The following is a 60,948-nucleotide window of genomic DNA, read 5'->3' as shown; positions in this document are numbered from 1 at the left end:
TCGTAATTGCTGGATCAGTTAAAGGCATTAATTGAAGATTTATTTTCGGATTGTAAAAAGTACTACTTTCTTTAGTAAATAAGTATGAGCTGAGAATAATTTTTGTACGTTATTTAATATATATTTTTGCATAGAGGGGAAGGGTCGCCATAAAGGGAAGGCGGTTGCGCGGCTGGCCAGTCTACTCTTGGTGCCGATACTTTGAAAAGTGATTATTTGTGTTTAACATTTCTTTTCAGCATCGAAAGGCTATGTGAGACAGAGCCTTGTGCTTAAAGCATATGAAACAGTACTTAAGAATTACCCATGAGACGAGATTAGACAATTTCTGTGACAAGAGAAAGTCTTCTGATAGGAACATACAGTCTCATGACACATTTTCTAAATGAAATAGCCTGAACATTTGTTCCGTAGGCAAGCTTATTTAGAAACTTTATTCGAGACTTTATGCTCCATTTGAAATCAAACACGTTACACATGATGCGCGTGTTTTTATTATTACTATTATCGATTATGACAAATTCTTGCACTTTGGATGTACGGATTCATAATGAGTCCACTGGATCTAACTGTCCTATGGTTTTAACGGGTCGAAAGGTCCTGAGCTCACACGCGATCGGGTAAAACTGAAAGCATCGAGTAACAAGTGAACAGGTATCCGTTTACTCGAAAATTGCGAGCACTAATTGAAACATCTATAGGTGAGATGTCTTTGGATAAGGCACGAAGAAAACGGGAGCAGGGCTAATATGAAAGTAGATGAGAGATAGGTAATAATAACCTAAATTACATTGGTTTGGCACAGAGAGAAAATTGTTTCTACAACGATAAATATTCCGGAAACCTAAGCATTTCATTTCTTTTTGTTTACTGTAGAGAAAATTTTGATGGAAAGATTTGAAAACACATTTTCACATAATGAAACAATTTATTACATAAAAAATTATCACAAAATTCCCCCTCCATATTCTCCAAGATAGACAACAAAGACACGTTAAAAGAAATATACAACTTGGATGTTTACAATTTAGAAAATGTAGGTGGTGGTTCCTTCATAGCTTGTGTCATTGCTGCATTGATGAAGTCTTCACTTTGAAGCATTGACATGTTCCATGTAGCCTAAAAAATGAATAAACAAATGAGAACTGGCAAAAAGATTTGTACCATTAACTAATTCAAAAACCAGAGGAAAATTCTACAATGCTACTAGCTTTCAATGGAAAAAATGTCCAGAGTTGACATATACCAAACGACAGATCTTATTCAGCTAAACATAATGATATGCGTAAGTGTAAAAGCTCAGGCGTAGTTTTCAAGAAAATCCAATTAACTGATGCTGTACAAGAACCATGTCATATATTGAAGTGCTAATGAAATATTCAATCATTATACTCAGTGTTCAAAGTGAAAAAAAAGCAGAGACGGTATGTTTTATTATGATTTTGACTCGACATACCCGCTACCTAAATGTTGAAATACAGTGAGGGTATGTTGTCTAAAAGATTGCATTTCTATTTACATAATGACTGAAAACCATAGGAGAGCTTCTCTGTAGTTCCGGGGTGGGGAAACATGGAAATACTTTGATACACCACCGACGACTTTCTGAAACAAAAATTTTTAAAAATGTCCACTTATGATGCATTATAGAAAATTATACACAAAAATGGTCAAAACCAGTGTTTTATATTAATTTCTTGTGGGAAAACTTCCGAAAACCTTATTCGACTGAGGGGTAATCCAAACCCCGGAAATCCGATCACCCCACAGCAGACAACCCCAAAATCCGCCCATGCTCAACACAAGACATTTATATGCATCAAGACAAGATGATACACATATATAAGAAAGAAAATTAATGATACATCAAAATATAAACTAGATGAATTTCTTTGAAGAAACCTCATTTTAAAAACAAAAGGTAGAAAAATGATAACAAAAATTTCTGGGTTATCAGCTTAGAAATTATTTCTATATAAAGAATAAAATATTTTTACGTGCAAAGCTATTCGTCAATTACTGTGCATAAAAATGGATTTATTAAAGGTATTTAGCGTCTACCTCCAGTGACGGTATGTCTTGATCACTAAAAAAACAGAGGTGGTATGCCTTCAGCACTGAAAAACCAGAGGCGGTATGAAATTATCACTGAAAAACCAGAGGTGGTATGGCGTACCACCGCCTACCGTCTTACTTCGACCGCTGATTATATCATACTACTAGCAAGACTAATAAATGGTACGAATAATGACATATAGGTTACAATTGTTTTTAACTCACTCTTCACGCAATTTAATTTCCGTTTAAAATATTATCCAAACATGTATCAGTCGATAGATTACATCGAGCTGAACAACAATAAATGATTCAAGCTAAATTCTCATGTGCAGTTTTCGAGAAAATCGTAAGAAAAAATCGTAATATTTGTAATCTATAATAATTGAGTTTTTATTTTGGTGGAAGAAGTTGTCACTTATGTACTGTACACCCTCCATTCCAAAAGAAACCGAACTTTTGAAAACAAATAGTACCACTAGTGCCATCTGTTGTAATATTTTACCGGTAGATGGCGTAGTCCCTCATTGACAACTGGTATAAATGTCATGACATTTAGATGCACGGCAACAAAGTTATTGCGTTTCAACTGTCAGTGTGTTGTGTACATCGGTCGGAAAATGAGTTTCAAACAACGAGCTGCAATTGAGTTTTGTGTTAAACTGAGTAAAACTTCTAGTGAAACGCACCAAATGCTACGAAATGCATATGGTGATGAGTGTCTATCCCGTACGCAAGTTTACGAGTGGTTCAGGCGATTCAAATCGGGTAGAGAGACGCTGGATGATGACGAAAGATCGGGCCATCTCAGAACCGGATTATCGGAAGAAAACATCGAAAAAGTGCGTGAATTCATCAAACATAACAAAAAATCGTCGGTGAAAGTTATTGAAATGGAATTAGGCATTCCTCAAACAACCGCATACCGCATTTTGACCGAAGTTTTGGGCCTTAAGAAGGTTAATTCGCGGTTTGTACCACACAAACTCAGCGAAGACCAAAAAGTTGATCGAACTGCGCATTGCAAAGACATCGTTGAAAGTGCTCGGCAGGATCGAAACTTCTTGAAATCGATTGTAACTGGTGACGAGACGTGGTGTTTTGAATATGAGCCCGAAACAAAGCGGCAAAGTGCTGAATGGAGAGCGCCGGATGAAGGAACACCCAAAAAAAGTCGTTTGGTGAAGTCAAAAGTTAAGGTGATGCTGATTTGTTTTTACGATTCAAAAGGAATTATCCACAAAGAATTTGTTCAGCCCGGCCAGACAGTCACTGGAGAGTTTTACTTAGGCGTCATGAAGCGTTTGCTGGCAAGAATTCGTCGTATTCGACCCGAATATCGCGAAATCGGCAGTTGGACTCTTTTGGACGATAATGCACCATCACATCGTTCGCGACTTTTAACTGAATTTTTGGTCAAAAATCACAATATTCGGTTGCATCATCCGCCCTATTCACCAGATCTCGCTCCGTGTGATTTCTATCTGTTCCCGAAACTGCATTTGGCGATGAAAGGAAAGTGGCACGCATCGATTGATGCCATTGAGAAGGCGACGACCGCCGTCCTAAAGACCATTCCAATAAAGGACATGGAGAAGTCGTTTGACAACTTGTTGGAGCGTGCAAATATGTGTATCGATGCAGAAGGGGAATACATTGATTAATAAAAATGATTTGTTCCAAAATGTACATTGCTTTTTTTTTTTTTTTTTTTTTTAACGTTCGGTTTCTTTTAGAATGGAGGGTGTATATGTATCAAAATACAAGTAGTCAACAGAGTGTAGTTAGTCTTTTCCTAACAGTAACACACACACTACTTGTAATACAACTATTAAGGAAAGATAATGTCAATTTCGTAAATCTATAAATTACTGACTAAACATTAGTGAAGCAAAAACTATTACTACTACTCATCATCAACAACAATCACTGATATTGTTACAAATACTCAAATTCCCCACGTACTGTCAAAGAGCAATAATCATACATTCAAACACACGTTCCGTGTTAAGTATCATGAAATTTTTTCTCCAAACATTTCTATGTTCCTCAGAAAGGGAGTACGAAAACACGTATTACCACTCTCTGCACGATTCCCACTCCCGAATTTGATAATTTATAATACTATTCTTACTACATTCAGCCCAAAATTTTTACCTTTGCTATTATTATTTAAATTTAGTTTTTACAATTATTTTTCGTAAATACTTTCGCTGTCTATTGTTAATTTACTAAATAGATTTTAACTTCTTTATCAATTTCATATTCCTCAGTATTTTTTATTGTTTTTTCTTTTTACATAATTTTGTAATTTATATACTTTTTCTCTCTATGCTACTTTCACCAACCAATCACTTACTGTATTAGTTCTCATTTCCTCCATTAAGTTCTCTCTGTTTTCAACGAGGCATCAATTACCACATAACTGCATTCCATATGGTGACCACCTGGACGTTTCATACGGATTTACGTTTCTGTTCTTGCTTTCATCTTCTTCCCATCCCTATCTGATGAAGCATTTAGCGAGAGGGCTCACAGCCTTTTTATTTAGTATTGTGTAATTCTTTCATTATATCCTGGTAAATGATACCTTTTAAATATATAGCGGATGCGTAATCTCTATATATTACATAAGAATTCCTGAGTGAATAAGTGATCAATTGGTCAATGCCTAGACCAAACCGCTGCAGCTAGAAACTTAAAAATTTGAAAATGCGTAAGATTTGTGACGCAAAGTACTTTTTTTTTTTTTTAAATTGACGAGGAAGGGGTGGCAATTACTATTAGCAACATGTCCACATCGCCAAATCACTGAAGGGTAGAGAAATGAAATTTGGTATTTAGACTTTTCATTTAAAATAATTAAAGACGTGGTTCAGCAATTTTTAATATTTCCCCTATAAGAGGAGGAAAAAGAGTGGAAATTGCAATTCTCAAAATAAGATGGCAATATTTTGAAATTTTTAATGTTAGAAACATGAAATTTGGTATTTGGAAATAAAGACGTGTTTGGGCGTTTTATATTTTCCCTAGAAGCGACAGTAGGAAGGAAAAAGATGGCCTTATCTCAAAATCCTTTTAGGTTAGAAACAATAGAATTGGTATTTAAGCTTTTAATTTAAAATAATTTGAGAGATGTTCCAGCGGATTGTTTTTCTTTTTTTTTTTTTTCCTCGGAAGGAAAATGAAAAGACAGTGGGGTTCCAATTATTATAATAAGATGGTCATGTTTCGAAATCCCTTAAGATTAGATGCATGTCAGGGATATGACAGTTGGCATATGAATTCTTATTCAAAACAAATGGGCATTTGCCACAACGTTTCCGGAAATTCCACTTTAAAGAAAGGAGGCACTTTTTTTTCTTTCTTTTTCTCAATACACAAAAATCACTTCAAGATTATCAATCTCATCATCACAAGAAAATGTGAACTATTTGAGATGAATGTTTCAACACACCGTCCAACATGGGATGTTCTCATTTTACTTTGAAATGCGTACTTTAAGATTTGGGGGGGGGGGGTCAATTTTTTGCAAAGAATAATGCCATAAACGTATTCTTGCCATGCGAAGAACTTAGGCTAAAACATGAAGTGTAGGCCAAGCAATTGCAGGTCGGGTGCAAATTCACGACTAGCCGAAGGCTAGTCTAAAATAAACAATTTAACACATATTTCAGAGTTTTTAGATAACTGACCTTATGAGAGTAGTGGCTCAAGTCCCTGTGAAGGAACAGCCATTTTATGAGTGTCTTGGGTTCGTGTCCTGCAGTTTCCTATGAGGGCTTAGCCATTCATGATAGTCCGGGATTCGATCCTCTATGTTTAGGACGTACCCCTTAGACTTTAATAGCAGTTCGGACTTTCTACCAAAGCCGACCATATAACCACTGAACAACACGGTTCAGAGTTCGGTCAGAACATTTTGGGAAACTGACATAAATGCTGATTCTAATTGTATTTTCAATGCCGATACAATTTAAATAATGCGAAAATTATTATGTTACATAGGCATTAGTTATTTATGCTGGAAAGAAAAGTAAATTAGGTTATGTCTTAAACTAGGAAATATACATTTACACCATGATAATTATTTTGATAAAGGATATGCGAAATTTCACTTTTCACTTTAGCAAACAACACTGAAACTGCACAAACACATATTACATTACATTTTGGCACTTTCTTTTAACTAATTGAATATGATAATACAATTTAACACTTGGCCCAATTATTCTTATTACAATTGCGGAAGACGCGGGTTACCGGTTGAACGTCACTACATCGTTAGTTTCTACAATTCCGCACTGTCACTTTTCACTCACTTTGATGCTGAAGAGTTATAATCTTTGGCGGTTCCAGGGGGATGTCCTTAAGGTTGGGGGGATGAATTCTCACTTTCCATTTTATCTTCTTTTGGGTGGTCTTTTAATGCGCTAAACACTATAATTAACTACATAACGAATGTACTATAGTACGCGCAGTGTTGTTCATCTGCTCATCTGGAGCTGAATCCTTGCTTACATGCTGTTACACCAGAAACAATCGTCAGACTAACTTGGCTTTTCTCCCCGCTTCTTCGCGTTTCTACTCAACAGAGAGGCTAGCAATGCAAACTGTTGATGTCAGAGCTAAAAATAACTATGACAACCTATAGGCAGGAATTTTTGGAGACGAAGTTTGCTCCTTGTGTTGAATTTCATCACCTTATTTGGAGAGACGAGAGGGTTTACCAAGACTTCCGTCGCAGACGCAAAGCACACACATTTATAAATATTCGTTTGTTTGCTGAGAGAAAAATCCTTAAGAATGCTTTTATACGAGGTTCACTTAAAAAGTGAAAAGTTTCTTCATTAATATTCGATGAGCTGAACCATATGGTTACATAGGCGCTCGACAAGACAAACAGAACCCTGCAACACTGATCACTCCACTGTCACCAAATTTCTTCCACTGGTCTTCAAAGTGTTAACATCGATTAAATCTTCTTGTGATGATATGCCGAAAAATTTTTCAAGTCCATTTGGGGAGTACAGTAACGAACACGTGGGCCATACAAGACGTATTTCGGGTTAAGATTGGGCCATAATTTTAATAAAGTTTATTAATGTTTTTATTACATTAATATTTGTTGTATTAGAATACTTAAGTGCCACATTTTAAACACATCAATATATAAACAAAGTTATTTTTTTTTTTCAAAATAGTATATTTGAGGTTTTGAGTAACTAATTACTGGCATTCTTTACCATTAAACACAAAAATATTATACTTATAAATATACTGAATAGTTATTGTAACATTTACTAATGTAGTGCCTTGTACTCTCAAGTTTTACATAAATTAATTTTATTACTATTATAAAAAAAGCATTCATATTCAATATTTACTTTCATTAAAAACAACTTAGAACACATTGAAAAAGCAACACAATAAATATATGTCTATTTTCATTCAGTTTTTATAACTAGTAGTATTAGTTTAATTATTATTACTACTATGAAACTATGATATCACATACAAATTAAATTCGCGTAAGAATACACGTAAATACTTTTAAAATATTAGTTACAATATCAAAAGTTTTACGTAAATCTACAATAACATTAATTAGTCATGATACTCTACATTTATTACATTCCAGTTAGAAATTGACCAGAAATGGACCGAGCAGTGGATGGTTTGTCAGAGCATTACACTTTTTGAAGTGTCTGCCCTCCGAAATTTAGAAGACACCACCCACATTAAAATTATAATTATCTGTTTCCCAACCCCGAGATAAGGGTTAAAGATAGAATAAAAAGGTTAAAATTTAAAAGAATAAAGAAGGGAATATTGCCTACGAAGGCTTTATATATATATATATATAATGTTACCCAAAAGTGGGAGGGAACCTCATCTCATGCCTTGGTAAGCCACTTGGCATATGTTTTCTTCGATAAAAAGGCTTCGGCCGTCCGGAGGTCACATAGTGGGTTACGGACGCCTACTAACGCCGATACGTACTATGCAAGTACTGCAAATGTAACAGAGTAATTATATTGTTACACTTTTTTTTTTATTACCAAAATCATTGCAAGTGTCAATTTCATAAAATACAAGCAGTCCGGCTCAACGAGGTTTTTGTTTACCCTACACCTACTCGAGGCTTTTTCAACACAAAAACAATTTCGAAAGGTTTCATTTGCCAACAAACAACTAGTGTGAATGTATAAACTACTATGTGGTTTTCAGCAGTTCTCATTGCTTTAGGAAGCAGTAGCTTAGAACACAAAATTGGTGTCTCAACATTTATGATAACGGCATTACACAAAGAATTGACTAACTTTTTACAGCTTAACTTGCAATTTCTTTTCTTTCGCGATATTTTTCTATGCACACCAATTTCATTGTATTCAGATTGAACACTAGATTGCCTTTTTCGTTTCAGTAGGTTTTTCCGTTTACCTGTGTGCTTGATCTTTGCTATGGCGTCACACTCAGCTGATGGCACATCACTGATAGTAATTGGTGATTGACATTTAATTTTGTTACATTTGTCTTCAAGACGCTTATACGTAAGGGGTTTGTTCACCCAATTACCACATTGTTCCTGAAAAGGTTTGTAATTTTTATTAACTGCAGGTGATACGTGGTCAGCACCTGACCCCTTTACTAAATCGTTAACTGCTAAGTTGCTACTATGATTCGATTTGAAATTTTGATCACCCCTTTCAAAACACATGCAGAATATTGGTTATCGTGGTGCAATAAAACAACTTTACGTTTACGACTACTTGTTAGTGCATTGCATTCACTATGAGTTTTATTTTTCAAAGAAAATTTGCAAACAAACTTTGAAAATTTACGAAAACAACACAACATACGTTTGACTCTACTTTCTTTTTATGTTGGCGGTGCTTTTTGCTATAACGAACTTGCAAATTGTATTTCCTTACAATGTGACGAACAACATTTCGTAACCTACTAAAACTTTCTTGACAGGTTTTTAATTTCTTTTCCCACGTTATTGAGTTATTGTTACTATCATAAGGCCTACAAGACATAATGCCATTTTTACTATCTTCTAAATTGATAATTTGAGTGCAAATGACTACGCAGAAAATCTATCTCATTTGTTTTATCTGTATTTTTTTTACTTTCAACTCACAGCTTAAAAGACTACTCTGCCCATGACATACCTCAACAACCGTAACAGACAGAAAAAAATTTCTAATTTAACCACATTCTAATTTACTGGTTAGCAAGGTGCCGTGGAAGCAGTTTTGCTTTACCAAACATAATACACTACAAGGATGCGTGAGTGGCTTACTCTTGCCTTCATTTTCAACGCAATTTATTACTACTTTCGTAAACCTTTTTGTAGTGAGGCACATGTTGCACCCAAGAATATTTTCTGTTCCTTTACAAAACAAACAATCAGCTGGCCGCTGACTCACATGTGTAGCCCTATCTGCGGTAGGCGTGGCCAACTTGATGGTTGAGGGTAGCGGTCGAGAAACATTTTTTTCAACAGCTGGGGTGCGTTCGTTACTTTTTCTTTTTTTGCTTTGCTTCTAAGTCAACAGTACTATTTAAAGAAGACAACAAATTCCTTGGCTTTGTCTAACTCAACTTTAATGACTAACAACAGGAATTATTTCTTTTTCTACATTTAATTTACAGTTGGATATTTCTTCAACCTGTTCAAATTTAGTCAAGAAATTCAATTCTAGCCTGGCTTAAAACAACAGCTGATGGTTGAGAACTAACACACGGTAAAATAATACAACTCTCAACACATTCATTTTTCACTGTTTGCGCGAGTACTTTTTGGGCTACGGGGGCAATGTCCTGCAAAATACCTGCAAACTCAGGTCTACCCCATCCTAAGTTATTTTTAGCAAATTTTATTTCTAATGGTACTGCCTTGCTTTTACAACTCTCGTAATTTTGAATACTTTCTAAATTACTAACTTTTACAGAAGTGTGCGCAAATGTTATAACCTCAGAAGAATCTGCAAATCTAACCCGTTTTGGTAGAACGATTTTACAATTTGCCTTCCGGTCATCACTGGAATCCTTATTACCACTAACATTGTGATACTTTAAATGCTTTTTATATATTCTTTCAGCTAACCTTTCTTTCGCAATGCGTACAATGTCTGAATTTTCATAATGAACTTTCAACTTACATTCAATGTCTGACAAAGAAACAAATTCGGTTTGAAAAACATACTCATTTTTTATTTTCTGATAAAGATTAGATTTACGTAATTGACGCATTTTTGCAACAATTTTATCTTCAATTTCAGCCCTGTATTCTATGTTCCTTTCTAAAATATATTTTGCAATTTCTTGCTTAGCTCTTTTTCGAGTTTTACATACTTCCTGATCTATTTTTAAAGCATTCTGGATTTCAGACAACATAAATAGTTCTTTTCGATAACTGAATTGACTTTCTACTATTAAACATTCTGTTTCTTTCCAATTTTTCGCATTGCATCCAAAACAGGTATTTACGGACATTGCATCCAAAACATTATTTCTCTATTTACGGACATGATGATTAATTTGTTAATGCCAAAACAACAAAATTAAATAACACTAGAAAGGCACTACAATTTATCTTAACACTTTCAGCCCCATGTGTATCTTTTTGATACACAGTGAGGGTTTACTGATGGACCACGTGTATCAAATAGATACACATTGGCTGACAATGTTCATAGCAAACTGTAGTCTGGTCCGGGGTGAAATTTACTCAAACAGGGTTGGGGCTGAAAGTGTTAATAAAAGATACAATTAGCGTCGCCCTTACGCAATTCTATCAAATGTTCCTGTTCCCGCGGAAGCCATTTTATGAGAGTAGTGCCTCAAGTCCCTGTGAAGGAACAGCCATTTTATGAGTGTCTTGGTTCATGCCCTGCAGTTCCCTATGAGGGCTTAGGCATTCATGATAGTCCGGGATTCGATCCTCTATGTTTAGGACGTCTCCTTTAGACTTCAATACCAGTTCGGACTTTCTACCAAAGCCGACCATATAACCACTGGACAACACGATTCAGAGTTCGGTCAGAACATTTTGGGAAACTGACATAAAAGCTGATTCTAATTGTATTTTCAATGCCGATACAATTTAATAATGCGAAAATTATTATGTTGCATAGGCATTAGTTATTTATGCTGGAAAGAAAAGTAAATTTGGTTATCTCTTAAACTAGGAAATATAAATTTATACCACGATAATTATTTTGATAAAGGATATGCGAAATTTCACTTTTCACTTTAGCAAACAACACTGAAACTGCACAAACACATATTCCATTACATTTTGGCACTTTCTTTTAACTAATTGAATATGATAATAAAATTTAACACTTGGCCCAATTATTCTTATTACAATCGCGGAAGATGCGGTAGTCGCGGGTTACCGGTTGAACGTCACTACATCGTTAGTTTCCGCAATTCCGTACTGTCACTTTTCACTCACTTTGATGCTGAAGAGTTATAATCTTTGGCGGTTCTAGGGGGATGTCCTTAAGGTTGGGGGGATGAATTCTCACTTTCCATTTTATCTTCTTTTGGGTGGTCTTGAAGTTTTTTATTATTTTTATTATTATTATTGTGCAGCTAGCTCCTTACCATCAAGACGATTTTAAAAGTAACAATTACGAACAAATGTTTTAAACTTGGGTTTTGTTTTCTCGGCAACATTTAACGTCATAATCAATAGACCATATATTTAATGTAAGTTCATCAGTGGACCATACAACTTTTAATGCGCTAAACACTATAATTAACTACATAACAAATGTACTATAGTACGCGCAGTGTTGTTCATCTGCTCATCCGGAGCTGAATCCTTGGTTACATGCTGTTACACCAGAAACAATCGTCAGACTAACTTGGCTTTTCTCCCCGCTTCTTCGCGTTTCTACTCAACAGAGAGGTTAGCGATGCAAACTGTTGATGTCAGAGCTAAAAATAACTATGACAACCTATAGGCAGGAATTTTTGGAGACGAAGTTTGCTCCTTGTGTTGAATTTTATCACCTTATTTGGAGAGACGAGAGGGTTCACCAAGACTTCCGTCGCAGACGCGAGGCACATACACATATAAATATTCGTTTGTTTGCTGAGAGAAAAATTCTTAAGAGTGCCTTAATACGAGGTTCACTTAAAAAGTTAATTTTTTTTCATTAATATTCGATGAGCTGAACCATATGATTACAATCTACAATGGAAGAAAAAGGGGTGGGAATGTTTTCTCTAAGATGAATTCTATGTGAAATATACAGAAGGAAGAACGCAAAACTGCTCTCAGTAACACATGAAGGCCTTTGCTAGTATTGATATAGACAAAGAATGCATATCGCGATTTCGTCAAAAATGCAACACACCTGAAGCAGTTTTGAATATATTTTAGAAATTTTCCTCAATTCGAAAAAAAGTTGATTTTTTTTTTTTTTTTTTTTCGAAAAAAAGATTACTAATATTATCAATCTACTTCCAGTCTATTAATACAATACACTTAGTATCTGCGAGCCGCACACCAAAAATACGTGCCATTTTTTTCTAAAGTCCGTTGGAGACCTCCAACCTTTGTCTCTAGGCATAAGGTTTTGTTTGCTAGGTGCCAGCAGTCGAGTCACAGTGCCTGAACGAGTCTAAGACGCGTTTCTGATACTGCCCGGGACATGGAATTTTCAGTTGAAGAGCAACGGGTAATTGTGAAATTTCTCAGAGTTGGACATTGTGCAGTTGATATTCATCGGCAAATGAGTGTGTGTGTGTGTGATGGTAGTGCTCTTGCAGAAAACACTATTAGGAAGCGGGTGTGTGAGTTCAAAGCAGAACAAACGAGTGTGGAAGATGAACAGAGGTCGGGACGTCCAAAAAAAGAATTAACTGACGCTAACATTGCCAGTGTTGAAAACATTATCATGGAAGATAGGCGTGTCACTATGCAGAAGATTTGTGATACATAGGGGCTAACAGTGGGAACAGTAGAATGAATTGGTCCTAAGTTTCTTCTCGCTAGGTTCCATAAATGCTTAATGACGATCAAAAAGAGGCAAGGATTCGAACAAGTATTGTAAATTTCATACGCTTCAGAAGAGAGAGAGACGCAATTTCTTGAAAAGTGTTGTGAAAATGGATGAATCAGATTCCATTATTCAATCCAGAAACAAAAAGGCAATGCAAAGGAAACACACAGACTTACCATCTCCCAGAAAATTTCGTCAGGTGGCATCCAATGATAAGGTGCTGTACGCTCTTCTGAGATTCCCAGGAAGTGATATTGTCCCACCCTGTTCCGAAAGGTCATACAACTATGGGCAAATATTTTGATAGAATTTTGGATACATCATTTTTGCCAAAATTGATTGAGAAATGATCGCAAACGGCAATTTCATCCTCCACATGGATAATGCACCGCCACACTGTGCCAATGTTATGACCGTTCTTGGCTGACCATGGTATTGAACTTGTGCCACACCCACTTTACTCACCATATTTAGCCCCGAATGACTTCTGGTTGTTCCAAAACCATGGTGATTCTCTTCGCGGACGTCATTTTGCCTGTTGCCTGTATATCATCCCTGGGGAGTGCTATTTTCCAATATCTGAAACATATTCCCAAAGATGATTATGCCACATGCTACACACAATGGACGCAGCAATGGCAACTGCGTATCAATAAGGAGGGAGAGTTTGTTTAGAAACAGACAGATTAGTTCCCTGTATTTTCTTGTTCTTGAAAATTAGAACGAAACAGCACGTACTTTTGGTGTGCGCCTCGTATTACCATGGTAATAGGAAGATAATACGTAAAGGCCTATTACAAAGTTTTATAATTCATACTCACTATGTCATTTAAACCTTCTTCTACTGTATGATCTCTTGAGTAAATTACGCTTCTTTTTGATACTTGTACGGCTACAGGACTCTTTGTAGCTATTTGTGACGCCAATTCAATTGCTGCACCTAACATTCTGTACAATGAAAGAAGGAAAGCAATATTATTTTTGCATTTATCTATTGACAACTGTTGCTAGCGAAAAAAAAAAAAAAAACGCACGGAAATTACTAGCAAGTAAATGTATAACCCTGGACCAAAGGTGAGCGCTCTACCACTGAACCACCGTGTCCCCACATTTGCATTTATATATTTTCAAAAGTAAACAAGGACTTGTATAGTTAAATTAAACTGAAGAAACATATTATATATATTTGGTTACGCATATCACATATTTGTATCTACAATGTGGGAGTCATGATATCGTCAAACTGTGCGTGATTTATTTTTAATTTGTCATTCATGTTGGAGACTGTCAAACCGCTCTTATGGTGCGAAATTGATCATAAGTTGTACTTATAAAGGTAACCAAGAAAGTTCGGTCGCTTTTTGTGGAAGTCTGTGTTCCATTGGCCCTTAGACCGAGAGTTGAATGCGAGTGGAGATAAGGCGAAGGTCAGTTGTTGTTGTGGGTATATTCAACATACTACCTAGTTGTGGCAGTTCAGTTATACCGTGAACTTGCATAAGGACAGAGTGAACATGGGACCTCCACGGAGCGTCGTAAGGGCGTGTATGCTGTATGAGTTCAAACTGGGGTCAAATGCTGCTGCAGCGAGGCGCAAGATATGCCAAGCCTTTGGTGACGATGTGACTATGCGGACACTGCAGCGGAGGTTTAGAAAGTTTAAGGACGGTGACAAGATATTCGAAGACGCAGCAGTGCCGGAAGACCAACACATGTACAAAATATAGATCATCAGGCAGCAATTGAGGCGAACAGTGGCCAGACAGGCGAGGAACTGGAGTACAATTCAGTGTGAGTGGATAAATCATTCGACAGCACCTCCATTAACTTGGGAAGCACTACAAGTTAGGTCGATGGGTTCCATATGATTTGAATACGGGCTAGAAGGCAACGTGAGCAGACATCTGTTTTTCTTTGCTGTCTCGTCTCACAAAGGAGGCATTTCTGGACATGGTGTCGCTTCGTGATGAGAAGTGGGTCCTGTACGAAGCTCCACGGCGCCGTCATCATTGGTTAGCATCCCATGAACCGGTTCCAAAACAGCCGAAACTTGCACTGCACCAGGAGAAGGTTCTCCTGTGTGTTTGGTGTTCTGCTCGCGGCATAGTGCAACGAGAACTGCTATCAGCTGGTCAGAGCATCAATGCAACTGTGTACTGTCAGCAGTTGAGCCATATTCAAGAACTCAAAACTCTGGAGCCAGCACTTCTGAATCGCAAAGGGGTCCTCCTGTTACTGGACAACGCTAAGCCCTATGTGGCTAGGATGACCCGGGACACAATTCTACGCCTTGGATGAGAAAAACTATTGCATTCGCCATACTCCCCGCACATTGTATCGTCCAATTATCACCTGTTCCATTCATTGGACAATCACCTTAGAGGACGCCAGTTCAAATTCCTAGTAGAGGTGCGAAATACACTTCATATCTTCTTCGCTTCACGGCCCAACTAGTTCTATCGTGATGAAATCCATAGCCTTCCAGAACGTTGGTAGGAGGTCGTCGATACTGATGTGGGCTATTTTTTGATCTTCCAGGTACGTCTTAGGTGACATATCGATGTTCGAACGTGGTGGGTGAAAAAGCGAAAGAACTTTCTTGGTTACCTTTATAATTACAGAAATCGAAAACTTTCATAGAAAAATTGTTTCCTTTTCCCATAATCTTTTCGATGATGTGTAGTATGCAATACATTACTATTTACAATTTCCGGATTTACTCCTCCCCGTGGTCCTATAATAGGGAGCCTTGTGGGTCACACAGAGCGCTCTATTCGATCCGGCTTTTTGACATATTCTTCACTTTTTCTCTCATCCTTTATCTCTAGCCATTAGTATTTATAAGCATTGGACGTTTTATCTTCATGCGCAAGAACTCACAACTATATGGAGGTCTCTTGTAAACAGTACTATATATACCTAGGTATACACCCTCCATTCCAAAAGAAACCGAACTTTTGAAAACAAATAGTACCACTAGTGCCAACTGTTGTAATATTTTACCGGTAGATGGCGTAGTCCCTCATTGACAACTGGTATAAATGTCATGACATTTGGATGCACGGCAACAAAGTTATTGCGTTTCAACTGTCAGTGTGTTGTGTACATCGGTCGGAAAATGAGTTTCAAACAACGAGCTGCAATTGAGTTTTGTGTTAAACTGGGTAAAACTTTTAGTGAAACGCACCAAATGCTACAAAATGCATATGGTGATGAGTGTCTATCCCGTACGCAAGTTTACGAGTGGTTCAGGCGATTCAAATCGGGTAGAGAGACGCTGGATGATGACGAAAGATCAGGCCGTCCCAGAATCGGATTATCGGAAGAAAACATCGAAAAAGTGCGTGAATTCATCAAACATAACAAAAAATCGTCGGTGAAAGTTATTGAAATGGAATTAGGCATTCCTCAAACAACCGCATACCGCATTTTGACCGAAGTTTTGGGCCTTAAGAAGGTTAATTCGCGGTTTGTACCACACAAACTCACCGAAGACCAAAAAGTTGATCGAATTGCGCATTGCAAAGACATCGTTAAAAGTGCTCGGTAGGATCGAAACTTCTTGAAATCGATTGTAACTGGTGACGAGACGTGGTGTTTTGAATATGAGCCCGAAACAAAGCGGCAAAGAGCTGAATGGAGAGCGCCGGATGAAGGAACACCCAAAAAAAGTCGCTTGGTGAAGTCAAAAGTTAAGGTGATGCTGATTTGTTTTTACGATTCAAAAGGAATTATCCACAAAGAATTTGTTCAGCCCGGCCAGACAGTCACTGGAGAGTTTTACTTGGGCGTCATGAAGCGTTTGCTGGCAAGAATTTGTCGTATTCGACCCGAATATCGCGAAATCGGCAGTTGGACTCTTTTGGACGATAATGCACCATCACATCGTTCGCGACTTTTAACTGAATTTTTGGTCAAAAATCACATTATTCAGTTGCATCATCCGCCCTATTCACCAGATCTCGCTCCGTGCGATTTCTATCTGTTCCCGAAACTGCACTTGGCGATGAAAGGAAAGTGGCACGCATCGATTGATGCCATTGAGAAGGCGACGACCGCCGTACTAAAGACCATTCCAATAAAGGACATGGAGAAGTCGTTTGACAACTTGTTAGAGCGTGCAAATATGTGTATCGATGCAGAAGGGGAATACATTGATTAATAAAAATGATTTGTTCCAAAATGTACATTGCTTTTTTGTTTTTTTAAAACGTTCGGTTTCTTTTGGAATGGAGGGTGTATATATACGAAAAATGTTATATGACGCATCGAGTGGAATGATCTGTTTCTTTCACAAGACCTCAAGGATCACTAAAATTGTTAAAAGCAAGTTATGTAATTTTTACATCATCGAATAAAAACATGAAAATACAATCAACTTCTGTAGAAAAGTTTTTTGTATATATATAACATACATTTTTCTATCTCACTATTTAATTTTTTATATATATATATATACAGATGGTGATCAGAAAAATGGAAACACCTGAACGAAATTGCAACTTACCAGATTAATATGGTGTCGGGCCACCTTTCGCCTTCAGAACAGGGTTGATGTGACGTGGGATGGAGGCACAGAGGTCGTGAATGGTAGCAAGTTGAATTTTACACCATTCCTCGTGCAGGGCATCGGCCAGTTCTGTGAGAGAGGATGGAGGTGGAAATCGTCGCCGGAGTCGTGTTTCCAAGACGGACCACAGATGTTCAATTATGTTGAGATCTGGGGATTGGGCGGGCCAGGGGAGGTGTTGAACTTCATCTCGATGTTCCTCAAACCACGCTGCAACAACGCCAGTTGTGTGAATGGGTGCATTATCATCCTGGAAGATGGCGTCATTGTCCGGGAACAACATCCGGACCATAGGATGCAAGTGGTCTCCTAAAATTGCGACATAATCGTTGGCAGTGATTCGTCCGATAAGTGTGACCAATGAAAACCATATTATGGCGGCCCACAGCATCACCGAGCCGCCACCATGTTTCACAGTTGGGCGGAGACACTGCAGATCATAAGCTTCTTTGGGCGTTTTCCACACATAAACACTGCCCGTGGTTGGGAATAGGGTGAAGGATGACTCATCCGACCATATCACACATTTCCAGTCCTCAACGGTCCAAGTTGCATGGTCGCGGCACCATTTGCGGCGTGCGAAAGCTTTATGGTCCTTGATGAGCGGTTTGGCCCGTGCAACACGACCCCGTAAGTTCATGTCATGTAAATCGCGGCGGACTGTGATTGTCGAAACAGGTTGGGGGAGGTACTGATTGAGTTCCTCCGTCACTTGCTCCGCAGTGGCACTACGGTTGTGCGTGGCAATGCGCTTTAATACCCGGCGTGACCTGTCACTCATGATTTTCTTCCGCCCACTGTTCCGCTTCCCCGATGTGGTTTTCCCGTGTGTTGTGTAGGCCGTCATCACCTTCGACACTGTCCGACGCGACACACCTAACACAGTAGCCACTGCCGTCACACTGACTCCACATAACCGCGCACCAACAATTTGCCCTCTTTGAAAATCTGAGAGGTCTCCCATTTTACACTATCTCCGTCTGCTGCAGCCACTGGACACTGCTGTTCCACTGCGCCTGACGTAGTATGAAGACCGACCTAACACACCACCACCAGCGGTCCGGCGCTGCGGGCGCCACGACACCACTGCCAACCCATACATCTTACGTGTTGCCAACTACAGGTGTTTCCATTTTTCTGATCACCATTTGTATATATATATATATATATATATATATATAAATCTTCAACCGTTCCTACTTTATAAGTACTGAAAATTTATGTGAATCACTCTGTGTATATATCTTCAACTTACTGCTTCAGACAACTGGGTTTCATGGTAGATAAACATCTTGTGCATGAGTTTTCTCGGGATTCTCCCGTTTCCTCCAACTTCTGTCATTCTACCAGTACATCTTCCTTACCCTCTGTACATAATATTGGGACGTTAAGCTAAAAAAAAAAAAAAAAAAAAAAAAAAAAAACTTACTGTTCTTTATCATCAAATACTCTGCTAATAAATCCGCATTCTTTGGCTTCTCCAGAATACATTTTTCTAGCTGAATAGATAAGTTCTCTTGCTAAGCTTGAACTGCCAATTACTTTTGGTAATCTTTGGAGGGATCCAACATCCGCTGCCATGCCTGGAAATTTAAAGGCAAGAGATTTCAGTTTTCTTCCCCAGATTTGCAATAAACGCACAACATTCTGAAATATGTAGCTAAGGTGAGTTTTAAGGAGCTCTAATAATTAAAATAGTTGGCAGAACGTGTCCTACTTTTCCAATGTATTTTGTAAGGAGCGACAATATTCAAAATAACTCAGTGGAATTCAAGAGACTAACACCGAAATTTTGGTCAACGACAAGTTGAATAAATAATTAAGAGGATAATCCGTGCAGTTTTTTTTATAGTTTTATATTTCTTTGAAATGGTTTCATTATTGGGAGCATATTTTTAAAGAGTAAAGTTGAATGCTCTCAACAATGAAAGATATAAACTTGCTTTTGGACAAAGTTTGAATATTCATATCTTGGGTTTGAATATTGTTGTTCTTTACGAAATACATTGGGAACACAGAAGGCACATGCTGCCATCTATTGGTGCTAGCCAAGCCATCTTTATACTTACCTTAAAATTAAAGCAATGACAAATACTGTTATCATCCATTAAATAAAGAGTATTAAACGTAGAAAAGTATGAAATACTTTCATAAATATAATTATGCATTATTTTAATATCACATTTCCTAAAACACAATATAGAACTTCAAATACATGGATTAATTGAAGGGTTCACTGGGGGGAAGGAATATAAAAAAAATGAACTGAGGCATTTGCACCTAAAGAAAATAAAATTAACTTTCTAATTTCATTATCCACAATTATGTTTTAGGTTGAGACGGATGATTAATAAAAGTGAATTATTACAAAATAACTGATAGAATGAAAATGTGTAGGAAATGGACGAACTCCGACAAAACCCACGAACACTACACTGTCCAGCACATACACACATGGCCAGAGGACCCTCGCACCAAAGGTGAGCGCTCTACCACTGAGCCACCGTGTCCCGGCAAATGCACTGAATGTGTTTATATATTTCCGAAAGAAAACAGGAATTTGTATAGATAAATAAAACTGAAGAAACATATTATAAACTTTGTTTTGGTTTCGCATTATAACACCACCTTCATCACACAAAGAAGACGCTATAATACCAACAATATAATCTAATTTATAATAGATCTGATTAAGAACCCACATAAAGCTCTTTTTCCATATAACGATTTTGTTGGTCATTTCAACATGTGTTTTAGGTAGAACTTTGTATTAGACACAAATAAAAAATTGTGCAATATTTATTAACTGCTGAACGAATTACTACGTATTTACCGCAAGTATATATATATATCCAGTATATGAATCATTCATTTCGTTCAGAAACGATCGAAATGCAATACATACCTCAATTTCAATACATCACGAAAATATTGTGCCTATTTCAAAAGTTAACCCTTATAGGATTTATGGTAACTTTAGATACCATGGCGTAGTATCGTCTTTGACTGCTTATTTAGGTTCTATATCAGGCATTTAAGCCGGCCTTTTTTTATTGGTCAAGTCAAGGATGGACCAAAGAACACCAGATGCGGTTTGGAAGCGGATGGTTAACTTGGCGGCGCCAAGGGGGGCGGAGGGGAGACTTTTTTCTTATGGCAAATTTTTTTAAAAAAAATTCACGCCTTTAGTTTTCAAAATATCAGATTGAAGCTTTGCATACGGATTGTGTGCACTTTTGGATATTTCTCATTTTTTTTTTGAGACCACTACGTGATCTCGGGGCCGGGCCCGAAGAGCGCAAGTGTTCCGAGAAGGTGATTTTTTCAGAAACATCTCCGGGTTTTCCCGATTTTTCCGGTTTAGGTGTACGATACAGACATGAGAGTGGTATCGTTAGAAAGGGCTCGCTATACTTAAAAAAAAAAAAAAAAAAGCATGTGAATCATGACTAACTACTAACTAACTCTATGGCCTATGGAACCCGGAGATTCAATGCCGCGTTCACAAAAGCTATCCACTGACTTCTATACTTAGGCCAATTGGATCCAGTTTCTACTTTGTATTCCTATCTCTGCGAGATCCATCTTAATACTGTCCTCCCATCTGCGCTTAGGTCTTCCTAATGATCGTTTTCCAGTTGGTTTTCCAGTTAAGGTTTTGAAAGTGTTCCTAGGGGGTTCCTACTTTCTTCCATCCTGGCTACATGACCTGCGCCTCCTAGACTTGATGATCCTAACAATGTTGGGTAAACCGTATAAATTATGTAGTTCCTCGTTATGAAGTTTCCGCCATTCCCCATTCCCGTTCCTCTTGGGTCCGAATATTCGTCTCAGGATCTTGTTCTCAAATACTTTCAGTCTATGTTCTTCCCTCAGAGTAAGCGACCATGTTTTGCAACCATACAGAACAACAGGCATGATTATCGTTTTGTATATTTTAAGTTTCAAATTTCTCGACAAAATTCGCGACGACAAGAGATTTTGAACCGAATATTAACACGAATTCCCTGATTTTAATCGACATTTAATTTCTTCGTGAATATGATTTTCGTCAGTTAATTTTTGATCCCAGATATTTGAAAGTGTCCACTTTATCAAAAGTATTATTTAATGTTTTAACCCATCCACAATTTGCCGTATTACGGTCCCGACGCACTTCCATGTATTTAGTTTTCTCTGCATTTACTTCTAAACCCATGTCCCTGGAAGCGTTTAATAAGACCTCTGCATTTCTTTCTATTGTTCTCCTATCATCCCCTATTAAATTTCTATCATCAGCATATGCCATAACCTGGTGAATACCGTTCAACTCTAGGCCCTGGTTGCTATCTTTGATTTTCCTTATAGCGTATTCCAGAACAAAGTTAAATAATAATGGCGACAACGCATCTCCTTGTTTCAGGCCATTTTCGACGTGAAAGTTCGTGGACAAAAATTTTCCTACCCGGCATTTACTTTGGGATTCATTTAAACATATCTTAATTAATCTAATTAGCTTTCTAGGTATTCCAAGTTCTGTAAGAACAATGTATAATGTTTCTCTCCTAACCGAGTCGTACGCCTTTCTAAAATCAATAAATAGTTGATGTACCTGGGTATTGTATTCAAACTTTTTTTCGAGTATTTGGTAAATATTTGGTCGATAATTGATCGATTTCGTCTAAATCCGCACTGATAATCTCCAATAATTTCATCTGCGTAGGGGGTCAATCTTGCTAACAGATTATTTGAAAGGATTTTATAGGATGTTGACAAAAGAGAAATGCCTCGATAATTATTACAGTCACATTTATCGCCTTTCTTATGAATTGGAACAATGATTGATTCTTTCCACTCTTGTGGGAATTCTTTCTTGTTCCAGATAAGGAGAATGAGTTTGTGTATCTTGTTCCACAATTTTTCGCCACCAGCTAAAATTAACTCAGCCGGAATTTCATCTACACCCGGAGATATGTGTTTCTTTAATTTCTTTATAGCGGTTTCTACTTCTATTCGGTTGGGTTCTGGAATATACGGTTCTGCGGTGTGTATCTCTTTTTCTCCACGCACATTAGTTTTTGGTTGCATGTTCAGCAAATCGTCAAAGAAATCTTTCCATCTATTTAAGATGCTATCCGTATCAGTGAGAACTGTACCGTCAACTTTCTTTAATATATAAGCACGAGGTTAATAGCCTTTCTTAAATTCGCAGATCCCCTTATACATGTCCCGAATGTTTTTACTATTATCCTCAAGTTCCGTAATTTTAGCTTTTAAAAAATCGCGTTTCTTTGTTCTAAAAGTTTTGGAAGTTTCCCGCCTGATATTTGCGAAATTTTGTGTAGTTATTTCATTCGGATTTTGTAGCCAGCGTAATTTTGCCTGTTTTCTCTTCTCTGCTAGTTTAATGCAATCCTGGTCGAACCATAGTTTATTCCTACGTATTTCCACGTGTCCCAATTTTTCTTTTGCTGAAATTTTAATGCTATCTCTAATTTCAATCCAAGTATCCTGAACACTAGTACACTCCGAATCTTCTAAAACCGAGAATCTATTCGAAACTTCAATCTGGTATTCCTCTCTTACCTGGCTCTCTTCTAATTTCTTTAAATTAAATCTCTCCGTTTTCGGACATAGAATATTACCTTTATTCAACGATAATCTCTCTCGTATTATCGCTACTACCAAGTAGTGATCAGTGTCACAATCAGCCCCTCTAAACGACCGGACGTCAATTATGCTAGATTGCCTTCTTGTATCTACTAAAACGAGATCAATTTGATTATGTTTTTCCGTCTGGTGATGTCCAAGTGTATTTATGAACGTCGCGATGTGGGAATTTTGTACTCTTCACGATTAGGTTTTTGGATGTTGCAAAGTTCACGAGTCTAACACCGTTGTCATTACTTTCCTTATGCAAACTTTCGTTCCCTATAATCGGTTTGAAAATATCCTCTCGTCCTACCTTCGCATTGAAATACCCTAATAGAATTTCCATATTGTATCGCGGGAGTTGGTCAAATATCCGTTCCACTTCTTCGTAAAAACTATCTTTTATATCGTCACCCTTATCTTCAGTTGGAGCATGCACATTTAAAACAATAATATCACACCACCGTCCCTTGAGAGTAATAAAAGAAAGTCTGTCAGTGACAAATTCAACCCGTTTAATTGCTGGTAATATTCGTTTGTGAACGAAAAATCCTGTTCCTGACTGGTGATTTTTATTTCCTTCCCCGTAAAAGAACGTAAAATTTCCGGAATTCACAGATCCATTTCCTTCACATCTAACTTCCTGAACTCCTACTAGGTCCATCCTGTATTTCTCTAACTCACTCGTTACGGATTTTAACGCGCCTGCCCTATAAAGACTTCTAATATTCCATGTTCCAAATCTTATGTCCATTTTCTTTTGCTGATGTCGTGCCAAGTTATCAGTCCTTGTCCGAGGCTTTTGTGAATATTTCTGAACAAGTGTCTTTTTTTTTTTACAGGATGAGGTTGTTAGCCTTACCCAAACCCCCAAGCTGGAGGACCACTCCTAGTCGTCTGTCCGCGACTGCTTATTCAGTATATTCGCAGCTAACCTCTATATCTAGAGGCCTTCTCCTCGATCCGCAACCTGAGGACGCGCCATGCCGTGGTGACAGGAACCCATTTGAATCATGACTCTAAGACAAATAGTAATTGGTTGAGTTGGGTTGATTTTAGTTTAGCGTCCCGTTCAGCAGCGAGGCTATATGAGACGTGGACCAACTGATTAACGTGGAATCCGAACCACATGAGCTCCCGCCGGGAATCGAACCCGGGTCTCCCACGCCAACGGCGCGTACGCTAACCGCTTAGCCACAGAGGAGCTCACAAATAGTAATGACGCAGTAAATTTTTCAAGTGTATATATATATAATGGGTCACCTTCAGACTTTTCCAAAATTTCTCCCGACCTTAGTTTTCAAGATACAAGATTGAAATTTTGCACATGTATTATGTACATAACAACGTATATTTTTAAAATTCAGATCCCTACGTCAACCCAGGAACCGGGCCAATGGGGCGCAAAAATTTCGAATTTTTTTTTTCTAAAAATCTCCCTGTTTTTTCTATTTCTGGTGTATAATACGGACAAGCGAGTGTTACCGTTGGAAAGTATGCTCTATCCTAAAAAAAACGAGGTATGAAGCATGTATGATCCTACGATAAATAGTAAGGAAGCAGGAACTGTTTGAGTGAAAGTCTAAAATTTAACTCAGAAAGTGGAAATCCTAAAAGGTTAAGCAACGTTAATTATTCTCCACTAAATCTGCCAATTTTACTTTGAAAGGGCTTGAACTTTTTGTCCGAAATAAACATTTATTATTAACTTCAATAATTTTGTATATACGGTATGTATGTATTGGATTTGTGATTTGCAATAGCAAATATTTTTTTTTTTTTTTTTTTTTTTTTTTGATTCAGAGAAAAATAAGGGTGACAAGTAATGGACTATATGAAATAAAACGGAAATTAGTAACACTATGTAGTACACAAGCTGTACTGCACATGTAAACGGCACTATAGACATTCGGATTTAGGTTATGACATGTTCGATATGTCTGCCATCTTTGGCGATGATGTGGCGTAGACGAACAGCAAAATTCTGCATGACTCGCTGAAGTGTCGGAACATCGATGCTGCCAATGACCTTCTGATGGCAGTTTTCAGCTCGGCAATGGTTTTTAGTTATTGCTGTACACCTTGTCCTTAACATAGCCCCACAAAAATGAGTCACATGGGTTCAGATCCGGGGAATATGGCGGCCAAGCGAGACCTCTTCCAGTGGCCTCTGGGTAGCCCAGAACCAGAATGCAGTCCCCAAAATACTCCTCCAGGACGTCAAACACTCTCATGGTCCGATGGGGTCGAGCTCCGTCTTGCATGAACCACATCTTGTCGAAATCAGGGTCACTTTAGATAATGATTATGAAATCCTTTTCCAAAACCGTCATGTATCGTGCAGTAATAATCGTGCCCTCAAGAAATATCGCACCGATTATTCCATGGCTGGGCATTGCACACCACACCGTCACCCGTTCAGGGTGGAGACTTCTCCATTGCGAAATCCGAATTCTCAGTCCCCCAAATGCGCCAATTTTGCTTATAAATCTACGTTTTCACTTGCAAAGGGCCGACATTAACACGTTGTGTGCGCATGTGCATACAAATTACCATATGCCCTGTGCTCAGACACGCAGTTTGGACATCATCACGCGAACCGTTTAGAAATTATAACGGTTTTATTTCATATAGTTCATTAATTGTCACCCTGTATATTTTGACAATACAGAACTAAAATACCTTAAATATATCATGAGTTAATGCATTTGTTTTGTAGAGTTCTTGTTGTGTGGTCTTGGACGAAGGATTGGTAAGTGGTTTTCCCCATTTCTTTATAGGGTTACCAAGAAGTAAGACGAGTAAAGCCAGTAGATACAGTTCATTTCTCGTTTTGCTTATTACGATTGTTGAAGTAGTGATTATGATTTGAAGAGGAAACGGAAATGTCAGAAAAACTATGGCTTAAAAAGTAATTCGGTCTGATACTGAAAGATCTATATCTAAATTACCTCAATTCTGTACAGAAGAAAAAAAACCCTACAATGTAGACGTATTAGTAATGTTGCTGCTTAAAAAAAAAATGCATTTTTTTTTTATCATATAGGATAATTTACGTTAGCAGCTATATGAAAGGTTTAATGTTTGATCCCATGTTAACAGTTTCATACACTCATCGCAAAAACGACTTAAAACACATACACAACTGCCCTCACACACATTTGATTAGCTTGAACTTAACCTCTCTGTTATCTTGAGAAACTTATGCACATGCAAGAAATTTCACGTAAAAGTAGTACATATGATAACAATGCCATAGTCTGACATCACTTGTAAGCAATGAAATGAGTTTAAAGTCCTGCTGTCTGTGTAAAGGTATCAGACGCGTAGTGCTGCAAAAAAAAGTTAATATATAAGGGAAGCTTTTCCCATTAGTATGAAGCGATAAAGTTTGGTTTGTACTGATGTAGTTTCCATTTGTGGCATTCAGGATCCACGAACACACATGGCCAGACAGCCATCACACCAAAGGTGAGCGCTCTCCCACTGAACTACCGTGTCCCCACATTTGCATTTATATATTTTCAAAAGTAAACAAGGACTTGTATAGTTAAATTAAACTGAAGAAACATATTATACATATTTGGTTTCGCATATCACACAAAGAAAACTATATAATACCAACATTATAACCTAATTTATAATTCATCTGTTTAAGGAACTACATACACTCTTTTTCCATATAACGATTTTGTTGGTCGTTTCAATATGTATTTTACGTAAATGCATGAAACACAAAGAAAATTATATTTGTATCTACAATGTGGGAGTCATGATACTGTTAAACTGTGCGTGATTTATTTTTAATTTGAATTGATGTAGTACTTAGGATCATAATGTTTCTGGTCTGATATAATAATAAAATATCCCTGCTGGTGTACAATATATCTAAAATACCGGTAATTATACAACATTACAAATTACTTTTACCATACTTTAAACTAGAATGATAAGGACCTCATCCTGTAAAGCTTTGCCAATTTGCGGATCGCAACGCTACGCAAATAATGCAACAAGTAAATTATAACTAATCCCCACAATCGCAAACTACAATGCCAATTTTGCATCCCGTTGGCGCAAACCAGCACGGCATAAGGCCGTATACCTTAATAACACCTTATTTTTACATACAATATGACTATCCGACTGAAGTTTTTATATATGACTTTAGAGAGGGGATTTGAATTCGAGAGGGGAAGTCACTTCAAAACAGCTCGTTTCTCTTTCCGTGATGTAAGCAGCGAATTTTTGCAACGTTTGACGCTTTGTCGTATCTCCACAACTAAGAAATATTTGTCTGAGATTTAAGATATGCAATATACTGAATACTAATTCTAAGAGATGAAATTTTTAAATTCAAACTTTTGCTCAGAAAAGAAATGTCCATTAGATGAACTGATTTCTCATACTTTTAAACAATGCACCTACGACGTACTATTCAGAAAGAAAATGACCATGTGGTTTTATCTCCTATTTAATTCATATAATTAATATATCTATCTATCTATCTAATATAATATATAATTCTATTACAATTCATATAATTCTAGAATTGATTAGGAATAAGAAATCCAACTTACCTAAATAGAATGAACATTAAACAGTATTTTCCTTGTCATAAATACAGTGTCAGGACAAGACCTTTCCCCTAGGTTAGTGTATATTTGTCATTCTATCAAATATGCAAAGTCCAGAACTGAAGCGCACCTTGTATACTCAACAACGAACTACATAACATACCTATATCTACTTCCTTCACTTGGAACCATGCATCTTTAGTGCAATATCTGATGTCCACTGCCGTTATCAAATCTACTCCTCCCCCTATACAGGCATTGTGAATGGCGGCAATCACTGGCTTTGGACACTTAAAATACAAAATATCATTTATTAGCTTGCAAGCACATGGTGAGTAAAAATTAACTGCATTAACTTTAAGCTAAGCATATTTTCGGTACTTCTCTTCATCAGATATGGAGATATGGAGGATGTGGAGTAGGGAGAAACGAAAAAAAGAAAAAAGAAAAAGAAAGAAAAACGTACAAAATATCCACATTGTGAAGATGAATAGATATGGGCAAGAACCTGTTGTACTACAGATTCAACCGTATTTAATAACTTTTATTATTCATATGTCGGCACTCGATATTATCACATAGAAACCCTTTCTATCCTAAACATGAAATTTAATGATATGTTGGACTATACGCGAATGTTAAGCAAGAACATATGTACATTACCTTTTACGTCTACAAAATATCAAAACATGATTATGAAAATACCTCAAGTAGCTCGTGAACCACCGATATTCAATTTATGAGACATTGTTAAAATAGTTTACAATACCATTCCGACTCCAGGAATTGATCTCCCATGCAACGTTTACACGGTCAACTGACTAAGGAAACGAATGAGGTTTGAAAGTAATAAAGTACTTCACAAGTTAATAGCAATTCAACTTATAGCGGTCAATAAACCTACTTCAATAATCAATAATTTAAGCATCATTAGCTCTAGAATTATTTCAGTAAATTACTAATTGCTTGAATAAATACAGTAGGTTCCCCTCCCCCCCCCCCGCGCTTTCTCTTTCTACATAGGGTGTTCATTTATTATGTAGCCAAAATCCACTGGTGAAATCCTCACACCTAAACAATTAAAAAAAAGTCCATATGAAGGCGAAAAACGCGTTGTTTCAAAGTTACGAAATGCCGAAATTGAGAAAATTGTAACTTTGAGGCTGCCTAGCTCGAAAACTATGAGACATATCAAAGACGGTTAAATGAAATATTAGAGGAACTAGTACACTATCAAGATAACCTTGTTTCAGAGTTGGGACGTGTCGGCGCAACGGATTTTATAGAGGGAGCTGCGGTATAGGTTCCACTCTTCCACCTCTCTCTCTAAAATCATGTGCGCAGGTGCAACCCAACTCGGATGAAACACAGGTTCCGCGCCAACACGAATGACCAACACAAAACTCGGAGAATGGGCTCAGCACTGATAATCTTGACACAATATCATACAGATGGAAACGCCTTTCTTGATCGGAATGTGACTGGTGGTGGTGACTGGAGTGTCAAATCATTCCAGAGAGTATGCGCCAATCACTTGAGGGCATCATCCCTCATCGCCCCAACACGTAAAATCATGGCAACCATCTTTTGGGATCGTGAAGGTGTTCGTTTGGTGGATTTCATGACAAATGGCACTAGAATCAATACAAATCGTTATTGTGAGACTCTAAGAAAACTACGGCAAGCGATCCAAAACCGAAGGCGAGAAATGCTTTCTGGAGGAATTGTGCTTCTTCACGACAATGCCAGCTCTCACACTGTTGCTGCAACTCAAGAATTGCTGGATCCATTCGGATGGGAAATTTTTGATTATCCACCCTATACTCCGGACCTTGCTCCTAGAGATTTCCACCTTTTCCGTAAGTTCCTGGGTGGTAAATGTTTTGGAAGTGCTTGGGTTCAAACCCTGCTCCCGCCAAGTGAACTTTGTGGTGGACAAACACCGTGTGCGTGGGTTTCCTCGGGGTTCTCCTGTTTCCTCCCACTTTCTTCATTCCACCATTTCATTCATTTCTCATAATCACCGTCTCCTTTAGCCCAACCGGCATAACCGTAGGACGTAAAACTCAAAAATTTCATTTCATTTCATTTTCAAAAGTGCATATTTACGCAATTTCCAACAGGTCCCGCCGTGAATTAAGATTGATTGCACTCAGAATCGTAGTGTGACTACGGTGGAAGTGATAGGAGGAACTCAAGTAGCTCCTCCCAGTATGTTTCAACAACCACAATATGCCACAATGCGGGGACAGGTTGCACGGACGAAACCGTTAATAAGGGATCATAATGCCTTAGCACGATGACAATGGTGCCGCGAACATGTAACATGGGCCGCTTATGATCGGAAACGCCTTATATTTTCGAATGAGTCATCGTTCATTTCATTTCACACCGCGGGCCGTGTTTATGTGTTGCGGACGCCCAAATCAGCGTATGATCCGCAGTGTCTCCGCCCCACTCTAAAACATGACGGCCTCCCAGTGATGCTGTGATCGTGGTATCCTGGTTTTCAGTGGATCCTATGTTGACGCTCACCGGTCGCTTCGCTACTGGTGATTATGCTGCCATTTTAGGGAAACATGTGCATCTTATTGTCAAGATGTTTCCGGGGAATGACGCCGTATTTCAGGATGATAATGTTCTCATTAACACAGTTGGAGCTGTTCCAGCGTGGTTTAAGGAACATCAGGATGAAGTTAAAGACCTCCCTGGCCTGCCCAATCCCCGAACCTGAACATAATTGAACATCTGTGGTCTGTTTTGGGAACGAAACCGGAGCAGATTTCTGCCTTCATTTTCTCTCACGGAACTGAGTGATGTACTGCATGCAGAATGGTGTCATTTCTACCTGCTATCGTTCGCAACCTCCATGATTCTGCTCCATGTCGCATCAGAACTATCCAGAGGGTAAAAGCTGATCCAAAGCCATATTAATCTGCTAAGTTACACTTGCTTCAGTGTTTTCATTGCCACACATGTTCATCTCTGACCCTTATTGAAACCATATTTAGTGCACTAATACTAGTTTTAATTATGAATCAAACATAAAACATGATTTCATATCACACACACATTTTCTCTTTATATGAATTTTGGCGATGCTTAAATTAATAATAAAAAAAAAAAAAAAACTCAATAATGCTCAACTTAACACAAATGTCTTCAATCATTTTTTTAAGTTATTAATGATTCGTATAAAACCAATCGTTTCAACCAAATTAACATTACGAAAATTATTATAATTATTTCCTGAGCAAAGTAAGACTTTTGATCAAATTTATGTTATTAAACAATGAATATTACTTGTAAAATAGAAACAATGCAATTCACGACAGTCAACCAACTAGACTTAACCAATTCAAACATTATGGTGACACCAGTGGCTTCGTGATTTAGTGCTCATCTATAGTGCGCAGTCATAAGTTAGGTCCTATGTCATGAGAGTTTGTGTTCATTAATATAATGTCTATACCGTTCTATGGTGTAATTCTATTTTCTCTCAATTTCTTGCTACCCAATCAATTACCTAACCATTCGCGTACATTAATCACTCCTCTCCTTCAGTCTAGCATAATATGTCATGTTTTGCTTACTGACCATGGAAAACCTAACTTTGTATCACAGTCATACTTAACAAGTTGACTGCCGTGAGCATCATATGTGGTGCTCACCTTATTTCTGTGTGGGGCCATGAGCACCATATATGATGCTCATGCTTAATATCTCAAATTACTAACCTATTCAGGTTCTTGAGCATCATATATGATGCTCGTTGTCAAATTTACTGTGAGACAATGAGCATTACATATGGTGCTCGGCTCCCATTGGTACATTTTCGGGAGAAAAAATATCGCGACAAAAATGTGATATAATTATCCATAATCGAGCCAAATGTAAGAAGAAATTTATGGTCTCCTGGGACCAGTACCCTCAAATCACCTTGGCAGTCAACCTGTTAATTCAATATATTAGTCAGTTAAATTAAGAAAAATAAAATATTAACTAGATATTTTTTTTTTAAAAAAAAGCAATAAAACTAATAGTTCTTACCTTTTCAGGAGAAGACATAGATTCCTGATATGTTTTTATCTTCTTGTGAAGTATTTTACACCTTCTAGCTATATCCCTTTCCTCAGCCAAGTCACTTCCTAGACTTTGCATATCTATGAGATCGATCCCTAAAAACCGAAAGAAATTGTAAAACTAGTATGCAAAAGGAATATTCGTCTTCTATATTACTGCACAATTTAAAATGCACTAATTTACATGACATGACAACTATATATACACCCAATAAAAAAGCTTCAATATGAAAAGGTTAATTATACTCAAGCTGGTCCTGTGGCTAGTGTGCGTGGCTAATGCACAGGGCCCCGGGTTAGATTTCCGTTGGGAGAGCCCTAAAAATTGGAACTCATTACGGTGGTTCAGATTCCATCTTAAACTGTAGATTCATATCTTACATAGTCTCTAAAAGATATAAAAAGAGACGCTAAGCTATAACCAACTAACCAAGAGAGGTATTTATTCAAATTAAATAATAATAATAATAATAATAATAATAATAATAATAATAATAATAATTTGGATACAGGGCAACATAGGGACAATTAATTTTTGGACTGAGGAGGGGTGCTCCCAGTTTTTAACTTGACAACCCTGATGGCAAATAAATGGCGGTATCTTAGAGAATTTGAAATTTACTGCTGTCTCTGGAGAAATTTACTGCTGTGAAATTGCCTCCACGTGCAATGAATTCATGTAGGTTTTCCTTTCAGTTTTGAGTTTAATCCCAGTTTCGTTTTCTCGTCGATTCCTTCAAAATCCTGAAGATAAAGCCTGTGTGGGTTCAAACGTTGTTTGCTGAAATACATGAGTGGTACGTGCAAAGATAATCATGTTAATTGATACAATTAAAAGGTAATGCACAAACATTTTAGCTTTAACATTAGAAGCTGACATATTACTAAATGTCATGTTCAACAAAAAATAAAAAAAGAAAGAAGGAAAAAAGAATTCCAATTCCCAATACAAAGAACTATCAACATCTGAATAATACACCTGAATCCAAATTGCAACGAGAGTCATATTTTTACAGGCACATCTGACTTTTATAGACACAACGGCACAGCACATTTATGGGATAGTGTTACAAATGTTACAGACCTACGTGGTATGAAATATATACTTTTTAGCAAGTGTAAAGGGCTAGACTGAGATCGTAATACTTTTTTTTAAATATATATATATATATATATTGAGAAAAGCTAGTTTCATTTCACAGTAAAACTACGGTAGACTTCCAAACTATGGAAATTCAATACTCAAACTTGAAGTAGAACATCTATAACTATTTCCAATAGATTAATAAGATCAACGATAATACCTGTTCCTCGGACACTGAATCCTTATCAACAAGCCATTACTCGCTACGCCACATTGTTTTTGTTCTATGGCAATAAAGGTTGAAACCAGAAATGATTCATTTGAACTAATTCCAGACTCAATAGGTGGTTAATGGAGAGAACAGACCCTACTCTTGGGAAGCTGGATCGATTGCAAAGAACTGCATACCGATATCTCTTACCGTTTTTGCTCTATGGAAATCACTATTGAAAGCGGAAGTAGTAAATTTTAACCACTTCCGGTTTTGGTAGTGTTGCAGGTTGTAATGTATCTCCTCTTGAGAACCTGAATTGTTTGCAGAACACCGCTGGCCACTATCTAATGTAATTTTTGACTTCTGGCGATAAAAATTAAAACTGAAAATGAATAATTAGAACCACTTCCTGTTTGAACAGAGGGATAACGCAGAAAATGACTTTTCTTGGGACGGTGAATCAACTGCGAAAACACTATCTCGATATCTCTGATCGTTTTAGCTTTACGAAAATCAGTATTGAAACCGGAAGTAGTAGTAAACTATAACCACTCCCTGTTTTGGTAGAGAATTGCGTGTTGTGAGGATATGCTCATTTAAGACACTAACTGTAGAAAATCATATGCCCCTATCTGCCCATTTTGTTCTATGGCGATACGTATTGAAACCAGAAATGGCTAATTTGAACCATTCCCGGTTTGAACAAAGTTAATGAAGAGGATGAAATCTATTCTTGAGGTAATGAACTGACTGCAGAGAACCGCACCTCAACACCACTTACCGTTCTTGCTCTGTGAAAATCAATATTGAAATCAAAGTATTAAATTTGAACCACTTCCGGTTTTGTAATGTGTTTGGGATAGTCATGGTATATTGCCTTGAGACGCTGAATCGTTTGCAAAAACCCGCTTCTCGCTATCTGTTCCTGTTTCTGTTTTATGGCGATTAACATTGAAACTGGAAATGACTAATTTGAAGCACTTCCGGTTTTAACAGAGTTAACGGAAGAGATAGAACTTATGCTTGGGACGCTGAGTCGATTACAGAAAACCGCAAGTCGATATCGCTTACCGTTTTTACCTTTCATACCTGTCGACAGACGGACAGACAAAGCTGTTCTGTAAGACTTCGGACACTTATGCATAGCATAATTTGGAAGTCTAAAAGATCACACTATACATTCGGAGCAATGTGGTATTCAATTTCTGATAAATCATTCTGGCTGAAGGAAAGCTTTGACAGCGTTTTACAAAATATATCCACTTTGTCTTTGTTATCAGAAAATACGTCGAGGCAGCATGAATGCTTTTCTGGCCTGTGTGGCCTTTCTGTGAATTAATATAACGTTTTTTTTTTCCTATAAATGTGAGAATACAAAAATGCGGTGGAGCCATTAAATCATGTTTAATGGTAAATTTTTATACGGAATTGATCATGCTAAGTTAGTTAAACAGAAAATCCAATTCTTCTTCAGTTCTGTAAAGGTATAGAATGTCATCCACGTAGCGCAGTATCTAGTGTATATACATTCATTGTACATTAAAATTTCCTTCTCAATAAAATTTCCTTACGTCACAAGCAGAAAAAGCAAGCTGCCATCGCCACACCATCACGTTGCTGGCAATAGATATTTTCAAACTGAAAGGCGTCATACTAAGACAAACGAAGTTCAATGATTTCCTTAGTTTCAAAATTTGGTTATTGTTTTGTTCAGGAATATTCACTCAATTTACAGATGTACAGACTTGACGAGTACAAGTTCATGGTATTATCTAAGCTAATTTGACCTTATTGATTAGCATAGACGTCTATTTACTATTGGATCGGCGTCCGTTGTAACATATTCGCCGTTGTCCATTGTAAAATGTTTCTTTCTGCTGTGTTCTGATTTCTTAACTATTTACAAGAGATACGCGAATGCTTAATCCCTGAAATGGTAAACCTAAATTGAGTTTTTTGTTTTATAAACCTTCGATAACCCATAGAATAAAAGAAACGCCGCAACATCAACAATTAAGTGTCCTTTTTCCTTGATTATTACGCAATTACTATGATTCTACACCGCCTCTTGTATTTTTTAAATAAACAGTTCAGACAGATCATCCATTTACTGGCGTCTAAAAATAACTTTTATTTTCTTGGTAATTTGATATTGTATCTATACTGTTTCTTTGTTCCTACATTTTCCCTGTACCTTGGGACTGTTTACTGTTTTAACAGCCAAGCTCTCTGGTTATTCCCAAAGCTTTAACTTTCTTTTGTAATGTTCACGTTTATTAACACTTGCTCTTTGCATTCTATTGGAAATCCTTTAAAAAAAAAAAGTTAGAGGACACAAGGAAATAAGACTATAAATCATATGCTATTTATTTTGAAATTATTGAACTACGTATAATTCGCTCTTCGCGTTTTCAGAAACAGCTGTGCAAGAATGATCAAATCTTTAGACTGGCGAAATTGGCTAGTTTCCATTTTAGGAATTTACTAATGATACAAATGTAAGGCAAAACTTAAGAAAATTATGTTCAGTCTGTATAATTCGATTCTTAACCTTACCACTTCGAATTATTCTGTATAGGTAAATGCATCTGCTTCAATATTTCGACGGAAAACTGTCAACCTTACAGGAGAAAATTGTTTTGAGTACAGTTACCACGTCAGCATTCATGCGGACATGTCCGCATTTGGGAACTAAAAATTTCCGTCTGCATATATCTTCCAAAATTTCCTATTTTGTCCGTACTTTCTAAGCTAATTGTTTATTGTCTTCCTAATCTGCCCTGTCATAATGGTTACAGCGCTCAATGAAGAATGTAGGGATTGGATATCTTAACTTGATAATTGCTCTCGTAGCGTCTCGTGTCGATTTCTTTTTCCGCTCCTTCCGTATCTATGCTTCCAGTTCTTTCTACCGAGCTTTGTTATCTTAGTGTTTTATGAACATATTGTTATATTTAGATGGATAAATCTAGGCATACCGAGATGCTGTCTCTCCTTATACGCTTCCAGTATTAATAACAAGAATATAGTATTATAAAATAATTAATTATTCAACATCAGCATTTCGGCATTTCAGAATAAGATAACCACAGTTTTCAGGGCTTTAGGGTGAGAAGTGCACATCGAAAATTTTAGGAATTAGACACATTTCTGGGGTTTCGACATCTCTGGTAATTTTAGTCCGTCACGTTATGAGGAATGACGAAAGGAATGAGAAACAAAGGAATCGGCCTGAGATCGTTATTCAGGATGGCTGGCCTGAAAATCTTCTGTAGTTCGACTGAGTGACCCTTACCTAGGACCATCGAAAATGTTAAAACTGCGTTGTTAAGATTAATGTAATACCTGTTAAAACTGTTTTTAAAACTTAGGATTTTGTACTCTTCTCCGAAAGGGAAGTTGTAGAATGAATTTTAATAATAATAATCTAATATTAAGCTCTGAACAAGGGCAAGTAGCAAAAGAATAATCATTTTATTTTAATGAAAAACCATATGAAGAAATAACTGAATGAAATCAACAGAATATGAATGCTATTGATGAATACCTACAATTGACATAATAAAAATAATCACACTAGTTGGAAAACGATAGTTCTTACATTTTATTTCCGAAATCTTTATTTCCACTATTCAAAACAATCTCATTCCACCTTCGTGAACAAGGTTGATGATTTTTAGTCGAAATATGTACCTATTCGCATACAGAGGATATATGGAAAGATTGTTTCATTGATAATTATATGTTATTTACTTTCGCGATTATTACTTTAAACCGTAAATTTAATAAAGATTAAATAAAGCAGATTCTTTTTTACTTTTAATCTGTAAAGATGGAATGTTGCTGATCTAATTTCCTAACAAGCCAATGTAAGATTTTTATTCATAATGAAAATATCGATAATGTCCAAAGTTTTATTATATAAAACAAACTTCGTGATATTCTAAGTAATTCTATGAGAACATACGTTAATTCTAATTTTTAGGAACATCATATATATTGTATACCGTATATTTATTTGAATGAAACTTGAAAATTATGGAATGATAATATTGCATGTAAGCATCATTGATTCTATACGAAAAATTAGCAATACTAATCACTGATACTTACACAAAAGCAGGAGCAACAATAATAATCTTTTTTCATGAAAAAATTAACTACTGGATGAAATCAATTAGTATTTCCCGTTTTCCACTATAGAAAATACGTTCTCTAAAACCTTCCTTAATTTACACTTAATTAGTATTGTAAGTCAGTATTTCGAAAATATCAGTTGGTACACACCTGCTGTGAATAATCTTCCTGCACCGGAAAGGACAATGCTCCTACAATCCTGATTCTCTGCTAACTCATTGAAACATTTGCCAATTTCACTGAAAGAACGGATAAAAATATTATTGTTATTCACACTATTTTGAAGAAAGAAAGAAAAAACGTTCTTCCTCAATACGAAAAACTTCCGTGAATGAATATTACACATATTGGCTTTGGATCAAAAAACAGCCTCAACACCTCTTCCAAAAGTTGTTGACTATTACATTTCCTTTCCAATGAGACACTGAACATATCTCTATTGCACTTTATTCATTATCTACACATATTGGAAATATCGTTTATGTGAATATATTGTTTCTTCACTGTTGTCGGTCATGAATTTCAAGAATCTTCCAGATGTACACCCCGGAATGTTGACGGCTTGAAAACAGCAGCACTAATTTCAAATATCTGCACTGCAAAATATGAAATGCAAAACCCGTGACAATACAGGGTATACAATAGAGGGGGGGAGGGGATTTAGATTTCTGGGCTTTCGGCATCAAAGGCCATTTAGCCCTTCACGTTTTGAGGGATGACGTCCCTCGGCGAGCACACAATCCGGGGAAAGGGAAGGAAGAAAGGATTGGGAAAGGAAGGAAGCGGCCTGGGACCTATAAGTTAGGTACCACCCCGGCATTTGCCTGGTGGGAATGAGGAAAACCCAGGAAAACCTCATTCAAGGTGGCTGGCCTGAAAAAGCGTTTTACACTTATTCGACCGAGTGCCCCCACCGGGAATCGAACCCGGGACCGCTCGCACCGGAGGCGGGTATACAATAGAAAGAGGGAACCAAAATGACGCACCTGCATGCCTAAACCAATCTGTAGTGAGCTTGCATCATTTTTGGCCGAACTGGATTATACACTAACCCAAGGAGGTGGTTTTAGTTTTTGAATCTGAACTTGTAGCGATCTCTTTCAGCAATATTCTTAACAGTTCCGCAAAAACGACAGAGCTCCTTCAAGATTGTACTCGTCATCAGAAGGTACTACTCTCAGGATGTTTCTATGGATTTACTGAATTTTTAATTGGTTGCGCTGTAGTTTTCACTAATCTCAATTGCTCTCTACAGTATCTTTCCTACTTTGAATATAACTACTTAACCATTAATTTCAGTTAGAAATATTCTTTCTTGAATAGTTTCCGGTCTGAGCCCATTCTAAGAAAGCCTAAAAAAATTCTCAAGAATATTCAGTCTGGAAGATAGTTAAATCTAATATAGACGCTGCTGACGGTCATTTACGGTAGATATAATAACAAATAGGTAATTATATGGCTTTAGATCAAATTTACAGTCTTGAAACCTCTTATAAAAATGGTTCACCATTGCATTTCCTTTCCAATGAGGCACTGAACATACCTCTTCTATTTCTTATTCATTATCTACGCATATTGAAAGCATCGTTACGTGAATATTTTGTTTTTTCATTGTAGTTATCATTATGTGGAACCACTCTATTGTATGATGACAATTTCTTTAATTATGTTAAATGCCAAAATATTAATGGAACTCACAACATAACTAAAAACATGAATCAACGAGGTCCAATTTGAATAGTGCTACAGTCGAAAACAAAAATGATTTCCCAATCCTAGAGTTAAGTTATTGACAAATTAAGAGGAAATTTAGGAGTTTAACGTTTCTTAATGCAGAAAGAGCGTTAATTTTTGTGCATTATCGAAAATAGTATTAAAATAGTTCAATTCACTCCAAAGATTCTATCGGTAGGAAGGGGCCGCGGTGGTTCAGTGGTAGAGCGTTCACCTCTGGTGCATGGAGTCCTTGATTCGATCACAGCTCCCGCCAAGTGAACTTGGTGGTGGACAAACACCGCGTGCGTAGGTTTTCTCGGGTTCTCTCGTTTCCTCCCACTTTCTTCATTCCACCATTTCATTCATTTCTCATCATCGCCGTCTCCTTTAGCCTAGCCGGCATAATCATGGAACGTGAAACTCAAATATTTCATTTCATTTTCTATCGGTAGGAAAGTACTTTTGGCTTTTGAATGAGTAAAATATGTAACATCCCTAATTCTTTAACTTATCATTGTTTTTAAATTCAATTGTACAACTGGCGGAAAAATATGATGTTCGAAACATTTGGGTACTTATTTTACTTTGAAAAGCTTTATATTCAAACATTTGTTGCAAGCATAAGCACAATATGACGACTACAGTATAAGTAGAAAGCCTTTTAAAAACAGATGGCATGCAGTAGTACATTCCATTTTACGAATTTATGAAGAATATTCTAGCAGCGATTAAACAGATCTGAGTGAATTTATCAGGCGACAGAGTGATGTTCTTTAAAATGAGGAACTCATATACTGTAATAAATCAATTTTCTCAGAAGGTACAAATAAAGAAAATATATATGTTTTTTTCATATAGTAGTAGTAATTTTTATATTGATACCAAATATTGCTCTATGTAATGTTAATACAAGGATAAAGCGTAAGTCTTGCAATATTCTAGTAACAACATACCTGTATTTATTGCAATACACTAAAAGCAGGTTAAAGTAGCCCCTCATGTTGGACTGTCAGCAACCACCTTCCTGGCAGTTCCTAGATTCCACATCGATACCATATCTTGTCCTTAGAGGCAAAGAAGTCAGTCACTGCTGTTTCCACTTCCTCCTGGTTTGTGAAGCTTCCTGATTTCAGGAAGCGTGTTATAGACAGAAACAGGTAGTAATCTGAAGGCGCAAGGTCAGAACTATAGGGCGGATGTGGCATCAGTTTGATGTTGAGTTCCTGACTTTTTTGCTAATTTTGGGAGCCAAGTATAGTTTTGCGTTATTATGATGCAGCAGGGTGCGCTTTCGGTTTACCAAAGCAGGATATTTTTGGTGTACTGCAGCATACATCCGCTCCAATTGTACGGAGCAAAGATCGGTATTGATGGTAGATAGGAACGAACTCGAAGTCAATTAGCCCCTCGTAGTTTCACCATACACAGTTTCACATTTTTGTGCTCGAAATGACCCTGTCTGACGACTGGGGTTCTGGAAGTTGGTTCTTGCTAAACCAATCGTTTTGCACATTCGGATTAAAAAAAAAAATCCTCATATGTGACACTCTCCTTCGGGCCTGAGGAGGGATCAACTCGTGTGGGAGAATGCGGCAGCTCCTGATGAGTTATGAAGATGACACACTACAATGGACTGGGACATGTCGAGTTAGTTTGATAATTGTCGTGTGCTGGTAGATGGAGTTTCCTTAGTGGTGTGTCGTATGACCTCAGAATCTGTTATCCTTAGGTGCTAGGAACTTGAATGATTTTCGACAATTTTACAACCTGCACAAAATTTCTAAAATGAACAACTTACTGTGTGCGGTTCATCGCACCTTCTCCTTTCACATGACAAATGTTTCGAGCTGCTACCACAGTGTTGTGCGTGAGTTCGAACTCATACAGTAACAGTTCACGTACCAGACATTTTTGACCACTTATTGTCACTGCCACTAAAAATTGATTGAAGATACTGGCGTAGTGGCAACCTCAGTGATAAACAGTCCGCTTGACACATTATCTCTTGAGCCAGTGTGATGTACCTATGGTCGATAACAACGTATACACGTGCCTGCTGTTTTGGTTGTGGAAATACTGCAAGACTTATAAAATGAAATCTTACGTCCCACAGTTATGCGGGTTATGCTAAAGGAGACGGTGATGATGAGAAATGAATGAAATGGTGAAATGAGGAAAGTGGGAGGAAACGGCAGAACCCCGGGAAAACCCACGAGCACAGTGCTTGTCCACCACAAAGTCCACACGGCGCGAGCTAGGATAGAACCAGGGATCCCAAGCACCGTAGGTGAACACACTACCACTGAGCCACCGCGCCGCCTGCAAGACTTATGATTTATCCTTGTAGTATATCGATATTATATTCTACATACATGATTTAAATATTTATCTGCCACTCAGCAGGTTCACTGTACCTTGAAGCCAATTGGCATCTATCTAGACCAGCGTTTCCCAACCTTTTTCAACTTGCGGCACACTACGGGTGTAAGTTGAATTCTCGCGGCACACTCATAGATGATATTATTATTATTATTATTATTATTATTATTTGCAAATATAAAATACCATGATATTTTTTCTGTGATTACTGATCTCCTTCTCACAGAGATGAAAGCTCGATCACTGGTTTTCCCCTATGCTATTTCATTATGCTTATTTTTTGTTCTAATTTTAAAATAGAAAACAATTGCTATGAAATAAAGGACTCAGATTTTTAAAAATACTTTCTTTTTCGAAACTGTATCCAACCTTTCACTAAGAACGAAGATCACTAAATAACGAACGAACAAACAAATGTCTTGTACTTTTACCTTTGCTGTTTTAACCAAAACCGGTGCATATTATTGCAATCACACAGCTTGCGATGCGTGAAAGTCAAAACACAGCTATTGAACAAAGTGTTGTTCTGTCATTCACGTGCGAATGAATGTTCTACGAACGTTGACATGACGCGTACCATACAAGTGCTTCCATTTCTCGGTGTTAGTATGACTCTCAATTGAAGCGTAACATAGCAACTAACCGTGGAAATGAGTACGAACCGAAATACTGTCTGCTACACAGTAATAGATATAGAATAATATATTACAATTACAGTATTTTTTTTTTCATGGTAGAAATTCATAGTAATGTGAAATACAAAAATATACATCTTTTTTCCTATGTCTTGCAATTTGGTTGTTATAGAATTAATAATTTTGTTTCGATTTCCTCGCGGCACACCAGCGGCCCATTCGCAGCACACCGGTTGGGAAACGCTGATCTAGACCCATACTAAGTACAGGTTCACTCCCTTCGCCATGCTCATGCCATACAATTTTATACGTTGTTTTCCTCTTTTCCTCTGTGGGCATAAAGGTTTACACTACCAGAGATGTCTGTCGTAAGTGTTTTATCCAAAGGTTCTGGCCCACTTGCCCTAATGTAGCTAGGTGATGCTACTAATCCAGTTAGGCAGGTATAGAGTGGCCAGTCTCCCTCCCGTGGTTCAAAACTAAATATGTTTCGTTCTGAACGGGATGGTCCCAGTTTGAAGCCTCTTTGTTGTCCCACCGGTTTATATTTTGTTTAGGTTTTCACTCGTAGCAATCTTTTCGCCTTTTTTAGTGTGCGCTATCCTAATTGCAATATTGTAAAATATTAGTTTCGGTGCTACATACTCTTACATTAACAGTTATCTACGCAGCTTAATTTATAGTACACTTGAATATTGTCAGAAAATACCACGTCATGACATAAATTCAAATAGGCCTATAATCCGTGGAGCTAAGATGAGTGTTACTGATACACTGAAAAGGAAAGAAATAAAAATATCATTCTGGCTGGTCAGATAGGTCTTGCGATGGAAGAAATGACAGTAAACCTCTCAACGAAGTATCCCAGTTCAGAATACCAAGAAATGTGCTAACCCTACATATGGCGAAGTGGAAATTAATAAGAGTTGACAGAGAAACTGGTTGATAAATAGGATTAGAATATCACGTATGCAAAAACTGTATAATTATGGATTCATTACACAGGTAGTCACTTGTACACATTAATTAATGTTTCTCTGATACAAACCACTCTGACTTCTTATAGTGTCAAGGAGCCAAATTTTCAGGAGAGACGACTAACCTCAAGAATGCCTAACCGCGACAGAGGACGTATTAAGCAGGTAAGTATACATGAGGGGAAGGGGGAGACAATTCTAAGGATTCAACTCCTCCCTTCTAAAACTCTAACTTTGAAGCTAATATGGTATTAATCAATTATATGCTTAACGACATAACTAATAACTGAATAGGACTCATTAAAACAAACTACAGGAACACTTTCTTACTATATGTTTCTATACTGGACTGCTTTAAATGATTATTTCACATTATTCTCTGTAAAAAGTTGCATAATTGTTTACTTACAGCCACATTGTACTGTTGAATGCATTTAATTTTTTAGGACGGTTAAGTTGTACATGATAAACGAAAGGCTTCGGAACTTCAACCTTAAGAGTTTCGTAATTCGAAGCTTCTTTCATCTCAGATGAACAAAACCGTTTCCACACTGCAAAATTTGCACCGTTTCCTGAAATCAACAACAATATTTATTACATCAAAAGTTTTCAATTGCATTCATTTTAATAATAGAACTAAGATTTGGATGCCAATCATACATAAACCTAATACACTATTGTTAATCAAAAAACTCGTGAGAATTATTATTATAGAAACTTTTTTTCATGAAATACCTTATATTAAGGGAAAAAATCCATCACACCATACATTAGTTGTTACTAAAATATGAATTGAAATACATGTTATACGCTCGGAAATAGATCAACTCGGAAGACAAGATACACAACTCTGAGCTCTTTTTTAACTTCTCTCATCTACTCCAAGCTGAATTTTCGTGACTCGGAAGTTTAATATCTCTATGTAGTGATTTCAATGTGTAGTACTTTCAATAATTAAGCAAGCATTTGTTTAGTTCATTACATCCATTAGATGTAACAGCAAGTACTCAAATAATTGTTTATAATACACATACAAAAAAGTGTAAAAGTAACAGCTCCAGGGAAAGCAAAAGTAAAGAGGAGAAAAGAATGAAAATATATGTTTTTATATATTTATATTTTTCTGGGCACTACCGGCATCTATGACTTTAAGCCCGTCACGTATGAGGGATGACGTACCACAGCGAGCACATTATCCGACGAAGTGGATAAGGAAGGAAGAGGCCTGGGACTTGTAAGTTAAGTACCATCCCAGCATTTGCCTAGCGTGAATGAGGAAAGCCAAGGGAACATCTCGCTCGGGATGGGTGGCCTGCAGAAGTTCTTACATTTTTTTGGTGTAAAATAATGAAAATAAAGAATTTACATTTATCTAATATGGATTTATTTACTTTTTAACTTCAGATCTTCTGCCTTGCGAAAAACAATTCTCCAGGATTTCTTTCTTCTCTTTTCATGGGAAACTAGCGCAGTTTAAAAAAAAAAAAAAAAAAACAGTAAATTCCCTGACTTTTCCTGACCTAGACAGAAAATTTTCCATACTATATTTTAATGAAGTTAAATAAAGGTTGTGCTGAAGATTAATCACCTATTGCTGTAAATTCGTTGGCTAAATACTTTTATGCTTTCATAGATGAAACGAGTGTTAAAAATATGTGGGAGTCATTAGGAGAAACGGTAATTCTAAACTTGAAGTATTTTTGATAATCTTTTATCTCCCTACATAGCAACTGATACTCATTCATGTGTTTTAAAACAACTGCTAACATTCCGAACATTCTAAAAATATAAAATAATACATATGATCATGTGACAAAACAAATAATTGTATATATATATATATATATATATATATATATATATATATATATATATATATATATATATATATATATATATATATATATATATTAGGGTGGTCCATAAATATCAATTTTCAGATCGAGCTGGTCTCACCCCCTAAAATGGTTCCATATGGGACTAAATTAAGCCAGCAGAAAAATTAGTTTAATTGAATAATATTAAATGGTACCCCAAGCGACCTAAAATTTTGAATCCGATTATAGTACATAGTGGGAAAAATCTGGAATAAACTCATGTAATTTAGAAACGGCTAAAGGTAATGTAAAGATACACTGGATAATAGAAATAGAGGAAGAAACATATCTAATTTTGTATAGTACCAGCCATTGCGGCCATCTTGAAATCCGCCATCTTGGATTCAGGTCAAAATTTTTCAATAGAAAGAGGGTCATGTGACATATCGTTTTGAGGTATCGTTTTACCAAAAGCACAAATCTGGCACTATTTTAAAGATAGCTTTAGTCATGTAAGAATTATTACCTGTGAAAAGATTTCTCCTTTTCAGATTAATAATTCTTACACGACCAAAAGTAAAGACATGAGTTTGGCATGAAAAGAACGAAAGGGATATGCACGGCTTCAAACGAAAGAGGAACGCGAAAGAAAATGCACTTCTGAAAATAATTTGTTTGAACTTTATACGCCAAAAGACATGGAGCAGTTCAAGTAATGAAGAGGAAAACCCAGTTGAGAATGTTAAAGAAAATGTAAATACGAATGCGTGTGTTCCCGGACCGTCCCGGTCTTCTATTTACCGATGCTGAGAGAAAACCTGTGGTGAAGTTGCACAGAGCTACAAGAAATAATTTCAGAGTGCATCAAGTGCGTTAGTTGTGCATTGGAACGGAAAACTACTGCTGAATTTGACTGGCAGAGAGACTGCCGGCAGGTTATCAATAATTATTACAGGAGATGGTCATGAGAGGCTAATTGGTGTTCCCATTTTGTCGTCATCAAGAGAAGAACATATTGATTCTACTATAGTACATTCGCTTGAAGAATGGAACTTGGTAAAGTTCGTGCAGGCAGTTTATTGCAATATGGATCTTGTCAACGGTGCTTGCATTCTGCTAGAGCTGTAGCTCCAAAATAACCTTCTATACCTTCCTTGTACACACCACATTTATGAATTAGTTTTAAAATGTTTATTTGATAACTGTTGTGTTTCGTTTGCATCTGGACCGGACGTTCTCCTATTGAAGTGTTTTCAGAACGAGTGGTCTAAAATAGATTGCACTAACTTTATTCCAAAAATTGATGATGATGATGTAACAAACAATATTTCCGATGTAAGAAATGAAGTGTTGAATTTTGCTATCAAACTTGTAGAAGCAGGACACTGCAGAGAAGATTACAGGGAATTTTTAGAACTGACCATCATATTCTTGGGTGGCATACCTCCTTGAGGAGTTTTCTTTCGTTTGCCTGGAGCAATTCACCATGTATGTGGATGGGAAAAGCAAGCTACTATTTAAAATATTTCTCTTTCGCCAATTTCGTTTAACGAAGCAAATAGAAACGGGTCTTCGGAGAGTATGCACTTTCTGATCCGACTATATGTTCACAGTTGGCTTAAATGTGATCAAACATCCCATTCACCATTACAAGATCTACAATTTTTGAAAGATTTGTACAGTTAAAGACAAATAGATGCTGAATTTTCTGAAGTGGCTCTTTCTAAATTTTCACGCCGACTCTGGTACTTGACGGAGAAACACGTAGCATTGGGGTTTTTTGATGATGGAGTTACCATAATGGAAAAGCAAAAAATGGTTGAAAGAATTAAAACTATAAGGGGAAACCGTGGAGCAACAAAGAGGCTTGACGCAAGAGATGATACCATAAAAATTCTTGTGAAAAGAGAAAATGAAATCTTTAAGTTTTACGTCCCACGGTTATGCCGGTTAGGCTAAAGGAGACGGTGATCATGAGTAATGAATGAAATGGTGGAATGAAGAAAGTGGGAGGAAACGGGAGAACCCCGAGAAAACCCACGCACACGGTGTTTGTCCACCACAAAGTTCACTTGGCGGGGGCTGGGATCGAACCCGGGACCCCAAGCACCAGAGGTGAACGCTCTACCACTGAGCCACCGCGGCCCCCTTGTGAAAAGAGAAATCAGTGATTTTGTTACAACAAACAAATTTTCCTCGAGAGATTTAAAATACCCAAAGGGTTTCTTGAGTGTGATCCGACTTCATGGCCAAATAACAATGACTATTTTCAAGAAAAGACAATAGTTTAATTCATCCACGTAACAAACGGTGTGCAGAAAGGGGAGTGTAACTAATAGAAGATTACAACAACGTTCTTACGAAAAATGAGGAGCACAAACAGTTTCTTTTGCAGATAATAAAGGCCCACAGGCAATCTTTTCTTATATGCGACAAAGTGAACTATGTAGCAAATAAGATTCATAACTTACCAAAAAGATACTACATAAATAAGGGATATTTCAATTTCTTATAAGTTATATTTTTTCTTTTTCCTCTTAATGGTCTATGAATCATGTTGATGGAAAAAACTTATTTGCAGTTCAAAGCGAAACAAGCAGTTTGTTTCAGTTTATTCCAAAATTCTTACATATCTGTGTTCCATAACTGCAATAAAATAACATTACATGAAGCATTTTGTTTTTTCATACGTAATAACACTTACATGAATATAGGTAACTTGAAAATAATACCAGATTTGTGCATCTGGTAAAATGCTACCTAAAAAAGATATGTCACATAACCCTCTTCCTATTTAAAAATTTTGACCTGAATTCAAGATGGCCGCCATGATAACGTATACAAGATTAGGTTGGTCTCTTCCTCTAGTTCCATTATCCAAGACATCTTTTCATTCCCTTGAGTCGTTTCTAAATTACGAGAGTTTATTCCAGCTTTTCCCCATACACTATGTATTGTAAACGCATTCAAAATTTTAGGTTGTTTGAGGCACCATTTAAAATTATTCAATGGATCTAATTTTTCTCCTGGCTTAATTTGGTTCCATACGGAACCATCTTAGGGGGTGAGTCCAAAGAAATTCCTAAATTTACTTTTCCCATATAAATTTGGACCACCCTTATATATATATATATATGAAAAGTGCAAAGAATGCATATCTAAGGTATAAATATTTAAGAACATTTTTTACAGTAACATTCACGATCTTTCCGCTTACGATCTTCTACCATACTACTGGAGTGTTTTCTTCAGATCCGATCGTTTCAGTACGTCTTTTCATTTGTATAAATGTCTTTTTCTTCTTAACTTCAGTTGTTACATTATTTCTCTAGTGAGCCTCTTTCAAGTTGGCACCTGCATTTCTTGTTGCCTTGAATCAGTTGTTTCGAGATAAGCAATAATTACCAACCACAGTAGGATGTGACAGAATCATGTGCCAATGTCTGTGAAAGTACGAACTCTGTGTAAATCATCTACAAGACACTCCTTATTCAAAGAGAAACTAAGTTCAACCGAGATGTTTTCAAGTAATATCTTCTTAATGAACAATGAAAAGTTGGTGATGTTCATATCACTGAAGACAGGCAGTTCAAAGGATCCATAGGCATATCAAAATTACTCTTTTTTGCCTAACTAGTTCTTGCATACGTATATCTTGTATGTATGTATTTATTGTAAAGTCGCTTTACTTCGTCGGCAGAAAGACCAGACAAACGACGCGTTTCCGCAGTTTACTTGTTCCTACCTAAGTTTCTTGTCTAAGACTAAGTTTGAAGAACGACATGCTGTGCCAGAAGTGATATGTATTTCAACAGTGATTTACAATAATGTTCTTGCAGACATGTTAAAATATGAAAACAGTTCTTATGAAAACATAAGATATCGAATTCAGTTAACTACTCTGACATTAAAGCTGTACGAAACTGACATCTTACTACAATCATCGAGGAGAATTTCCATAAGGTCTTCAGATTGACTGATTGATTTGATGTTTAGTGTCCCTTTCAGCAGTAACGCTATATGAGAGTTGGACCTACAGATTAACGTGGGATCCAAACCACACGAGCTCCCGCCCGGAATCGAACGCGGAGTTCCCACGCCAATGGTGTGTACGCCATAAGGTCTTCGCAAGTAACTGCTTCAACCAAAATTTTGTTCTTTACAAACTTGGTCGTGAGGTTTCACAGAAGTTTAATCCTTTCAAATCTGATTTTATTTTAGTTATTAAAAGCTGTATCTTGCAGGATCAAGAAGGAAATCGTCAGATGGAAAGTTATCCCACGAATAGTTCAATCTAGAATCCATCTAAGAAGTATTAAATGTTCTCAACTAAAGCATTCCATTCCAAGAACAGGAAATAACATGACATATGTCCTATATAGATAATGTCAAACGATGGTTCTGGATTAGTACCTAAAACCGGACGTTTTCCACCGAACGAATCAGGCAAAACTTTTCAGATAATATAGATGATTTGGTAATTGCCTCAGAATCTGAATTTCGAGCTGAAACATTTTTGAATATGTTCTAAATAGATGTTATGAGCAATGCAACATTCTAGTCACAATCCTGGAAGAATGTTTTAACTGTACTCTGAGTAATGTGATGCTATAGCTATCAATTGTAACATTTTTCCTTCTAGATCATTATTCGACAAACATTCTTTCATTTATTAAAGAATTTTTAATTAAATGTTTTTCCGCCCATGAATTTCTAATTTTCTTTTTAATTCATGGCTTTTGTACCTTCTTCAAAGGCACGCAGCCTGTCATGTGTACTACGAAAACTAATATAAATATCTGGTGTCCATTCTATTTTCGTAGGTGCCCCAAAACCAAACTAAGATGACCTTTTCATATTAACTTTGTTTAAGTTTCCATCTATATACAAAGGTAATTTACAAATGATTTAGATTGTTCTGATATTTGAACGCTGCAAGTGGCAATCCGACGACAATATGACTGAAAGAGTTGATCTTGAAGAATGATGCAGGAGGCCAGGAAATGCCAGTAATAATATGACTAGCGTGCCATATGATAGGCAACTTATTTATCGTCAATGTCAGATCATGGAAGGTGATTACCGTGTGCAGAAGTGGACTGCTTAGTTCTTGTGGAAGAAATATGCCTGCAAACATTTACAGCAGATTGCAGATAATGTGTGGTGACAGTGCCCCGTCACAATTGAAAAGAGTGGCTGGCCATCAGCCTTCCGCATTGACGTAAATATTGCAATGTTACCAAGCGTACTGGCGAAAACAAGCGTATCACGTTCGATGAGTTGGATGTGAAACTGGTCTCCATCGCTGCACGTTGCACCTATCATCTATGAATTGAAATTGTCAAATATTTGTGCAGATTGGATTCCAAGATCTTTGGCACTGGTACAAACACAAACCAGAGTGGACAGGAGTCGTGAGCTATTGTCACTGCAAGATGGTGATCCGATCGGGTACTTCACGCGGTTGGTGACTGGTAGTGAATCTTAGTTTCACCATTACGGTCCGCAAATGAAACAATGGAACCACAAGGTCAGTCCTGTACCATCCAGTCCACTAGATCTTGTAGAAAGCAAGTAGCATGAGTTTCGAGACGAAAATGATATCATGAAGATGGACTGGTTCATGCCGAACATTACCATCGAAGTGATGTGTACTATGAAGGATTGTTGGAACTTTCCCTAGCTCAAAAATCTCTTTTCTTTGGGGGGGGGGGGGTTAAACCCAAGAAAACTTATCTCCAAAAATATACTTCAAGCTGAAATGATAATGTTATGTGTTTTTAATTACTTTCTTCAACAGGGTGTCTACTGACTTAGGCAGCCTAGGATTTAGTTTTGTACCTGATAAACCTGGAATTTAACAACAAAACCTGGCTTTTCTCAATCTTACCTTTTCCATTGCATGTAATAGAAAAGTCCTCATTTTTGTTAAAGGCTTCTGTTTTGTGAGTATGTTGATGGTAACCAGGGGGATACCTGCGCTGAGTCCTGTCACTGCTTCCACTTGGTTATGACATGCATTTTTTCTTTTCTTTTTTCTGGTTTTTACGCTTCCTGTAGCAGAGTTCCCATAGACCTACAAAGTTTTTAGGTGGAATTTCTATCCATATTTTATGTGGCAGTTCGAAAACATGTTTTGTTACAAGTCTAGAAATTAGGGATATATAGGAAAAGGAAATTTTACGAAAAAGTAAGAGACTAGTCAAAGAAAATAGTACTTAAACTAGAAATCAACGAAAACTGGGAATTTTTGCTCAGGAAGTGAAACATTTTTTTTACGTTTTGCCTATTTGTTAAGATAAACCGATAATTGAAACGGGAGAGGGATATGAATCACATGTTAGTTAAAGATGAGAACTCTGACTGCTTTTTTCAGTTACTGCACATTTTTTCTGAAGTGGCCTTCTGGTAGAAGATATTAACAAATATGTCGTGGCTAAAATTTTGACTCAACTTTTTGCGGTGTTTTTGCAAACACCCTGTACATCCACGACAAGTTCTCATCTACATACGTTTCAAAATTTACTAAAATCAGTTGTTATACAAGTTTCAACAAGACTTATTCCTAATTTTTCTTCTTTTACGAATTCTGTGAAATAAATCTATTTCTTAAAAACTTACAAAGAACACAGATGTTAACAAGTGTCTGGTTCCCTTCCGTCTCAGACATTCTTTCCAACCCTTACGACCAACTATGACATGATAAGATTCATTTTTTCCCTTTTCTTTCAAAATAATTTCTCTGCTTTCCTATGAATCATCTCGCCATGTACAACCATTGGTGCGACCTCCTGACCTTAACACTTGGTTTAGTTCGTTTCCTATATGTCGCTATTACTCACCATAACTGATACCAATGTTACCAATCCTTCTTAGAGTATTACTCCTAGTATTATATAAGACTCTATATTTAGCGCTGACGCAATACGCTTTTACAGCTGCTGAGTCTGACCTTTGAACTGAACACTGGTGGTGACTATGCGTCATCCTCTCTGGTATAATGTTGTGCAATATCAACTGGTTGTTGTTAGCACCCATGTCTGTATTCTTTATTTATTTATTTTTTTTTTTTTTTACTATGGGTATCTTTGTGAGTGTGTGAGCATTGGAAAAAATTACCCAAGTCACTAGAATCGACACGAGGATATCCTGCGTCTTATGAGATCATCCCCAGCCAATTACATTTCACCAAGTGGTCCAAACCATTACCTTATCGATAGCCAACCAAATTGTAGAGAATCATTTCTAACTATTGCACCATCTGATGCAATACTGACACACCTACATTCGACCTACATAAAATCTCGGGACTGAGATCTCTCGAGGTCATTACCAACGATGTCCGAGATCAGCGCCTAACTCGTGCTCTAGTTCCTCCCTCAACGGAAGACAGGACTGTGCAATTCTTGCAGAGTTAAAATACTTTGTATTTTACTTAGATAAGAAGTCGACTAATGCCTCTGTCTAGGCATGTACTTGTAATGGTATGTTTGTTAAATTCCTGGACATCTTTGTCCCTGTTTATTTAAGTACGTGAAATTGTGAAGTGTTTTGTGCCAACTCTATAAGTGTGAGATCGCAGCTACCATGTCCATATCTTACAAGTGGACTTCTACTATCGTTTGGGCCGTAAGTACTGAATACCCTCTGGTCCACTCAGAGGGCCGTTTTATTTTGTTAACTATCGCCCTAAGCAATATGAACTATCTCGCAGTGATTTATCCACGCACCGATTCTTTGTGCGCATCTAACAATCTTAACATGTCGACTGTGATTCTACCAGAAAGCCACACCTACGTCTAAATTAACTGTTCTTTGGAAACCTGTGAACTTTGACCTTATATTGTAACTTACCAGTAGTTCGTAAACACTCATGTGATTACGGTTTGTAAAGAAATTGAACTCTTTAATAAATCTTACTGGAACACATTCGCTCTGTTGTTAATCTCGTCATTGCTCGTACAGACCGGTATAAAAATCCCAAACCTCATTGTAAGCATTTATCAGATAACGCTTCCCACCTTGGACCACACGCTGTGAATTAAATGGTAAGCCGCCTCCCGGTGGGCTGTCATGAGAGTGATCTCTGCAAGCTGTCTAGCGTTTTCGAGTCCTGTTGATTTCCGGGGAGGGACATCACCTGGGTAAGTTTCGCCGACATTCTGTCTCGACTAAGATGCATGCAGTTAATGTCTCCGCCGCCTCCACCTACAAGTAAAAACTAATCATCCTTTAGCCAATCCGCTCGGGCTACTAATAATCACTGGCAGTCTTTCTTCAAGAGTCGACTGTTAGTGTGTGAGTTAATTTCGCCTACGATAATAAAGTCTTGCGATTCGACTCGCAATTTGTGTTGTGTGGCACCAGTGAATAGTTTAGGAGGGCTTTGGTAGGAAAGTACCTCTTAACGAAGATCGTGTGTTTCGTAATAGTGAATTCCACCTTAACGTTACCGTCACCCTATCCTTGCGTTCATCAATCTTGTGGTTGTGATCTAATTTTGTAAATGATTAAAGGAAGTCGCTTCCTCAACTGGCCTATTAATTGATGTATAAATGAATAATTCTTAAGCCTTTGAATTTAATTAATTACATTGATAATGTTCTTTTGTAAAGTTGTTTGGTCGTTTAATTACCGTACATTCTCAATTGCTCATTTGCTCGAACCCTCTCTTTTATGGCGACAGTGCACTCAAACATTGTTATTCGCCCGCCCCCTTTTGATGTAACTAGTGATAGCGGGATGTGTTTGAAATCCCTCCTTTGTTGTATAGTCCGCAGCAAAAAACCTGCAACATGAGCATGTAAGTTTATTGTGAAACTACGTCTAACAGCGCAGGGAATCAACGTCTAAGTGGTACGAATCACGCCAGGAGAAACCTCGGCGTTCTCCCCTGCACACTTATTTTGGAGCAAAGACTTCGTCGTTTCACAATAAACTTAACATTACATGCTCATGTTGCAGGTTTTTTGCTGCGGACTGTACAAGACCTGTGGGGTGTCACCTATTGCCACCCGCATGGCCCACTTATTTCTATTAATTTATTGTGCTTAAATTACTATAAATGTGTATAATGGGGTAATATGGCGGGCAAGTAATTCCTCAGTGTTTATTTTCGTCATCTCGTATTATGACTTCCACCTGGGTTCGATGCTTTATTGCGCCACTGTCAGATTGATCAACTGACCTATTGTTTAGGCCTTAGCATCTACCCTCAGAATCTTAAATCACACCGTCCCTTGTTCGAGTCCAATGTTATCGGTGTGACTCCCAGAGAATTCATCTAAATCATATTTATATTGTGTTGGCCATGTTTGTATTGCCTTATGAATCTCGTAGCCAATTGTGAGATTGAGGAAGCGACTATTCGACGAGCTTTACCTTCAATGCACGATATAGAAGTAATGTTCTAATATCAAACATTAAAAACTCCTACCAGTGGCATTTATTACAATTATGAAGTCACATTTGATAAAACACTTGATTTGACCGTGCAGGTTATACACTAAAAAATATATTTCCGTGCTGGTAAAGTTTCCAAAATTCCACATTTTCCAAAATTTATAGATAATATTTAATACTTTGCATGGAAAGACATAAATTTCTGCAAGCGACATAATAAATACAAATACAGCTGTATTTTAGATTTACAAGCGTAAAATCATTACTAGTGCTTACAACAGATAAAACAAGAGAGTGCATATGACAGACGACTGTAATAGACATTATATTCAGATAGCATTTAGTATCTCCCAAACTCTTTAATTTGCCTATTTTATGTCGAGAACAGAACACAACCAACCCCTGCAGGGCTTCTAACCCATTTTTATTATTATTATTATTATTATTACTTCTTCTTCTTAGATTAGGCGAGATACTAAATATTAGCCCTATTTTCGGGTTAAGTTCTAAAGTTGGTCGTCTGTTTCTAGCAAGATTTTGAAAATTTACTGGGAAGAAATAGATAATTTGCTTGTTTGTATGCTTGACAATAGATAAGGAGAGCGGAAGTTGTTATTTATTCATTATTTTTTTTTTCCTTTTTACATAAGCGGTTACAAACATGAAACTAGAGCTCATGTGGTTCGGATTCCACATTAATCAGTAGGTCCACGTCTCATATAGCCTCGCTGCTGAAAAGGGACGTTAAACTCAACTCAACTCAAACATGAAACTACGGTATTTGGCAAGCGGAGGGAACTACTTCGCACAAGATTACCGCATGGTTATACTGTGAGAAAGAACGAGTATTTGTATCGTGAACATAGTTGTAGATGTTCTCCCAACATCCCTTCTCCCCATTTCTCATTATCACAGTCTCCTTTAGCCTAGCCGGCATAATTGTGGGACGTAAAACTTCAAGATTTCATTTATCATTTCCTTTTCAAGCAATCCTAAAAACTAAAGATTTTTAAATTTTCGTACTGTTAGTACGCCTTTTGTCGAAAACCAGACGCACGACCAACTTCAGAATAAACACATTTGTTCTTACTACCCTCGCATACACGTACTTCCCGTCCCTGACGCGCCTGCTCTTTTCGGATGCACGTCCTCGCTATGATGCCGTCCACCAGCTTCGTCCTACCCTGACTGTTGACATTCGTACTTTTCATGGGCCACCTCGCACATGTTGGTTTGCGTTTTATGCAGTGTAATTTTTATGCCATCCATTTGGACGCCGTACTTATATACAAACGTAAAATAAGTGTAATTTTTCAACAATTACTTTTGGTGTCCCCTTGAACTTTATCTATGCTAAATGGGGTTATGTCACGTTCCCTAGCGTAAATTATTTTGGAGAATTGTAAAAAATAAATTATTGCCAGAATTATAATTTTTCAACAATTATTTCGAGTGGTGTGCAAAACTTGACCTGAGCGGATGTTTCTACACACTTCTGAGAGAGTAATCCATAAAATCTTTTTGTTGTTAAACTACTCACTACTAATTTTGCACACTTGTCCAAATTTCTGTGGCAACATTCTTTCTTCTAAACACCCTCTTCCTTCTGCTGTCTCATGCACTCCCAGTGTTAGCAACAATACCTTTCAAAACATTTTGCCTATCACCAGCTTCTCCGGCAGTGCTGCCAATTACAGGGAAAATCACCAAATCTAGGGGATTCGACTTCTAGAATATCGACAAGAAATATTTCCGATTAGCGTCTCTTTTTATGTGTGTGTGTAGTGTTGTAAATAGAAAAAAAACGGTTCGTATTTTTTCAGAAATGTACGTTTTTTTTAGAAAAAATACATTGCCTCTCGTTTTTTTTCTAAATTTCGTTTTTTTTCAAATAGTCATTTGTAATGCATCTTACGTCCTTTTAAGTATGAAATATTTTTATGTAGGTGTAATCACCGTAAAATGCAACATAAATTAAACGCTAGATACTAATACGCTACAAATATTTTACAATTTACATAAATACTATACCTATTAACAATTCGGGTTTCAGCAGTTTTCATCAATATCAACTAAGAAATAAAAGTAGAAATGAAATTTGGTTTTTTCGTGAAAGCAGGTCTTTAATAAGTACTAAAATAATGTCACGAACAGTAAAAAATTCCAATAACTTGTCTAAAGATAAAAACTAACACTAATTTGCCTAATAGTATTTTTCTAAATGTCATATATAAATAATTTGTCGACTAATATATATGATATGCAGAGCCGGCTCTATCATATCTGTAACACGTGCATTTGCATGGAGCGGCAAGCTTGGATGGTGCGGCAAAATCTGTCATAAGTATATTATTTAAATTAAATATTTCTTGTTGGAAACAGACTTCATGATGATGGTAGTTACATTTACTAAGCTGACCTTCTATTTGAATACTACATTCATAAATTTTGTTTACGTTGCATTAGTTTAAGGCCACATGGACAATGCTAAAACAAATGGTCGAATAAATCCGAGCACAAATTGCTTGATTGTTGTCAAATGCAAGAATTCAATTCTCGAATAGTAGTGAATATCTGTTCCATTTAGTAACTTATCACAGTTTTGATATGAAACTAGTCTTGTTTTTGTCAGAAACAAGTTCCTTATCATTGAAGATAGAAACAAGTTTTTAAAAAAATGTTAGAAGATGTAAAAGAAAAATCAGGAAATAAAGATAAAAGAGCTAGTTGCACTGGAATTGCAAACTGATACATTGAGATTGAAGCTCGATAGTGATTTCTATAAGAAGAATTACCATCTTTTTTCTGCAGGCGTGTTTGCTTTATCTTTCACTAACATAATAGATTAATATTTAAAGAAAGAAAAAAAAGAACAGACAACGGGATTGCATTATTAGTAAGTATTTAATCCTTCTGAGTGCAACTGCACTTACCCACACCTTTGTTGTTCATGCTGGAGTAGCATACTTAAAATTATGACTTAAGATTTGTTCTTTTTGGAGAAAGGGGGAGGCGGCAAATTATGCCATTGCACGAGGCGACAAATTGACTAGGACCGGCCCTGATGATATGTATATAAAAGACATGAATATAGGATGACTCAATTTGAAGTAATGCAGGGTGTTTCAAAATTAATACTAGGGTTTTGAAACTTTGTAGTATCTATTACAATCAACTTACAATTATAAATATATCAAATGAAAGAGCAACTCAAACAGTTTTGTACGCACGCATGTACATGCATTGTTTCTTCTGTCTGCCGTTAGAAAGAGCAAGCAGCAAAGATGGAGACTAGAGAGCAGAAAGCTTTTTGTGTTTTAATAAAGACTGAATCTGTACAGTGCAACCGTCTGTGTGAAGAATATGAAGGAGACGCTTGCAACTAAGTCTTTATAGTTTGTAGTTGCTACAGGTCTAAAGCCTACAGACTACGGTTTACATGCCAATTTCGCAAGTGAAATATTGCTGCATAAAAATGAAGATTTTCTGGATCGTGTCATCTTCAGTGATAAATCGACCTTTCACCTAAGAGCTAATATGAACACTCATAATGTTTACATCTGGCCATCAGCAAATCCTCAGGAGATGGTACAGTTGAAACGAGACTCCCCTAAATTGAATGTGTTTTGTGCCATATGGCGGAAAGTTTATGGGCCTTTCTCGCCTATCGACTAGATATGTGCCGTGTGACGAATGAATCTCACATTGAACACTTATAGCAAAGACTGTTTGAGGTGCACTTTCACTTGATGCATTGCTTATAATTGTACGTAAAATGTAATAAGTACTACGAAGACTTAAAACCCCAAAGTTTATTTTGAAACACCCTGCATTTCTCACCAACTGTGTTGGAACTAAGATGTAAAAAGGAGAGAAAATTTTCCTTATACAGTTATTGTTTACAACGATATTATTATTAGTCGAGACTATAACTCCAACAACAACACGAGTTAGTAGTCCAAAAAAAAATGTAATCAAATGTATACTCGGTGGCCCAGGTGGCCAAAGTGGCACACAAGGGTGTGTCACTTGTTTAATCCGCTCCTGTGTGGACACTAATTAAGATATCGGGATATTATTCTTGCAAAATATGATTGGACTATAGTTTATCATATTAATTTCTTTTTCTTCTGGTGTCGAATTTCCTTCTCAAATTTCACCCCAGTCAAAATTTTGAGAATTTTCTAATTTCGAATTTCCTTTACTTCTTTTTTCCCTGTAGCTTCCTTCGTTGTAGAAAGACATCCTTAAGACTTGGCAGGTAGATACCTCGGATAGATACATAACTGTTAACATCAATTGGACGGGCCTGCGCGCAGTGTTGCCAATTAGGGAAATTAAAATTCTCCTATATTTGGGCAAAAAATTAGAAATTTTTCTTTATAAATCTGTACCTATACGTCCGAGTGCAAGTCAACTTACGCCAATCAAACATTTGCCCTTACTTAACAAACGCAAGTACAAATCGTTACAATGGGGTAATTAGGCGGCGCACATAAAATTCGTATTTAGGTTCTAACCCTTGATTTTTCTAGTTTTTCCTTACTTTTCTGTTTACCGTAATATATGTTTGGTAATTAGAAGCTTTGTTCCTTAAATATCGCCATAATACTTGTAAGGTATATTAGTGGTGTACCAATGTTTAATTTAAGATAGTTTGCGTCTGTATGGTAGCAGTGTTCCCAGCTACAGAAAATTGTAATTCCAGATTTTAGGGGGAAATTTTGGAAAAAATTATATGTTTTGTCTCTATTATTTCCCTCTTGTTGGCTATATCGGAACAAACGTACCAGTATCTGGAAGTCTCATTCTTCCTCTACACAACGCACTATAGAAAGTGTCAATAGGATAATTAGGGGAAGTACAGTTGAGGTTTACAGTAGACCTTGTTCTCTAATTGGAAAGATAACTGTGATTTTTTTAAAGGTAGAATGAGATATTTTTTATTGACATGCTTACGTTATTAGATATCGTCACAATACTTGTAGGATATATTAGAGGGATACCAAAGCTTATTTTAAGATAGTTTGTGTGTGTCTGATAATAGGGGCAAGTAGCCGTATTTGGGGAGGTTTTTTTTTTTCAGGAAGCTATAAAACGTTCCCTATTTGTAACAGGGTTCTAGCAAAATATGAATGGTGTACGTAGTTAAATTAACTAACTAATACAAAGTGCCAATTGTACGCGCCTTTGGCGTGGGAGACCCGGGTTCGATTCCCGGCGGGAGCTCATGTGGTTCGGATTCCACGTTAATCAGTAGGTCCACGTCTCATATAGCCTCGCTGCTGAAAGGGACGCTAAACTAAAATCAACTCAACTCAACTCAGCAAAGTGCCAATCAGTGACATCGCTGAAAAGTTTTGTGAAAAATGTTGAGTGATAGCAGATTAGGAGTTTTTGTTAGTGGATTTTGAAGTTCCTAATTTGGGGAGGAAGCTAAAAATCCAACACAAACTTTTAGGACAGGCGAAATCAAACACAATTGTACTGTATCATTCTCTTTTTACTGCTCCCGATTCTTGTGCCATAGCTAGTGAAATACAATTCTTCAGATTTTCGAAACGAAAGTGTTGGATTTCGAGCGATGAATTTTTCAGCCATTTTTTCCCGCTGCTCCGTCTTTCTGTGAAAACGAATTAGGAATGTCATTACTCTTCGCTAGTTGATAGGGCAGACGTCTGACATCCTGTCTGGTGAGTCCATAATAACGCTCTTCCATTATCTTGCAATAACTTGCTAAGTCCTTTTCCAGTTCTATAGGGAATACCGGTCTTCTTCCTATTCCTTAGGTATTTTCTCCATACCTATATATCGCTCTAACGTAGTCTGTGGCACCCCAAACACTCGTGCTACTTTAAACGATCCCATTTTTTCCCTTTCTGACTGCTTCGATGGCCGCAACCATACGACCTAGGTCCCACTCTCTTCTCGGAGCTATCTGGAAAACGGGAAAACGTCATGTAATACTCTCTGTTGCGAATGGTTTCCAAAATTTGGGCCCCTCAAATTAGGCACCGCACGACCTCCCCAAATAAGGCTCCCTCCTATTTTCACTTTCGTCATATATTTGTAGTCCTTCAAACCACAATTCCTTACAATAGAGTGAAACAATTCTACAGACTTTACTTACTTCTCAGGATCCTTCACGCCTTCCCAGCAAGTATCACTGTTCTGTACATTAAAAGCATTGACGATAGTCCAAAACTTTCGCACAGTCCGAAAACATACACTTCACACTACTGCTTCCACTATAACAGCCATGCGGCTTCTGAGCTCTGGAATCTTCCACAAAGCCTTTGTACAGTACAATGCTTTCAGAGTGCTATACTAGGTGTCAGGATCTCGTCGACTGACAAGTAAACCTTACGTTTGGGTGAATCGAGTTGCTGACTGAGACACATATGAGAAAGTAGTAATAAACGTGGTCAGTATTTCAGTGAAGTTGTAGGTGCGAAGCTCCAGGGGTTTAGGAGATACAGCTACCAGAACATCACATGGAAGCACAGAATAGTCTTCATACAGTTGGAGGTAAAAGCTCTGTAAGACCTCTTGTAACGACAAAAGGTGAATAACAAATATATGAGTACATATTAGGACTAGGGGGAAGTCATATAGTAAGGGTATACCTGACGGCGGCCATCTTGA

General features: G+C 37.1%; 1 protein-coding gene across 1 annotated transcript; it reads right to left on the bottom strand.

Moving 5' to 3' along the window:
- Positions 1-908: 908 nt before the first annotated feature.
- Positions 909-55,977, bottom strand: LOC145660482 (delta(3,5)-Delta(2,4)-dienoyl-CoA isomerase, mitochondrial). Its single transcript, XM_081725555.1, has 8 exons — positions 55,844-55,977; positions 43,494-43,656; positions 37,528-37,616; positions 31,911-32,038; positions 28,024-28,150; positions 19,082-19,235; positions 13,904-14,030; positions 909-1,119 (listed from the first exon to the last, which is right to left on the bottom strand). Exons 1-8 carry the CDS (start codon positions 55,881-55,883, stop codon positions 1,021-1,023), a joined length of 927 nt encoding a protein of 308 aa, XP_081581681.1. The 5' UTR covers positions 55,884-55,977; the 3' UTR covers positions 909-1,020.
- Positions 55,978-60,948: the final 4,971 nt, after the last annotated feature.

This window comes from Thermobia domestica, chromosome 9, assembly GCF_964235325.1.
Source record: "Thermobia domestica chromosome 9, izTheDome1.hap1.1, whole genome shotgun sequence".
NCBI lineage: Eukaryota > Metazoa > Arthropoda > Insecta > Zygentoma > Lepismatidae > Thermobia > Thermobia domestica.
The sequence above is the reverse complement of the archived record's forward strand: the minus strand, read 5'-3'. Positions and strand labels throughout refer to the sequence as shown.

Bases quoted from the DNA above. Each gene is read 5' to 3' on its own strand.
- LOC145660482 (XM_081725555.1), bottom strand. From the start codon at position 55,883: ATGTTGCCACAGAAATTTGGACAAGTGTGCAAAATTAGTA. The intron at 43,657-55,843 runs GTGAGTAGTTTA...TGTTGATTTCAG, and splicing joins ACAAGTGTGCAAAATTAGTA to GAAACGGTGCAAATTTTGCA. The intron at 28,151-31,910 runs GTAAGAACTATT...TTGTATTTTAAG, and splicing joins CTATGTCTTCTCCTGAAAAG to TGTCCAAAGCCAGTGATTGC.